Consider the following 72,089-nt stretch of genomic DNA (forward strand, 5'->3'; position numbering starts at 1 on the left):
GCCTGAACCAGGCCCAGCATAGCGCCATACCTGACAAGGAGCCCGACGGCAATTTAGCTTAGGGGGATCCCCTGCACTCGCACCGATCCACACAAACAACTGATCGGAAGGGAGGAGAGGCGAGATCGGGGGTCACTGCTTGCAGCGCGGCAGGGAATAAGAACTTGCGGCAGAGACAGAGAGCCGCCATTACCACGTGGGTAAGATAAGGCCCAGACACAAGCTGCAATAAAGCTCCGGTGGTCACATTGAACCTCTCCTTCACTAACGGCAGTGAGTACTAGGCACTAGGGAGGCAAACAGAGATAATGATGACCCTTGAGATCCACAAATGAGGCACGGTAAACGCCATATCTGTAGTGCAGGGGAATATGTTAACTTCATCACATCAGTATAATACGCAAGGGCCCTCTAACAGATAAAGTTATGTCAGAGAATTTTGTCACCAACATTATACTCCTTTAATAAGCAGGGTGACATTGGATGAATGAAACACACTTAGGGCTCTGGATGGTCTCTCCCAGTTTACTGTTTGCATAATCACTGGGGTTATATGAGGAGATTAGGCCAGTAAGTAAAGGCTGCATCATTAAACCTAGGTGAGACATAAACAAAAGCTGTTTTTCTCTGCTTCTCTTTTTTTTCTTTTGTGACATTGCATCTGGAGATTCAGAGTAATATAATTTTAAACAACACCACGTCCGCCAGGAAAACTAACAAATCAGAAAAGATTGCTAAGTCAGCCCCTATGGACTCCTTTTTTAAACCTTCAAAGACCAACAAACTCCCTGACAACATGGAGTCTGGAGATGAAGAAGATACAAATACAGACCATGCTGCACTGACCCAAGCAGATCAAATCCCTGCTACAAAAGCTGACCTACAATTGCTGGTTTCTAAAAGGGACATTGACACTAATTTTGAAAAGCTCTGGAACAAAATTGATAACCTCCACACCTCTATGACAACTAGTCTTAAAGAAATTAAAAATGACATCACGGAGATAGGGAGTAGGGTGGACACTCTGGAAAATAATCAGGACGAGATATCGTATGAAATTTCCACACTCTCCCAGTCTGTATCCCTGCAAAAACAAGAAATCCTGGACCTTCAGGATAAAATGGAGGACTTGGAGAACAGGTCCAGGAGATGCAACCTGCGCCTTAAGAGAGTCCCAGAGGCAGCCACAAATAAAGATCTAAACTCCTATCTCCTCCAGCTATTTAGAGCAATAACTGGTGATAACACAGAGGACTCCTACCAGATAGAAAGAGCTCACAGAGCCCTTAGAGCCAGACCTAGAGACGATCTACCACCTAGAGATATCATAGTGAAGCTTCTACGTTTCCCTGAGAAAGAAAACTTTTTACAGGCAGCCCGCCAAAATCCCACTTTTAAATTCCAGGGAAACGTGATACAGTTTTATCAGGACCTTTGTGTACGTACCCTACAACGCCGAAGCTTATTAAGACCATTGACGACGCTCTTGCGTAAGCGTCAAGTACCATACCGTTGGGGCTTTCCCTTCGCCCTGATAGTGTTGAAGGATGGGAAAACAACAACCATAAGATCTATCGAGGAGGTTCCCACAGCATGCCAATCCCTAGGTTTGGATCCACCAGATTTCTCACCCACAACAACATCAGAGGGTTTAGAAACTAGAAACCTGTCATCCAAGAATAAATGGACAAAGATCACTAAAGGGGGAAAGAGGCCCAAGACATGATCTTGTTCCCTGCCGCTGGAAGCAAGACGGGTTTAACACTCACACTACAAAAAAGTGCTGGTTAACACTTCTAGTGAAAATCGAGTTATCTAGGCTCTGCAGTCAGATATGCAATTTCCCTGCACAGGGGATAGAGCCGCAGGGAGGTTGTATGTGGTTACTGAATCCCATGTCTCCACTCCCTTTTTTTTTCCCTGATCCCCCTTGCTCTTACGAACTCTTGGGAAAGAACTGATCCGCGACATTCATGTGTTCACCTGTGGGTCCATTATGTCTGTAATCTAAAGCTGAAGTTTGGCTTACAACTGTCACTCCTTGCTGCACGCTCCCCTTAATTTCTTATCTCTTTTATCTAATCTACCTAACTTAAAGTCTTTATTTTATTGGTTTACCTCCTCCTCCTCTTCTATTTCTTACATTTTCCCCCTTTTTTTTTTTTTAATTCTTTTTCCTTTCTTTCGTCTCCTTTACCTTACTTCATCTTCCTAACTCTCTTTTTCTCTCTCTTTTCCTACTTCACTAAATACTGGTGAGTTCCCCTGGGAACTCATTAAATTAAGATCTAATGGTTAACAATGTTTATGTGTTCAAGTTTATGTTCATGTTCAAGTTGTTTATGTCGTTACCTAGATGCTATATATGTCTTATTCCAGGTCCACCTTTGAGTCAGGCAAATTTGTTAAGATATTCTTATCCTCTACTAGGGGACTCAGATGACTCCTGCTACAGCCACTCTTCGGATCACGAGTCAGGTAAGGCTTCCACCGCTCTCCTCCAATGGTTACTGCTGGGACGGGGGTTGTTGTTGGCCATGTTGCCACTTTACAAAGACGTTTACCCTCCATACAAGACACAATGACACTGCCTAGGGTTAAATTATTATCGCATAATGTGAGGGGCCTCCATTCGGACCTTAAACGACGCACAGCACTAACCCAATATAGAAATTTACATGCAAACATTATATTTCTTCAGGAGACACACTTCGTGTCTTCCTCTATCCCCAAATACTGGTCACGGGAATTTACACAGCACTACCATGCTACCTCGACTTCAAAGAAACGAGGCGTTTCAATATTAGTACATCAATCAGTGAGGTTCATACATGGGAAAACAATAGCAGATACTGAGGGACGATACATTCTTGTACAAGGTCAGCTTCAGGGGGTGGATGTTGTCCTATGCAACGTTTATGCCCCAAATGAACAACAGAATACCTTTTTTAGACAGATATCACACTTACTAACTAATTGGTCCAAAATGCGAATTATTCTGGCGGGAGACTTTAACCTGGACCTCCAACAATTAGTCTATAGAGCTCCTGTCGAATCCTCCAAGAAACATAAGAGATTGAGGTCTATGGCCAAAGATGTCCTTGACTCTCTGAGCCCACACTCCCTAGTAGATACATGGAAAACCCAGATTGGCATAACTACAGACACAACATACTACTCCGCAGCTCACAAGTCTTATTCCAAATTAGATTATATTTTCATCAGCCAGATACTACAACCGGTCCTTCAAACCACCAGTATTCATACATGCGTCTGGTCAGACCACTCTATAACCCAGGTGCAATTGGGGGAATTGAGGGATGTAAATAGGGCACGAACCTGGAGCTTTGATCCTGCTTGTCTAAAAAAAAACCAAACTAAGGACAACCTGACTAGGGCATTAGGAGAATATTGGAATATAAACTTAGACTCAACTTCCAACCCCATAACAGTTTGGGCAGCACACAAGTCAGTAATCCGGGGTAGACTTATCAAGGAAAAAACTATATATACTAAGAAAACTCAGGCACACTTGTCACAGTTATATACTGAGATAGAGGAATTAGAACGTTCCCACAAACTAACTTTGTCGGCAAATACTCTCCACTCACTACAACTAAAAAGACAGGCCCTAGCAACCTATTTGAACGAGCACTCTATCAGGGCGGCACATAGACTAAAAACTAACTACTTTTTGTATGCAAACAAACCAGATAAATATTTGGCAAAAAAAATTAGAGATGCACAACAGGCCTCTTCGATAGAGCTTCTGCATAATAGGTTGGGCCTCCTCACTTCACATCCACAAGAGATTGTGGACACGTTTGCAGAGTATTACAGGAATTTGTATGACGGTAAAAAAGTAACTTACGACAACAATACACAACAACTACAGAAGGACTTTTTAGACTCCACACAATTAGACAAAATTTCGGAGGGGGACCGGGAGTCATTAAATGCTAAGATTTCTCAAGCAGAGATTCTGGCAGTTCTTAAGGAACTTAAACCAGGGAAAGCACCGGGACCAGACGGATTCACGGGCGAGTACTATAAATTGTTTAAATCAGTTTTGATTCCTCACCTAGTTAGTTTTGCAAATCATATCATGGAGTGCCACAAAATCCCAACAGAGCTACTTCAAGCTAGAATAGTTGTTTTACCTAAACCAGGGAGGAATCCGAAATTTTGCTCCAATTATAGACCGATCTCCCTTATCAACCAGGACATTCAAATTGTAACAAAGGTGATGGCCAACAGACTTAAACGTATAATCCCGACAATGATTCACTCGGACCAAGTAGGTTTTATTATGGGTAGGGAAGCCCCCGACAACGTGAGAAGAATGACGGTGATGACGGACCATTTGACTGACGGGGGAGTGCCTTCTCTGCTCCTGTCATTGGACGCGGAGAAGGCATTCGACAGAGTAGACTGGCAGTACATGTGGACGATGCTTGAGAGGAGAGGGATCCATGGTTCCTTTCTAGTAGCACTTAAGAATATGTATTCCACCCCCACTGCACGCATAAGGGCCATAGGACATCATTCCACACCCATTAAGATTCTTAACGGGACCAGACAGGGCTGTCCCTTATCGCCACTCCTCTTTGCGCTATGCATAGAGCCATTGGCAGCCTCAATCCGAAACAATCCAGACATATCGGGAGTTCAGATAGGGAAATTGAATCACAAGATAACTCTGTTTGCAGATGACATCCTATTGACAGTAACCAAGCCACTAATATCGCTCCCAAATCTGTACAAAACTATTCAGGAATTTTCTTTGGTCTCGGGGTATAAAATTAACTTGGATAAGTGCGAGGCACTTCCCCTTAACCTTCCAAAAAATACCATTAAACTTATTGAAACTAACTTCACATTTAAATGGACCAGAAATAGCATCAAATACCTCGGAATAAATTTGACCCCCCACTCATCTAATCTCTACAAACATAACTACTCCCCATTATTCAAGAAAATCCGGTCAGACCTTAAAAAATGGCAGACATATAGATTCTCTTGGTATGGAAGACTGACTTCTATTAAAATGAACATATTACCGAGACTACTATACTTATTTAGAGTCTTGCCAATTAAGATTAACTCACAGGACCTTGATTCTATCCAGTCAGCTCTACACTCTTACCTCAGAGATAAGAAACAAGCTAGGATCCAGGCTAGGGTTCTGGCAAGACATAGACAACTGGGAGGGGTGGGGTTGCCCAATCTGCAAGATTACTATAGGGCATCTAGACTGGCCCAGATCTCTATATGCGGTAGGAGGGATGCAAACATCCTTTGGCCGTCCCTGGAATCTGAGTTGGGGGAGCTCAGCTCCCCTGAAGATATCATATGGGATTCGGGGTTGGGAGGGGTGGAAGCCACACATATTGCCCCAATTACTAGATTGTCGATACGGGATTGGAACTCAGCAATTGGGACTGCAGGTATCTTTCCTGTAAACTCGTTGAAAACCCCCTGAAATATCTGATAAACCCAGACCTTAGACCCAACATAAGTAAATGGGAAAATAAGGGACGCTATAGGGTGGCAGATTTTGTTAATAATGGAGCTCCTATCTCCTATGCACAGCTGAGCCTAAAAATAGACCCATTGCCACTACAGTGGTTTCTGTATCTACAAATAGCTTCCGCGACCCGCGCTTACATTGCCAATAGAACTACACAACCCACTACAAACTTAGAAAGACTAAGCTGCACTCCTAATAGACCCAAACACGCAATCTCACTCATATATATTGACTTACAAAAAAACAGGATTAACTCCAAGTCAACGCTAACACTCAGATGGGAGACTGATTTGGGGGTGGAGAAGGATCAGGAAGTTTGGGAAAAATTGTTCTATGACTCGGGCAAAAATTTATTAAGTGCAGACCTCAGGGAAAATATTATTAAGACCTCTTTTAGGTGGTACCTAACACCCATCCAAACAGCACACTCCATTAGAAATGGAACTAGACTATGCTATAGGGGCTGTGGGAAGGTGGGAACATACCTTCACATGTGGTGGGAATGCCCGGGGGTCAGAGATATATGGAAAAATCTATCTAGACTTTTAAGCAACTTGTTAGACGAGAACATACATCTAGAAAGGTCACAGGCCCTCTTGCATGAAAACTTACCCGCTCTTAATAAAGACATTAATGCTCTCATTAGGATACTTTGCACTATTACCAGAACAAGCATAGCGAGATACTGGAAGACGGGTGTGCCCACCTGGGCGGAAATACTGGCCAAAATTAAACAGACATACTGCATGTACGAGTCAGCTGCTCAGGTACAGAACACTTCAGATTCCTTTCAGAAAATATGGTACTATTGGATGCTAGGACAGGTAGATGTGGGAACAGTATTGACAGACCCTGACCCATAGAAATGGGATTCTGGGGGCAGCGGAGGGGAGCGGTGGAGGCTCACAACTAGGGGTGCTTAAAGATGACCGTGATGTGGTGGCAATTATAGGTTTACGAACAGGTGGAAGTAGCTCATTTGGAACGACTTGTTAATGTTGAAAGTTCTTATTTGATGTTTCAAGTTTAAGAGTGTTTTTAATGATGTGATTGGTCATTTATATAGAACTGGGGAGTCCCTCCCTTTGTTCTCCACAATCTTTATCAACCATTCATTTGTCTTTTACTAATATGCCTGATGGCCTTTAAGATAACCACTGTGCTACTGGGGCAGTATAACTAACCAAACAAAAACTGGGACATGGAAGATGGAACCCGATGTAAAATGAGGACTTAAGCTTTATAATCAGAAGTAGCTACTCGTTGGTACCACAGAAAGACACTGAACTCTTGCCATAACCATGTTCCATTTCAACCAATTACTTGTAAAGGCCAGATGACCAGCAGATGGCTAATTATGATCGTTATGTACTGTATTTTAACTTTTAAATGCTCAATAAAAAAGATTTAATCTAAAAGATAGAATAAGGGAGCATATACTGCTGATAGAGAAACTAAACACAGATACCATCCTGTACAAGCACTTCTCGACTGTACATAAAGGAAACATTAAATTTGAAATACACAGGGATTCAAAAGGTCAACAAAAACTGGAGAGGTGGTAACCACGAGAAGAAACTCCTCACCACAGAATCTAAGTGGATATTTCTGTTAGATTGCCTACACCCGAAGGGACTTAACAACAAGGAAGATCTCACCCATCTATTTTAGAATTAATACTCTCTGATAGTTCACTTATTTGACATGACTCAATCCATCAGACTGTTTGAGACATATAGTTCTGTCACAAATCGTCAAGCTCTATTACCTGTAAAGGTTTCAGCTTAACCCTCTTGACATAATTATACAATCCTCCCTACACCTCATACCTCTCACTCTATTTTTTATCACCACCAACTGTTTTTATCCATGAAATCATGTTTATCCATGAATTATTTAAGATCACCTTAGAGATGCTGGTCTTTTGATCACTCATAACTGTCCATGTACTATTAAGACTACCCTTATATGCCGGTCATTATAATGGGCCGTTCCCCTACCACACCCTGATACCATCTAATCTTGATGTCCATTACACATCACTCCCTCCTACATTTAAGTTGTTTAGTAGGGATTGTTTTAGGTCCAGCAGCTATTTATTAAGGGATTAGACTCTGTTTGAGGTTTCTTAAAAGTGGGGTCTTAGACACTCCTCTACAGGATCATTCTAATGCTATTCGATCCATTGTTTTGAGATACTATTTAAATATATATATCTAATACTTCACTTTGTCACCCCTAACACCTATAATCTAATCATATCAACAACCATCACATATAACAACATTGTATGCCACTATTTGGATTTCAACATGTTTTGCCATTTTTGCATCTTTTCATCTTTGCTAGTTTGAATATGGAAAGCTGGCATTATAATTTTACCTGTTCTCTATTTTATTTTATTAGATATTCCTCTGTTGGAGGTTAACTCCAAGTGACTATATGCCAACTAAGCTCCCCTTCTGGCTGCTTTATTTTGTCTGTGTTCTTTCATGATCAAGCCTGTGTTTTAAAAAATTATGTGAATATGTTTTATACCCTTGAAGAGTGTGAACATTGGTCTAAAGTGATTTATGTATAAACTTATAAGAAGCAGCAATGGCTCCTCTAATGATCTATGTAGTAGTCTGTGTATTTAGTGTTTAACTCGAGATTTAGCAGTGAATATCCTTCTGAGTCTTTTATATGAAACATACTATATCCCCAGCTCTACCTTATGATAGTGTAGAACCTGAAGTGTGGATATATTTTTATGAACAAGACTCCATTAAGTTTGCCTTTTCAAACTAAGAATCTCCTAAAGAAAACCGGAAGTGAAAGCCTCCAGACATTAAGTTATTATAGAAGAATGCCATACACTTTTTACATATAAATATTGTTTATTAATTTTTATTAATTTTCACTACCTGTAAACATGAACATACGCCATTATGATCACTGGATTCCCCCATAATCTCATGTTTAGGAAATCCCCTGCATTGCTGAAACCGGAAGTGATGTCATATATCCACTTCCGGTTTCGCGATATGAACAGATTCAGGCAATAGATTTAGCAACTCATCTGCTTGGGAACAAAAGTTATATGAATTCTTTTGAAGCATACACTTCTCTTATATGGCTACATCATTGGATTCGCTTATATCTCAATATTGTAAGACTCATGGATCGCTGAAACCGGAAGTGAAGTCATATATCCACTTCCGGCTTCGCAATATGAATAGATTAAGGCAATGGATTTAGTAACTCATCTACTTGAAAAAAGGTATACGAGTTCTTTGGGGCATACACCTGTTGTATATAGCTACACACCTGGATTCCCTCATAACTCAATATTTGTAAAACTTACGAATCGCCGAAACCGGAAGTGAAGTCCACTTCCGGTTTCACAATATGGGTAAGCGGCCAGCAAGTTAAGTATATATCCCTGCTTTGGGCATAATCAACTATAACCCACTAATCTAGTGAGTTTGATTATTAAAAAGAGCTATTGGTCCCTCACATATGAACATAATTATATTTCACTCCCATAGAAACTGAAACTAATATCCAGCCGAAAACCGGAAGTGAAACCTATGACCTAGATACAAGAGTTCACATTATGGTCAAATAAAGCGAAATATACATACTATTGTGAAAACGAATATCTAAATGTCACCATTCATTTTACCATCAGTATTAGGACAAGTTTGTAACCTATAACTCTTCTAGATATATGCAAAATTGTTTGTATACAAATTGTACCCATGATACATCTGAAACAGGAAGTGGGTGGGCCAAAGATTCATTTTGGCGCTCAAACACATTAGAGCTTACCCTATATAAGGCCACTTATTGCCACCACCTTTATTGTCTTGAAAAGGCCTTTGCATAGGCCGAAACGCGTCGACATTGGTAAGCATATTTTTAATAGGGTTATATCTTTTTTGTACATCTACACTATGGTTTGTTTATTTATTTTTTTCTAGGATTTTTAACCATTTGGATTTTTTCTTAATTATTCCTTTGGATATTTTGGACTTTACTTTTTTATTCTACCAAGGAGACGGATCACCAAAGGACCACATTGGAGGATCTTTTTGTCACTACTTTTCATACTTGTTTTTATATATTTTCACTTTTTTCACTTTTTATTTGTTGTGCACAGCAGGGTAAAACATATATATAATTGTATCACTGTTTTTATCCAATTTTATGGTCCACCATTTTTTCAACGTTGTGTTTTTTTCCTTCTTTTTCACTTTTGGATTATTCATTGTTTTTTCCACTTTTGGATTATTCATTGTGACACTTTATAGCTTTAAGAGATTTTGACATTTGGCATTTTTCACCTAGTTGGATTCACACATTTTTGGGGTTAAACTCCCCAATATGGATCCTTAATTAATCGATCCACTCCACATTGTCTTTCTCCCTCCTCTTTGTTTTGTTGTTGTTTTATTGATTATTAGATGTATTGTTGATGCTTTTAAATTCAGTGATGTTGATGCCTTTTATTCAGTGATTCTGATGATGTTTAACTGACTATTTGATGTATTGTTGATGCTTTTAATTTATTGGTTTTATGTATAGGATTTTACATTTGTATTTCATTTTATCATTTGCTCTTGTAATAAATTACATTCATTATATATATATATATATATATATATATATATATAATTATACTACCTCAGGAGTTTCTACTATTTGATCATATTACCTATATCGCCTCTTGCCTTTTTTAGGCGCTGTATACACCCCCCCATTATCTATTCTTCTTCTAGACCAGTTAGGATGTCTTTGTATACCAGTTTGAGGCCACCTTTGGCGCTCAATTTAAATACATGTTCTAAAAATAAGTCATATAGGGCACAGCAAATCTTTTGCAAAAACCCAGCGCGCGTTAAGCTTTTTGCGCATTTTAGGTTTGCGCAGGTATTGCAAGTTGAAAAATAACTTTTTTTTTTCTAACATCCGCAATCTCATATCTTTGAGCCCTTATAACATTTTTGTGCAATATTTTTTTTAAAAATAATTTGTATTAAACAGTGTGAATATGAGTATAACTGTACTTTGTAATGTATTTTTGAAGTGTTTTATGAAACTTTTTTGTTGCGGAAAACAGTTAACCACAGCTCTGAGACACCTAGATTACGAGTTTTGCATTCCAGTTTTAACGCTGAAAAAAATGGCCATTTCAGCGTAAAAACCGGAACGCAGTTATTACGAGTCTTGTCTGTATAGCTGTACTGCAAGCATTTTAGCCTGTAACGCAACGTCAATCCCGCACTCAAAAAATGACTTTTTTGCGTTGGATTTCCATAGCGCCGGTATTACAAGTTGTGCGGTGAGGCTAAAATGCTTGCGTTCCAGCCTATACCGACACGATCCATTCCACAATTTGAAAGCAGTAGTTATGAACTTTGCACAACAAAACTGTTACAGAAAACTCATAACTAAACTGTTACAAACTACACTACCACCCATAAACTACCTATTAACCCCTAATCTGTCGCTCTAGACATCGCCGCCACTAATAAAAATTATTAACCCCTATACCGCCGCTCCCCGACATCGCCGCCACTATAATAAAGTTATTAACCCCTATTCCCCCACACCCCAACATCGCCCACACTATAATAAAGCTATTAACCCCTATTCCGCTGCTCCAACATCGCCGCCACTAAATAAAGTTATTAACCCCTAAACCTCTGGCCTCCCACATCACTGCCACTAAATAAGCCTACCTCTGGCCTCCCCACATCGCTAAAAACTAAATTAAACCTAACAACCCCCTAACTTTAAATTAAAATTACAATATTCCTATCTTAAAATAAATAAAAACTTACCTGTGAAATTAAAAAAAAATAAGTTTAAACTATAAATTAACCTAACTATAACTATTAGACTAAAATTAAAATAACTATCAATTAAATAAACTAAATTACACATTAAAAAAAACCTAACACTACTAAAAAAAAATAATTCTAAAATTACAAAAAAAAAAAAACTAAATTACAAAAAATAACAAACGAAATTGTCCAAAATAAAAACAATTACACCTAATCTAAAAGCCTTATAAAAATAAAAAGCCCCCCCAAAATAAAAAAAAACCCATAGCCTACAATAAACTACCAATAGCCCATAAAAGGACCTTTTGTAGGGCAATCAGTTCTTTTCACTGTAAAAAAATACAAAGACCCCCCAAACAGTAAAACCAACCACCTAAAATAAAAAAACTAACTCTAACAAAAACCTAAGCTACCCATTGCCCTGAAAAGGGCATTTGTAGGGACATTGGCCTTAAAGGGGCATTTAGCTCTTTTGCATTGCCCTGAAAACGGCATTTAGCTCTTTTAAGAACGCCTAAACCGTAATCTAAAAAAAACAAAAACCCGTCCCGGTGGCGCGGAACGGATCCATCCTTCCAGACATCCGGCGTGGAACGTCCTCTTCATACGGTCACTGCCGTACACTGAATTTTCAATGCAAGGGAGCCTTTTCAAAATGGCGTCCCTTGCATTCCTATGGGCTGATTTGATTTTTGAAATTCAAATCAGCCAATAGGATGAGAGCTACTGAAATCATATTGGCTATGCAAATCAGCCAATAGAATGAGAGCTACTGAAATTCTATTGGCTATTCAAATGACTTCTAGTAAATGCAAGCACAAACTTTTATGTTTGATTAAATTGTATCCAAGCGATTTCAAATGTGACCATGTTATGATCACTGTTACCCAAATGTCTTTGACTTCTATGCTTGGTATTATATCTGTATTGTTTGAAAGCCTAGTGAAAAGTCAGCCCAGTACTCTAAAAAGTCTAACCCCTCATTTTTACACCATGTTTTTAACCATCATTTAACAGACCTTATCTCCTTCTGCCTTACTGGGTTAACACATAGCACTGGTAATACCTCTGAAAATATTGCCTTGGCGGTCCTTGCTTTACGCTTGCTACCTAACTCCCTTCATAATCTTTATAATATTCAGTACATAATGTGCAATAATTTCCACTATGTATTTTTTAGGTTAAAAATGGTACAGTGTGTAACATGGTTAAAATAGCTAATATAAAAAATCAGCCCACAACTAAATGTTGATAATTACTTTATTTTATCTTGCAATCATAATTTGATGACATAATTTCATGATTTTGTTTTCTTGTTAAAAAGCAGGATAATTTGAATGTAATTATTGGTGCTATAGAATTTTTTTATGAACAAGTAATTCAATTAGAAAATGTCAATGAAATTACAGAGATGTCTCTAGTCTAGAGTAAATGTGTGTTGGAGGACCGAGAGTTGAGAGTCAATAAAAGTAGAGATATTAGGAAGTGTAGGGGAGGTGGAAGCCTAGTTTCAGCAGAGACCTAAATTTCAGGTCTCAGGGCTTCAAGATTACATCATAAAAGACCATGTAGCCATCATCAAACATGTAAAGTTTGCGGTCATTGGGGTTGTAGGTAAGACTTTGCATATTCTCTGTCATTTTGTCCAATATAATGCTAACATGTGTCTCTTTTCCTGTCTTGGTGTCAAAAGTGTAGAAAATTTCCTCTTGCCGTGGGCCACTGGATCGGGTGGCATACAGTATGCCACAGATCATGAATGCGTTACTAACACCAGACTTATATTGAGTGGTGGTCCAACTTTTCTCCACTGTGAAGGTGGCTACATTGATCTTGCCCACTATAATGTTTCCTGCACTGGCCTCTGTGGTGTAGATAACCCATAAACCTCTCTCGTCCGAGGAGTAATCAATGTATTGGAAACTGGAGCCAGCGTAAGAGTAGCGATTGTCGAATACTGCATTGGGTAGTGTTTTGCGTTGTTGAATGCCACTGCTTAAGTTGATTCTGCACATGTCCCGACTGTTGTAACAGTTGTAATACAGGTTATGATTGTAGACGACCATCCCTGAACCTTGACCAGCAATGGTGTGATTCCATTTGTTTTTATTGAATGTAGAGAGTGGTACATCAATTGCGTTTTTGTACAGCTGCAAATCATACAGTGTTGGGTACACACGGACAGACTCCAGGATCCGACCCTCCGCATTCAAAGGGGCTACATAGTACATCATCTTCTTTGTGGTATTCCAGGCTGCATCTTTACCCCATGCCCCAAATTTGTACCCAGATCCCTTCCAGTTGAGCTGCACAAGGTTTGGTTTACTTATGCGAGCCAAGCCACTGTGCTGGCAAGAACCTTAATAGAGGAAGAATCAGAATAAGGATTAATGGTATTATAAATCCTCTCTTGCTGCTCCATGTAACCCCTGCTTATTAATCCTAATTTTGTTATATATAATCTATCCCTATAACTCCTACTATTTTTCCATATATGACTCCTCCTATTATTCCATGTAACCAAACTCCTTCTACTACTCCATATAACTCTTCTGTATAACTTTTCCTTTTGCTCCAAATTACCCCTTCCTATAATTTTTACTGTTGCTCCTTTAAACATCTCCCAATAATTCATCCTATTCCTTCTTATAGCTGCACTCTTTATTTCCACCAATTGCTCCAAGTTACTTTGCTCTATAGCATCTATTATTGCTCCATATAACTCTCCTCATAATTCCTCCTATTGCATCATAAAACCCTTGCTCTGTTGAAACTTTATGTTTTAACCCTCCTACTGTCCCCATAGCTTTACCTATAACTTTTAATGTATCTCCATGTAACTCATCCGTATAATGTCTAATGCTTTCTATAACCTTATGTTATCTTCCTGTTCTTTTATATACCTCACTGTAACACCTTATTTAATTTCAACGCTAAACACCTTAGATATAATCTACATTTTACATGAATAGCAAATTATATCCTACTTACCAAGTGGTATGTTGACCGGAGGCTTCATTGCTTTCATATTTTTTTCACAATCCAGTAGTTTTTTCTTCAGAGTTTCCATGTCTCTGCGGGCTTTAAGAACATTATTTTTGTCCATTGTCTCAAGTTGCTGAACAATTTTGGAAATATTCTTCACCTATTGAGACAAAGAAGATTTATATGAGAAAGATATATGTTAAAATTGATGCCCAGCAAGGCCATTTAGCAGATACCAGACTGAGATTCTTGTTTCGTGAATATACTGTACATATATCCATTTCTCTAACCTATCAACATTTATCTTTACCTAATAAAGACATATGAAGTTTGTTGCAATGGATATACCTCTGTATAAAGAATCTCTACATGTGTGTTGCTTCCATTCTGCTTGTTCCTCAACTGGATCACATATACTTCCATTTCCTTCATTTCCTTCTTGAGCAAATCAAAGTTGATCTCTACCAGGCCCTCAGGACGCAATTTCTCCAGGGCTTCAATCCTCTTTGTGAGGTTAATGAGCTTCTCCAAGTGTGATTCTATTCGGATGTCTTGTTCTTCTATCTGTAGTTTAATGTGGGATGACAAAATACAGATTTAAAGGACATAGATGTCAAGTGAACATACAGAAAGAAAACTTAGGAATCATGAATCTAGCATTTTTTTAAAGGGATATAAACAAAGATGCATTGGGATATGATGATTGTACTAACTTACACGGCCCATCCAAAGGTTATCTCTCACATGTTTAAAACTGACTCATTTTATCACTCTCTTAGATATCCTGTTAAGTTTAAGTTATCTAGTAACCATTACTACATGTTCTGCACAATGAAGTCAAGAAGACCATCTCACCTTCTGCATTTCATCTTCCACTCTATTGCTCATCTTCATAGTTTCTTCCTCAAGGGCTGCAACCCTCTTGGCCGGGAAGGTGCTGTCAGGCAAGAGAATTTCACAAACACATCGGTCTTTTCCATTTAAAGTCCCATTAGCATTCTGAGTGATCTGTAAAAAAGAAAATTAATTAAAGGAATTTATGTTTAAAAGATGGAAGCATAATCTTACATGGTTCATATATCTTAAGAAGCAACATTTTTTTAACTTTGTAAGACAGGAAAACTAATGCAGGATATGTTGAAATTGTATTTATTATCTGTGTTTGCACAATGGTATTATAATAACACATTTTTTATACATTTTAGTTTTTGTTTTATTTTTACACCGTCACCATTGTAGAATCTTATCCTTCATGTTGAAACTTTATTCAAGCAGAGAGAAACCTGTGATGAGACATAATAACTCTGCAAACACTGTCTGGAAAATAATGCTAAATACATCTGTTTGTCATCTTTATATTGATGAGATTAGAACATGGATTGACCTAATGACTCATGAAATCATGTTTAAAATGTGATACCAATTCTCAAGATTTGTTAAAAAACACACTGGAGACAAAAGACAGCAGGAATTTATTGAAAATAATGCAAAAAAGGCACATGAATATAACTAGTACAGGGTGAATGTGTTGTGTTTGGAACCACATTTTAGGAATGCAGTAAATCCAACTGGAACAATAGCACCATAACTGATCAGTATGGAATTCATCTTTGATAAAGAATCTGGCAGTGTTACAAATGCTGGCCAACTAGATATTAAATACTACAAAAATCAGATGATCATGAACTGTGATTTTTATATTCATATGTTATCAAACAAACAATCTATTGGACTTCATAGAAAATATTGTTAATTTTAGAGGGACATCACCCAGTGATCCAGTGGCAGCAGATAACATTTCATGAAAAGATCCAACTGATTGAAAGAGTTCTCCAGCAGATCTCCAGTACCACTCTTACTGGAATTTGTTACATATATAATGTAATTGTCTGGGGGCTTGAGTAATCTTCATAGTGATAATGAAGTAGATAATCCTGTATTGATCATGACCAACATTGACCATCTCACCAGTCGAAGACATTCATCCATTACGCCATTATCTTCCTCTTCTTCTTCCTCCTCCAGGGGCATTTCAGTGGGGTCAAGTTCAGATAACTCTTCCATGTCTGACTGCTCCCAGGTTGTATTTTGGAACTTACGGTGTCTTTTCATCAACAAGCGTCTGTAAAGGGTGCAGACATTGTGGTGACCTTACACATAAAAAACGGACAAGCATGATGATGACAAATTATAAAAAGGAGAAAAGAAAGAAAGACAAATACAGATCATGACATAAAAAGTAAAAGAAATTGGTGTGAAGAACACACACAGAATACATAAAGAGGTGAGTATTGTAAACAGAGAATGGTTGACTTGTAAATTCACAGTAATGCTTTCTGTCGTATCTGGAATGGCAGTTTATTAAAGTTTATCTTCCAGCCTATGGACTGCAAATCATCTGGGGGTTCTTGAGGACCAATTCTCTAGAGAAAAAAAAAGACAAAAGAACACAGTAAGAGTCTATAGTGAGGGAGCTAGAAAATCAACACATAACAGTGATATGCTTAAGGGCTCAGCTCATGATAGGGCAAAAATGTGCTGATGACAGTGCCATATTTATAAACGTAGTCCCTACTAGGAACAAAGTTTACTAATAACAGTGTCATGCTTTAGGCCACGTCTCTGCCTGGGTCAAAGTGATAGTGACTTGTTTATGGGCTCAATCCCATAAATTGTATTTACATTTCATATATCAACCCACATTATTAGCATTTGTTTTTTTTATCATCAGCATAATTTGGCCTTAATCCCTGCTTTGAATTTATATACATTTACATGAAGAAATTAACAGTTCATAAATATGTTGTTCAAATGAATATGCAACATTATAAAGCAATACTGAGTATTACTAAATACTTCCAACTTCACAAAGATTGTAAAGTTTAGAAGTTTAAACACCTAACCCGTTCACACATGTTCTTCAAACCCCCGCATACCCTAAAGAACACAAGGATAGGGTCTGCAAATGTTTATTTTAAAGAAGGTTGGAAGTGTGCAGAGATACTCAGTATAATTATAAAGTGCCACATGTTTTTTTAATAGTTTCATAGAGATAAATAAGATAAAACTGTCTATAATAATAGCTCACATATTAATTACTACAATTTATAGATTATTAATATTAACATTACTGCTATGGAAATATGGACAAGATTTCTGTACCTGGATTGGGGATCTTCGATACAAGCCATCTTTCCTGGTGGAGGTTTTAATGCTCATCTTCTCATGTTGTCCACTTTAGATGAACGCCACGTTGATGATATCTCAACAGATCCTTCTATATTTAGATATTCTTCCAACTTTTAAATACTCTCATACTAACAGATGGGATTTATGGATGTACTATCTCTTATAAAGGGTAGTGATAGAAAGCTGGATATCTTTCTAGAAAAAGTGTTAGGGAAGTGATAGGGAAACACCGATGTTCAAGAATGCCTAAAGAGCTTCCACAATAATTTAGCATTTACATAATTTAGAAAATGTTAAGTAATGTGCAATCATTATATAATTGTGTAAATGCTTGACTATTGCTCTTTTTTCTGTTTATCCAGTCAGAAATATACTAGCTCCCTCCCACCACTTGTTATATTTGGAGGAGCCATTCAGGACATGTTACTGGAGTAAACAAGGCTATCCATTGTGAATTTATTAGCAAAAGTTTTTTTCATTATGTTATCACATCTGCTAGGACCAATTAGAGACAGATATGTGGCTCCTGGAGCAAAACTTGTTTACCCAATGTTTCTTGTTGGCACATGGCATGCAGTGGTGCTACCACCATGCTTCTCTATTGCCTGCAAGATAATTGTTTTGAATATATGGGCAGACTTTCAAAACAGAATGCCATACCAATTCTAGATGCAATAACTCACTGTATTGTTTTATGTTTTCAGCCTATTTCTACAAAATGAATATCTCAGTTGTTCGACTCTGTGGTGCTTCCAATAGCTGTTTGATGTAACGCATTGTATTGTTTTATGTTTTCAGTCCACATCTACAACATTAACCTGCTCAGTTGTCCGACTCTCAGCGGTGCTTCCAATAACTGTTAGATGATTTCTTACAGTTGGGTAGTAGGCAACCAAATAAACTATTTTACACATTAAGGGCTCTATGTACTATGCAGCGAAAGCTGCTCCGGAGCACTTGTGGGGCAGGTTCGCATTTGCAAGCCTGCTTCCCGCAATGTAAGAAGCAGCAGTCATTAGACCGCTGCTTCTTACACTCTACGCCACCTCTGAGGTGGCGAGGGGAAATCTTCGAGAGCTTGCTCTTGGTGATTGACAGTCTCTTCTCTCACGTGAATGGTCCTGTTCGTCCGCTGCCAGTATGTTGCGAAATCGAGTTTACAACTTCTCGAGCTGAGAAGCTTGTCCACTTGACCTTTAGTACATGGGCCCCTACATTTTAAATTTGATTTTTACGGATTTTATTTAAATGCAATTATTGATAATCCATCTAGAAACTAATATAATATTCTATTTAGTATTCTATTTTTATAATCTTTTTAGTATTCCATTTTTTATAATCTTTTTACTATTCCATTTTTTAGCTCCCACACAAAACCCAAACTGAAACTGAAAACTGAGAAGAAACAATTTCTGTGTCTTCCAAATTAAATGACTGTTGCATTCGCATCTTTTTAATTTTAATTTTAAAAAATCTCAAAAAAACAAGGCTTAAATTAATGGGACATATGCTAACAGTTAGATCATGCATGCAAGCTTGCAAGCAAAGCAAAGTCTTCTGGTGTATAGTTTCATATTTGGGTGTTGTATTACCTAGTTTATTGAGTAGAGGCCATTACCTATACAATTTAAACACTTAGCTTTTTTAACTTTGAGGTCAAGGGTAACCAAATACTCTTTAATACATTAATGGATTTATTGATGTTAAATTTATTTTTAGCATGAAAGAAGAGGGTCAGAAGGCATAATACTTAACCATCACATTGTCTACCAAATTACTGCAGATTTGACTTTTTAAAATTGTACCAACTTTCTACTGCATTAAAAGCATATTATAATAACATTATAAGATGGTATATCTATATGGAAAACTTTGTGGTAGTGCATCTAGTAAAATATATAGGTGAACATGCTGCAGTTTACTATGAAACTGAGTATGACAACACACTTCAATATACCTTCATGATTTAAAAAACATTAAATATTTGGGTAATTATTATTATTAGTAATAATAAATATCTTAAAGGAATTCTATACTCCAAACGTTTCTGTTATCTATATCAGTGATGGTCTAAACTTACTAAAAATGTGGGCTGAAAATATTTTAGAAGCCTTAAGGAACACATATACATTTATGGCTATTAAAAACACAACAAAAACATATTTCCTAAAAATACCATGTGGCACAAGACAAATATAGATTGCAGGGTACCATCTTTATTATATTCATCTCTCCAGGGGGGTCCTTTGAGGTGTGGCCAGCTTGTTTGCCCACCCAGTAGAAGTCAAGAATGCACCCACTTTTAGTTCTGCTTTCTCTTTGAGCCACAACAATTATGGCACACATTCTTAGTTATTCTTTTTCCTGCGGGCCACAAAAACTAGTGCAAAGGGCCATATTTGGCCCATGTAAAACCTGTTAGCCATCTCTGATCTATGTGAAGGAGCAGCATCTAAAATATAGTGTGAATTAAATGGTTTTTGAAATATAAATTGCAACCAATGTAGATGTATCAGTTATGTATGTCATACTAATGTTAATTTACTGATAGACATTTATAGCTAATGTCATTTAATGTCATTAAAGGTGGTTCCATCTCTCACCCCTATACGGGCAAACAAATTAACATATATGGGTACTTTTACATGTAACTCCACCCATCTGGTATATGCCCTTAAATGCACATGTGGGCTGCTTTATGTGGGCAAGACCACCCAAAAATTCAAAGATCAGAAATGAGTCTACTGCTCATTTACTTGAGATGGGGCTTTAGGTGAGTCAGCTTAGATTCCTGGTTATTGATAGGGCTAACAAGAAATTTTGGGGTGGTGACAGGATAAAAGATTTGCTTTACAAAGAAGCCAAGTGGATCTGGCAGTTAAACACAATTTACCCTAAAGTTCTAAATAGGGATTTCAATTTACTTCCATTTATTTAGGACTAAGCTTTTAAAGTTAATACTCAATAGTACATTTAATATATAGATGTCCCCTTATGGGCTGCTTTATATGCAAATATAAGATGATATACATGCAATAGTATAATATTTCTCTGTCCCTTTAAATTAGGCTTTTTGCTGCTTTGATTTGTGTACCTGTTAAGAGAGGGTTAAGTATGTGTGATATAGCCCAGAGTGCTATGAGGCTCACATGCTGACATGGTTTAATACATCACAAAATAAAGGATTACAAATAGAAATCAGCTCATAGCACATCTGTGAAAGATGATAAAAGATGATTAGTTAATATCATACTATAGTTCCTCTTAAATGGCAGAAAAGTGCAGAAAATGCAAGAGCATTTTATCATTGCACTGCTGAGTTTAAAAGGGACATGAAACCCATTTTTTATTGGTTTAGATACAGCATTCAATAAAAAGCACTTTCCAGAATACTTCAGTTATTAAATACACTTAAAAGGATACTAAACCCAATTTTTTACTTTCACGATTCAGATAGAGCATGCAATTTTAAGCAACTCTCTAATTGACTCTTATTATCAAATTTTCTTCGTTCTCTTGTTATCTTTATTTGAAAAAGCAGGAATCTAAGGTAAATAACTGGCCCATTTTTTGTTCAGCACCTGGGTTGCGCTTGCTGATTGGTGGCTAAATGTAGCCACCAATTAGTTGCTTAAAATTACCTGCTCTATCTGAATCATGAAAGAAAAATTTTGGGTTTCATGTCCCTTTAAATTATGATTTTACGCTGTGAATATTTAATACAATTTACTGTATCCCTGTGTAATTTACATATAAATTTTAAATTTTTGATAAAAACATAATTTATGCTTACCTGATAAATTCCTTTCTTCTGTTGTGTGATCAGTCCACGGGTCATCATTACTTCTGGGATATAACTCCTCCCCAACAGGAAATGCAAGAGGATTCACCCAGCAGAGCTGCATATAGCTCCTCCCCTCTACGTCAGTCCCAGTCATTCGACCAAGAATCAACGAGAAAGGAGTAACCAAGGGTGAAGTGGTGACTGGAGTATAATTTAAAAGATATTTACCTGCCTTAAAACAGGGCGGGCCGTGGACTGATCACACAACAGAAGAAAGGAATTTATCAGGTAAGCATAAATTATGTTTTCTTCTGTTATGTGTGATCAGTCCACGGGTCATCATTACTTCTGGGATACCAATACCAAAGCAAAAGTACACGGATGACGGGAGGGATAGGCAGGCTCATTATATAGAAGGAACCACTGCCTGAAGAACCTTTCTCCCAAAAATAGCCTCCGAAGAAGCAAAAGTGTCAAATTTGTAAAATTTGGAAAAAGTATGAAGCGAAGACCAAGTTGCAGCCTTGCAAATCTGTTCAACAGAGGCCTCATTCTTAAAGGCCCAAGTGGAAGCCACAGCTCTAGTGGAGTGAGCTGTAATTCTTTCAGGAGGCTGCTGACCAGCAGTCTCATAGGCTAAACGTATTATGCTACGAAGCCAAAAAGAGAGAGAGGTAGCAGAAGCTTTTTGACCTCTCCTCTGTCCAGAATAAACGACAAACAGGGAAGAAGTTTGGCGAAAATCTTTAGTTGCCTGCAAGTAGAACTTGAGGGCACGAACTACATCCAGATTGTGTAGAAGACGTTCCTTCTTTGAAGAAGGATTTGGACACAAGGATGGAACAACAATCTCTTGATTGATATTCCTGTTAGTGACCACCTTAGGTAAGAACCCAGGTTTAGTACGCAGAACTACCTTGTCTGAGTGAAAAATCAGATAAGGAGAATCACAATGTAAGGCTGATAACTCAGAGACTCTTCGAGCCGAGGAAATAGCCATTAAAAACAGAACTTTCCAAGATAACAATTTTATATCAATGGAATGAAGGGGTTCAAATGGAACACCCTGTAAAACGTTAAGAACTAAGTTTAAACTCCATGGCGGAGCAACAGCTTTAAACACAGGCTTGATCCTAGCTAAAGCCTGACAAAAAGCCTGGACGTCTGGATTTTCTGACAGACGCCTGTGTAACAAGATGGACAGAGCTGAAATCTGTCCCTTTAATGAACTAGCTGATAAACCCTTTTCTAACCCTTCTTGTAGAAAAGACAATATCCTAGAGATCCTAACCTTACTCCAGGAGTAATGTTTGGATTCGCACCAGTATAGATATTTACGCCATATTTTATGGTAAATCTTTCTGGTAACAGGCTTCCTAGCCTGTATCAGGGTATCAATAACCGACTCAGAAAAACCACGTTTTGATAAAATCAAACGTTCAATTTCCAAGCAGTCAGCTTCAGAGAAGTTAGATTTTGATGTTTGAATGGACCCTGTATCAGAAGGTCCTGTCTTAGAGGTAGAGACCAAGGCGGACAGGATGACATGTCCACTAGATCTGCATACCAAGTCCTGCGTGGCCATGCAGGCGCTATTAGAATCACTGATGCTCTCTCCTGCTTGATTTTGGCAATCAATCGAGGAAGCAGCGGAAAGGGTGGAAACACATAAGCCATCCCGAAGTTCCAAGGTGCTGTCAAAGCATCTATCAGAACCGCTCCCGGATCCCTGGATCTGGACCCGTAGCGAGGAAGTTTGGCGTTCTGGCGAGACGCCATGAGATCTATCTCTGGTTTGCCCCAACGTCGAAGTATTTGGGCAAAGACCTCCGGATGAAGTTCCCACTCCCCCGGATGAAAAGTCTGTCGGCTCAAGAAATCCGCCTCCCAGTTCTCCACTCCCGGGATGTGGATTGCTGACAGGTGGCAAGAGTGAGACTCTGCCCAGCGAATTATCTTTGATACTTCCACCATTGCTAGGGAGCTTCTTGTCCCTCCCTGATGGTTGATGTAAGCTACAGTCGTGATGTTGTCCGACTGAAACCTGATGAACCCCCGAGTTGTTAATTGGGGCCAAGCTAGAAGGGCATTGAGAACTGCCCTCAATTCCAGAATGTTTATTGGAAGGAGACTCTCCTCCTGATTCCATAGTCCCTGAGCCGTCAGAGAATTCCAGACAGCGCCCCAACCTAGTAGGCTGGCGTCTGTTGTTACAATTGTCCAGTCTGGCCTGCTGAATGGCATCCCCCTGGACAGGTGTGGCCGATGAAGCCACCATAGAAGAGAATTTCTGGTCTCTTGATTCAGATTCAGAGTAGGGGACAAATCTGAGTAATCCCCATTCCACTGACTTAGCATGCATAATTGCAGAGGTCTGAGGTGTAGGCGTGCAAAAGGTACTATGTCCATTGCCGCTACCATTAAGCCGATCACCTCCATGCATTGAGCTACTGACGGGTGTTGAATGGAATGAAGGACACGGCATGCATTTTGAAGCTTTGTTAACCTGTCCTCTGTCAGGTAAATCTTCATTTCTACAGAATCTATAAGAGTCCCCAAGAATGGAACTCTTGTGAGAGGAAAAAGAGAACTCTTCTTTTCGTTCACTTTCCATCCATGCGACCTTAGAAATGCCAGAACTAACTCTGTATGAGACTTGGCAGTTTGAAAGCTTGAAGCTTGTATTAGAATGTCGTCTAGGTATGGAGCTACCGAAATCCCTCGCGGTCTTAGTACCGCCAGAAGGGCACCCAGAACCTTTGTGAAGATTCTTGGAGCCGTAGCCAATCCGAATGGAAGAGCTACAAACTGGTAGTGCCTGTCTAAGAAGGCAAACCTTAGATACCGGTGATGATCTTTGTGTATCGGTATGTGAAGGTAAGCATCCTTTAAATCCACTGTGGTCATGTACTGACCCTCTTGGATCATGGGTAAGATTGTCCGAATAGTTTCCATTTTGAACGATGGAACTCTTAGGAATTTGTTTAGAATCTTTAAATCTAAGATTGGCCTGAAAGTTCCCTCTTTTTTGGGAACCACAAACAGGTTTGAGTAGAACCCTTGTCCTTGTTCCGACCGCGGAACCGGATGGATCACTCCCATTATTAACAGATCTTGTACGCAGCGTAGAAACGCTTCTTTCTTTATCTGGTTTGTTGACAACCTTGACAGATGAAATCTCCCTCTTGGGGGAGATAATTTGAAGTCTAGAAGGTATCCCTGAGATATGATCTCTAGTGCCCAGGGATCCTGAACATCTCTTGCCCAGGCCTGGGCGAAGAGAGAGAGTCTGCCCCCCACTAGATCCGGTCCCGGATCGGGGGCTCTCGGTTCATGCTGTCTTTGGGGCAGCAGCAGGTTTCCTGGCCTGCTTGCTCTTGTTCCAGGACTGGTTAGGCTTCCAGCCTTGCCTGTAACGAGCAACAGCTCCTTCCTGTTTTGGTGCAGTGGAGGTTGATGCTGCTCCTGTTTTGAAGTTCCGAAAGGGACGAAAATTAGACTGTCTAGCCTTAGCTTTGGCTTTGTCTTGAGGTAGGGCGTGGCCCTTACCTCCTGTAATGTCAGCGATAATCTCTTTCAAACCGGGCCCAAATAAAGACTGCCCCTTGAAAGGTATATTAAGTAATTTGGACTTAGAAGTAACATCAGCTGACCAGGATTTTAGCCACAGCGCCCTACGTGCCTGTATGGCGAATCCTGAGTTCTTAGCCGTAAGTTTGGTTAAATGTACTACGGCCTCCGAAATGAAGGAATTAGCTAGTTTAAGGACTCTAAGCCTGTCCGTAATGTCGTCTAGCGTAGATGAACTAAGGTTCTCTTCAAGCGACTCAATCCAAAATGCTGCCGCAGCCGTAATCGGCGCGATACATGCAAGGGGTTGTAATATAAAACCTTGTTGAACAAACATTTTCTTAAGGTAACCCTCTAATTTTTTATCCATTGGATCTGAGAAAGCACAGCTATCCTCCACCGGGATAGTGGTACGCTTAGCTAAAGTAGAAACTGCTCCTTCCACCTTGGGGACCGTTTGCCATAAGTCCCGAGTGGTGGCGTCTATTGGAAACATCTTTCTAAATATTGGAGGGGGTGAGAACGGCACACCGGGTCTATCCCACTCCTTAGTAACAATTTCAGTTAGTCTCTTAGGTATAGGAAAAACGTCAGTACTCGCCGGTACCGCAAAGTATTTATCCAACCTACACAGTTTCTCTGGTATTGCAACGGTGTTACAATCGTTGAGAGCTGCTAATACCTCCCCTAGTAATACCCGGAGGTTCTCCAATTTAAATTTAAAATTTGAAATATCTGAGTCCAATCTGTTTGGATCAGAACCGTCACCCACAGAATGAAGCTCTCCGTCCTCATGCTCTGCGAGCTGTGACGCAGTATCAGACATGGCCCTAGCATTGTCAGCGCACTCTGTTCTCACCCCAGAGTGATCACGCTTGCCTCTTAGTTCTGGTAATTTAGACAAAACTTCAGTCATAACAGTAGCCATATCTTGTAATGTTATCTGTAATGGCCGCCCAGATGTACTAGGCGCCAAAATATCACGCACCTCCCGGGCGGGAGATGCAGGTACTGCCGCGTGAGGCGAGTTAGTCGGCATAACTCTCCCCTCGCTGTTTGGTGAAATTTGTTCACATTGTACAGATTGACTTTTATTTAAAGTAGCATCAATACAGTTAGTACATAAATTTCTATTGGGCTCCACCTTGGCATTGGAACAAATGACACAGATATCTTCCTCTGAGTCAGACATGTTTAACACACTAGCAAAAAACTTACAACTTGGTTATAATCTTTTTTAGCAAAAAACGTACTGTGCCTCAAAGAGGTACTAACGATTAAATGACAGTTGAAATAATGAACTGAAAAACAGTTATAGCATCAAACTTTAAAACAACAAAACTTTTAGCAAAGGTTTGTTCCCATTAGTAAAATAACAATAATTAAATTTGACATAAAAAATACAAAGCAACGTTTTTATTCACAGTCACTATAAGAATTCTCACAGCTCTGCTGAGAGAATTTACCTCCCTTCAAAGAAGTTTGAAGACCCCTGAGATCTATCAGAGATGAACCGGATCATGCAGGAAATATAAAAGTAACTGACTGGTATTTTTTGATGCGTAGCAAAGAGCGCCAAAAACGGCCCCTCCCTCTCCCACACAGCAGTGAAGAGAAACGAAACTGTCACAATTAAAGCAAAAAAACTGCCAAGTGGAAAATAATGCCCAAATATTTATTCACACAGTACCTCAGCAATGTAAACGATTCTACATTCCAGCAAAAACGTTTAACATGATAAATAGTTATTAAAAAGGATTAGTGACCTTTAACAGAGTAGTTCCGGTGAAATACCATCCCCAGAATACTGAAGTGTATACATACATGTCATTTTAACGGTATGGCAGGATTTTCTCATCAATTCCATTCAGAAAATAAAAACTGCTACATACCTCAATGCAGATTCATCTGCCCGCTGTCCCCTGATCTGAAGCCTTTACCTCCCTCAGATGGCCGAGAACAGCAATATGATCTTAACTACTCCGGTTAAAATCATAGTAAAAAACTCTGACAGATTCTTCCTCAAACTCTGCCAGAGAAGTAATAACACGCTCCGGTGCTATTTTAAAATAACAAACTTTTGATTGAAGTCATAAAAACTAAGTATAATCACCATAGTCCTCTCACACATCCTATCTAGTCGTTGGGTGCAAGAGAATGACTGGGACTGACGTAGAGGGGAGGAGCTATATGCAGCTCTGCTGGGTGAATCCTCTTGCATTTCCTGTTGGGGAGGAGTTATATCCCAGAAGTAATGATGACCCGTGGACTGATCACACATAACAGAAGAAATACTATTTTTGGTGAAGAATAATTTTGTTACGATTTTGATACACCTTAACAATACAGTTTTTTATGCATATTTTTTTATGTGAATTGTTCAATTATTTGTTTTCTATGATTGTTAAATTATGAATATAATTGTGCACTTTGTCAGCTTCTTCTCCTTCCCATACGAAAATGCAATATACACCCCCTTATAACAATATGGTTGTTTCAGAACGAGATTAATTAGTGTAAAAGTATAACAATATGAATATGCTGTATCATGGTCCTATTCAGCGTTTAAGTATTTATTATTATATAATGCAGCATTTTTCATTGTAATGGCGTAAATATTTAGTATAATTTTATAATGAAGTGTTTTCTATATTAGTATATAGCACTGTGACCTCATTATAAGTATTCAAATACTTAGCATCATTATTCAGCACAATTAGCTCTGTAGTAGTGTATAGATACTCATCACCATTGTACAGTGCATTGATAGTATCATTATAAATTATATTATGTATATTATAAGTCTATTGATTCTCTTCATCATTATACAGTGCCGTGTGCTCATTATCAGTATATAGATACTCATCAGTATTATACAGTGCAGCATGCTCATTATCAGTGTATAGATACTCATCAGTATTATACAGTGCCGTGTGCTCATTTTCAGTGTATAGATACTCATCAGTATTATACAGTGCAGCGTGTTTATTATCAGTGTATAGATACTCAACAATATTATACAGTGCAGCATTCTCATTATCAGTGTATAGATACTCTCAGTATTATACAGTGCAGCATGCTCATTATCAGTGTGTAGGTACTCATCAGTATTATACAGTGCAGCGTGTTTATTATCAGTGTATAGATACTCATCAGTATTATACAGTGCAGCATGCTCATTATCAGTGTATAGATACTCATCAGTATTATACAGTGCAGCATGCTCATTATCAATGTATTGATACTCATCAGTATTATACAGTGCAGCCTGCTCATTATCAGTGTATAGATACTCATCAGTATTATACAGTGCAGCCTGCTCATTATCAGTGTATAGATACTCATCAGTATTATACAGTGCAGCCTGCTCATTATCAGTGTATAGATACTCATCAGTATTATACAGTGCAGCCTGCTCATTATCAGTGTATAGATACTCATCAGTATTATACAGTGCAGCCTGCTCATTATCAGTGTATAGATACTCATCAGTATTATACAGTGCAGCCTGCTCATTATCAGTGTATAGATACTCATCAGTATTATACAGTGCAGCATGCTCATTATCAGTGTATAGATATCACAGTATTATATAGTACAGCATGCTCATTATCAGTGTATATATACTCATCAGTATTATACAGTGCAGCATGCTCATTATCAGTGTATAGATACTCATCAGTATTATACAGTGCAGCGTGTTTATTATCAGTGTATAGATACTCATCAGTATTATACAGTGCAGCATGCTCATTATCAGTGTATAGATACTCATCAGTATTATACAGTGCAGCCTGCTCATTATCAGTGTATAAATACTCATCAATAATTATACAGTGCAGCATTCTCCTTATCAGTGTATAGATACTCATCAGTATTATATAGTACAGCATGCTCATTATCAGCGTATAGATACTCATCAGTATTATACAGTGCAGCGTGCACATTATCAGTGTATAGATACTCATCAGTATTATACAGTAAAGCATGCTCATTATCAGTGTATAGATACTCATCAGTATTATACAGAGCAGTGTGCTCATTATCAGTGTATATATACTAATCATTATACAGGGCAGTGTGCTCATTATCAGTGTATATATACTCATCAGTATTATACAGAGCAGTGTGCTCATTATCAGTGTATATATACTCATCAGTATTATACAGAGCAGTGTGCTCATTATCAGTGTATATATACTCATCAGTATTATACAGAGCAGTGTGCTCATTATCAGTGTATATATACTCATCAGTATTATACAGAGCAGTGTGCTCATTATCAGTGTATTAGTACTCATCAGTATTATACAGAGCAGTGTGCTCATTATCAGTGTATATATACTCATCAGTATTATACAGAGCAGTGTGCTCATTATCAGTGTATATATACTCATCAGTATTATACAGAGCAGTGTGCTCATTATCAGTGTATATATACTCATCAGTATTATACAGAGCAGTGTGCTCATTATCAGTGTATTAATACTCATCAGTATTATACAGTGCAGTGTGCTCATTATCAGTGTATAGATAATCATCAGTATTATACAGAGCAGTGTGCTCATTATCAGTGTATATATACTCATCAGTATTATATAGTGCAGTGTGCTCATTATCAGTGTATAGATACTCATCAGTATTATACAGTGTAGCATGCTCATTATCAGTGTATTAATACTCATCAGTAGTATACAGTGCAGTGTGCTCATTATGAGTGTATATATACTCATCAATATTATAAAGAGCAGTGTGCTCTTTATCTCTGTATAAATACTCATCATCATTATTTAGCCTAGCACCCTCATTGTCATTGTATAGGTACCTAGCACATTATACAGCAATGAGTGTATTGTCAATGTGTATATATTCATAATCATACAGTGCAGCCTCCTCATTGTCAGTATATAGATACATAGGGCAAGATTGATCAATTTGCGAGCGGACAGGATTTATACCTATACGCATCTTATCTCAGATTGTGTTCCCCGTATTTATCATTGCACAAGGGAACACTCGTGCAATACCACCCCCCTTACTCACATGCAACCAATTGCGTGAGAGTAGGTCTTGTCAATCACCCCGGTCAAAGGAATCCAGGGTGATTTTCATCCACCAACCCCAGTTTGGTGGAGAGGGTGTATGAAGCAGCAGTTTAAACCACTGCTTCAAAAATATCATTTGCAGGCTTAAATGAGCGAACCTGCAACCGATCGGGGCATTCGCTTCCTAAAAAATCTTGTACATAGTGTCATTATATGGCACAGTTTGCTCATTGTCATGATATAGATATTTTAGTGTCATTATAAAGAGCAGCACGCATTTTTTTTTTAACTTTAGCATATATAGATCAGGGGTCAGCTACCTTGGCACCCCAGTTGTTTTGGACCTACATTTCCCATGATGCTCTGACAGCCTAAAGAGTGCCTCAGCATCATGGGAAATGTAGTTCCAAAACACCCCAGTTGTTTTGGACCTACATTTCCCATGATGCTCTGACAGCCTAAAGAGTGCCTCAGCATCATGGGAAATGTAGTTCCAAAACACCCCAGTTGTTTTGGACCTACATTTCCCATCATGCTCTGACAGCCTAAAGAGTGTCTCAGCATCATGGGAAATGTAGTTCCAAAACATCTGGGGTGCCAAAGTTGCTGACCCCTAATATAGATACTTATTAAGTATAGCGTAATTTATATCCTTATATGTGTGCAAGTAGTATACTCAGTACTGCTGTAACAATGTAGGTATACTTACAAAGCTAGTGGCACAGTGGGCGAGGGCCAACACCAGTAGCAGTGAAGAGAGCATCTTGGTCAGGATCCTAAGTGTGTGTGCTCCTATGCAATGCCCTGAAGGTTTATATTGGGAGAAGTGCGAGATAAGCCAACCGCCCAAACGTCTTATCTTTATCCCAAAATAATGGGTTTGTGGTGGCTGTATAAAGATTGGTGATATCACATTTCATCTTCTACTGTACAGCTTCTGAGAAGAGAGGATTATGGAAATGTCTGACGAGCGTAGGAGATTAATGCCCTAGTGTGTGGGACGGTGTCCTGTTCTAGTGGTATCAATCACTATTTGGACATTTCAGTCTTATGGGCATCAAAACTAATTCTTTAAAAATTCCCATGTTTGTACACATGGATATCTCAGCAGTGTTATTTACAGACACTTATTTTTGTATAGAAATATCTAAACAGGTAGCAAAAAACGCTCAGTAATTTGACACATGAAAAAGCTGATAGGTATAGATGAAATGTATTTATTTTTATTTTTTTATAGAAGATGTCTCAACTATAGATAGATACGTGCATTAGTTTTCGGATGAATGTACATTTGTACCGAAAATCGGGTTTTCGTAAATTAAAACGAATATCTGTATGAATACACCAACAAAAATTTGTCAGTCTTTATTTGTTTCCTTTCAATTGATTTTTAAGCCTTAATACTTACCTTATTGCGCTCGGTAGAGCGCACTAACCCGATCCTTGCCAGGTCCCTAGTCGCGCTAACAGGGTCCTGGGGGCCCTGCACTAAAAGGTGTCCAAAACAAAATTCTTCCCTGCAAAAGAGATGTAACATACATAGGGCAGACATATGTTTAGTAATTCAACATACAGAGATATAAGGGGCTAGATTATGAGTGGAGCGGTAATTACCGCTACTGCTCGCACGCTAACACCACTCGACTTCTCATCTTTGCGCGAGTTGGGTAGCACTTGTATTACAAGTTAAAGTAAATGGTTATTGATTGAGCACTAACCCAACGAGCAAAATGGAGTACTTAGAATATCTCGATTGCATTCAATAGAGAGAGAAAAGTGTGGGGGGGGGGAAACCAACACCCATACTCGCGCGCTAACCCGAATCGCCATAAGACCCCTACACTATTAACTCCTAAACCGCAAACCCCACATCGCAAACTAAACCTCTACACAATTAACCCCTACCCTGCCAACCCCCAACAAAAAGAGCTGAGTCACTTAAGCGCAATGCCCTACAAAAGGCCATTTGTAGTTTAGTGTTAGAATAGGGTTTTTTTTTTTTTTTTGGGGTGTTTTTTTTTTCTTAAGTTGGGTTTTGGAATAGGGATAACTTTTTATTTATTTTTGGCAATTTGTTATTTTGTGTTTATTTTAATTAATGTTAGGGTTTTTTTAATTTTAAGTAATGTTAGGTTGTTGTTTTTTTTAAAGTAAAAAATTCAGGGTTTTGTTTTTATTTTTAAAGGTAAGGTTAGTTTTTATTACTTTTTAAGGTAAGTTTTTTTTTTTTTTAAAAGGTAGTTTTTTTTATATCTAAGGTTATTCTATTTTGGGGTAACTTAGGGGGTGTTAGGGTAGGGGGTTTAGATGTTAGTTTGATACTTTGCGGTAGGGGGTTTATGGTTAATAGTGTAGAACAATAATTATTAATTTCACACAGAGGGCTGATCGGATCATGTCGGACAGACACATAATAAATAGGCCCTCAGGTGTATAGACAGCAGTCACATATGTTGATGACAGGACAATAGCAGTAAATACACATACAGGCAGACATTTATTTTACACAGAGGGAAAGTGCATATACAGAATGCCGTACACAATTTTCAGCTATGCAGGCAGAGTCCTCACTCATTACACAAGAGCAGTGTACCCTTTATTGGCAGTTTTCCTGTTTGTCAAATGTAGTGTTGGCCTGTAATGTCCCATACACATGCACCAAATCTCATAGCCACACACGCATGCTACATACTAACCGCATACGCATATCACTCACACATATCATACACATAAACCACACCCTTCCCTACACACGCATAAATGCAGTTATTAAAGGATACACATTTACCCATCTGATTCACAAATAACATATAGAGGCCCATTTATCAAGCTCTGAATGGAGCTTGAGGGCCCGTGTTTCTGGCGAGTCTTCAGACTCGCCAGAAACAGCAGTTATGAAGCAGCGGTCTAAAGACCGCTGCTCCATAACCCTGTCCGCCTGCTCTGATGAGGCTGACAGAGATCGCCGCAAATTCAACCCGATCGAGTACGATCGGGTTGATTGACACCCCCCTGCTGGTGGCCGATTGGCCGCGAGTCTGCAGGTGGCAGCGTTGCACCAGCAGCTCTTGTGAGCTGCTGGTGCAATGCTAAATAAGGAGAGCGTATTGCTCTCCGCATTCAGCGATGTCTGTCGGACCTGATCCGCACTGTTGGATCAGGTCCGACAGACATTGGATAAATAGGCCTCATACACTTGAATACAATTTATATTTGTTTTGCGAGCTGTGCCCAAAGATTATATTATAAAATCCCTATGCACAGTGTGAATGCACTTACATTAAAAAAAAAACGGATAACGGGATAGTAAACACACAGATTTTTTTTTATATAAAATGTTTAGTTATGGGTAATAAAACAACTTTACAATATACTTTATTTTGGTTATAATTTGGCTCTGAAAATTGTGGGCTTTCTGATTGTCAGAACTTGAAATTCACCCTTCTGTCTTCTTAAAAGGACATTGTACACTGACATTTTTTTAATTTCCAGTCGATTGTATTTCAAATTAAGAAAAAGTGTATGAACTGTGTCAAGGCTCTTCTAACAGCTGGTATACATTTTTTTGAAAAGTAAAGTATCTGATTTTGAATGCACTTACCAAACTTTTCATTTTTGCATGTATACATTCATAAAATTTAAATTTGCAGAGCCCTGGGGCCCGATCCGATATAAATCGTCGCCCGCAAAAGCCGGCGACACCAAATTTTGCGCTGGTTTGGCATCACATATACGGCGTAACCTAGAAGTTACGCTCGTATATTTCTGCCTTCGGCCGTAGTTTTTTGGCCCATAGACAGGTATACCAGACCAGCGCAGTTTGGTATCCAATATACAGCGTAAGGACTTACGTGGCGAAAATGGAGAAATCTTACTCCATTTTCACCTCGCCACAAAATGCAGGCGTAGTAAGCCTTACGCTGAGTATTGGAGCCCCGTAACTCCCTAAACTGGCTGCAAAATAAAACCTAACACCTAAAGCATGATCAATGTCTATCTACCTGTCAACCGCGATCCCCCGCCGCATCCCTAATAAAGTATTTAACCTCTAAACCGCCGCTCCCGGACCCCGCCGCCACATACATTAAATGTCTAACCCCCTAATGTGATCCCCCTACACCGCCGCCTCCTATTTAAACTATATTAACCCCTAATATGAGCCCCCTACACCGCCGCCACCTATTTAAACTATATTAACCCCTAATATGATCCCCCTACACCGCCGCCACCTATATTATATGTACTACCCCCTAATCTGACCCCCTTACACCGCCGCCACCTATATTAAAATTATTAACCCCTAATCTAATCCCCCTATACCGCCGCCACCTATATTAAATTTATTAACCCCTAAAATACAAAAATTTTCCTACCACTAAACCTAAGTCTAACCCTACAAATAGCCCTGAAAAGGGCCTTTTGCGTGGCATTGCCCCAAAGTAACCAGCTCTATTACCAGCCCTTAAAAGGGCCTTTTGCGGGGCATTGCCCCAAAGTAACCAGCTCTATTACCAGCCCTTAAAAGGGCCTTTTGTGGGGCATTGCCCCAAAGTAATCAGCTCTTTTACCTGTAAAAAAAAGAACAACCCCCCCATTACAACCCACCACCCACATACCCCTACTCTAACCCACACAATCCCCCCTTAAAAAAACCTAAGTCTAACCCCCAAGTGCTCCTTACCTGTCCTGAAGACCGGCGGAGAAGGTCCTGTTCCAGGCGGAGAAGTCTTCTTCCAGGCGGCGACCTCTTCTTCTTCCAGGATCCAGCCGGCGCAGAGCGGAGGAGTTGAAGACCGATGACCACGGAGCTGAAGACCGTCCATCTGGAACTGAAGGCCAGTGATGCTGGAACTGAAGATCGGCGACGCTGGAACTGAAGACCGGAGCTGGAGCGTGGAGGATCCTCTTCATACGATCGCCGCCGTATGCGAGCTACTTTAATTCTATTGGCTGATTTGAATAGCCAATAGAATAAGAGCTACTGTAATTCTATTGGCTATTCTAATCTATGTTACAATGCAACAATTTTACATAAAAACATTACAATCCACAACTAAATTCTATAGCTGATCTCTGTGTAATGTTTTTATGTAAAATTGTAACATATTCCTGCGTTTGCCGTAATAGATTATTGTTTGCATTTGACTTCTATATCGATTTGGCTACATATATGCGGGAATGTGTTAGTTTAATGCAACAACAGATACACAGTTTTTTAGCCAAAGGGTTCGGTCATTCAGAACTTTAATCAAATTACTCATTTTAGAAAAAGTGTTCTGCTTAGTTTTAACGATCTTTTGTTAATATGTGTGGTTTAGAAAGATTTTGTATTATTTTTTGAGATTGTTAAAACTGGAATGCTTATAGAGTGTTTAGGGTTGAGTCGAAGGTGAGATCTTTGTATGCTGATTGGCTACTTACCTTTGTTACCTGAGATTTAACAGCTGTCTGTAACACTTTTCCTCCCAGCTCTGATGAACCGCTTGTGAAGCGGGAAACGCGTCAGCGGGGTCTGTTTGCTGTGCCTGTTATGACCTGTACGTTTTGATATGTAATAAATACAATTTTACTTGCTAATCTCTCCTGGTCCTCTTTTACACCACTGCTGCGGAGTTTTTTTCTTTTCTGTTAATATAGTTTAAATAGGTGGCGGCGGGGTAGGGGGCTCACATTAGGGGGTAATAATTTTAATGTAGCTGGCGGCGGTGTAGGGGGATCACATTAGGGGTAAAACATTTAATGTAGCTGGCGGCGGTGTAGGGGGGTCTGATTAGGGGGTAAGACATATGTAGCTGGCGGCGGGGTCCGGGAGCGGCGGTTTAGGGGTTAATATATTAATTATTAGGAGTGAGGGGAGGGGATTGCGGATAGAGGGGTATACGTGTCGGGTTATTTTTGGGAGGCGTGTTAGACAGTACGGGAGATTTAATACTTTAGTAAGGTTTTGTAGGCAGCGGAAGTTTCTAAAGTGCCGTAAGTCACTGGCGACTCCAGAAATTTGTACTTACACAGATTTCTGGACATCGCTAGTTTGTCCGAATTACGGCACTTTAGCATCTGACAGCGCTGTATATGTGATAGCTCGAGTTGCGAGCGGAAATTACGGGCGGCGCAGGTTTCCACGCTTGCGCCGAAACCTGCGCCGTATATCGGATCGCACACCATGTCCTTAACTTGTGTGGCGGACTGCAATCAATCCGATCAGGATGATTGACACCCCCTGCTAGCGGCCGCAAATGTGCAGACGGTGGCAATGTACAAGGATTTCCCTATAAATGCTTGTGCAATGATACGCTGTCTGCATTTAGTGATGTCCACCCGGCATATAATAAAAAAAAAAAAGTAAAAGATTGACAGCGGATCTAACAACTGTTTGCTTGAACGATGTAATTTTTATATATATATATTTCTATATATATATATATATATATATATATATATCTGATAATGATAATGTAAAATATATATCTATACCTATTTAGCTATAGGCATAGATATTCAAGTATAGGTATATACAGACATATATAGAAATATGTATTTACAATAAAAATTGCATTATGCTGTATGTGAAGAACACTGGAATGTGAAATATCCATAACACCTGTCGGATTAGCGTGCGAGCGATAAGTGTTGTTTTTTTTCTGCACTCTCCTTTGGCTTCTATGGGGAGAATTCGTTAATACAGTTGCGATATTTGGTTAGCGTGCGTCGGATTTCGCTCTTGCGTGCAAACTTTTTACTTTCAACTTGTAATAAGTGTGCAACCCGACGCGTGCAAAGAGCTTACTTCTAACAAAGTTTACGCTCAAGCAAAAGCGCTAAATAGCATCCTACTTGTAATCGGCTAATATGTTATTTTATAGTAACATAACAGTAATGTCTTGTATTTACTGCTGTGTAAATGGCACCATACACACTATATTAAAGCATTTATTTCCTTTTTTTTATTGTTTAGGCACAACCCTTAATTTATTAAACGTGTTTACTTGACTGATTTGCTATAAAGGTTCTTGGAAATGGTCTTTGAATGTTGGCAGCTATGGTATTGAGGTTGATGGTGGGTGGTGATTATGGTGCTGTAGATAAGCACATAATATAGTAACTGCAGCAATGTTTTAAAAGTGGTGATTTTAGAGGGGTGTGATATAAAAATGGCTATGGGCTAGATTACAAGTGGAGTGGTATTTAGCACTCGTTCTCCAGCGCTAATACAGCTGAAAGTAAACTTAACACGGATGGGTTAGCGGGCGTAATACAAGTTGAAAGTAAAAAGTTAGCGGGAGTGCGAAACCCGATGCAAGCTAACTTCAGGACTTCGGATACCATGACGGCGCTAACTTTTCCACCTAGACTTCAATGGAGCAAATTTTAAAAAACAAAACAAAAAAACCAAAGACATCGCTTGTGTGCTATCCCGACCGTGTATAACCAAGTGCACTAAATCCTATATTACATTATTTTTAAACATTTATATATACATATACATACTGTATATATATCCCTAACTCTTACGTGAAGTCTTCAGTTCTGCTAGCACGGCGACTGCAAATTTAGATTGTGCTCGGTTAATTGTATTACAATATAGTGCCCGCATTAATGCTAGTGCGCCACTTGTAATCTAACCCTATATTGGTAATTTAATTAATACCACATCATTTGTGCCACTAATAACTTATAGTAAGCACATAAAAACAAAGGCATATCTTATTGATGCAATATAAACATAGACAGATATAGATAGATAGTTTATCATTTTAGTTTTAATTCTGTGTGACACCCAAAGTTAACAGCTGTGCTCATGCACCCTCGTTAAGAATCATTATTTCACAGGTACCTATATATAAGCATAGGAACATAATTACTTTTTTTAATATTGTTTAACACTGGGCCAAAGTTAACAGTAGAAACAATATTTAAAGGGATATGAAACGGAGAATTTTTATTTTATGATTCAGACAGGAGATACAATTTAAAAAAAAAAAAGTTTCCAATTTACTTCTGTTATCAAATTTGCTTTGTTCCCGTGTTATTCTTTGTTGAAGAGATACCTAGGTAAGTGTCTGGAGCACTAAATGGTAGGAAATAATGCTGCCCTCTAGTGTCCTGCAAATGGATAACATTCCTTTAAAACTGCTGCCATATAGTGCTCCAGAGACATGCACGCGCCTTAGCTTAAATCACGACTTTTCAACAAAAGATAAAAAAGAGAATGAAGAAAATTTGATAATGAAAGTAAATAAGAAAGTTGTTTAAAATTGCATGCTCTATCTGAATCATGAAAGAAAAATTGAGTTTCATATCCCTTTAAGAAAACTGAGTTCACTTCCAACCTTAAAGGGATAGTAAACCGCAAAATTATCTTTTATGATTCAGATAAAACATACAATTTTAAACAACTTTCCAATTTACTTCTATTATCAAATTTTCTTCATTCTCTTGTTATCCATTGCTGAAGGGACAGCATTGCACTACTGAAAGGAAGCTGAAAATATCTGTTTAGCCAATCACAAGAGACAAATGTGTGCAGGCACCAATTAGCAGCAGCTCCCACTAGTGTATGATATGTGCGTAGTCCTTTTGTAACTAAGGGATACTAAGAGAACGAAGCACATTTGAAAATAGAAGTGAATTTAAAAGTGTCTTAAAATGACCGGCTCTATCTGAATCATGCACGTTTAATTTTGACTTTCCTATCCCTTTAAAATCTATAAAGTAATAGAGGTCTTACATTATATCACTTATTTCCCTTCCTATGCAGTCCAAAATGTACCAAGTTTGCTTGTCCCTTCTCTGCCTTGTCCATGCATCCCATTCTGGGCCATATTCCAAACCTCCATCTTTTTTCCCCCTGTCTGTCCAGTTCCAAATTTTCCAATATAAATCCATATTTGCCCCACTTAGTTAATTCTCAGAGACAATCCTGTGTCCCCTATGTTGTGTCCCCAAACACTAACCCTTTGTCTGCCACTCTTTTCAATACTGTAAAAATTCCTGCTTGTATCTCTCTTCTCCCCCTCTTTTTGATAAAGACATAGACATTGCTCCATCAGTTGGCTGTGAGTTATCTCAGACTTTCTGAAACCCAAAACCTGATCTTTACATCAAATATTCTATTGTATCTCTGTTATATAACTGGAATTACTAGACTAATCCTCGGACACTCAACAGGAAATTAATATCTTATTGCCTATCCCATTAACACACGCCATGACTCAGAGGAACCTAACACCCTCCAGGACTATAATCCCTGCAAATCCTTCACTTTACTTTACAAATATAATAAAGCTAGACTGTCCTATTAAGGATTCAGTGTTGTGTATAGCTGATGACTATTTACTTGTGCGCATCATCTACTTAAAGACATTAATTTGGCCTTTTGGGCAGTAATTTATGGACAAATCTGATTTGTATGTGCTTGGAAAATGGAAGACAATTGAAACACAGAGGTCATTGGAGTAGGGGTAATGCTGATGGAACTTGGGGGCCAGCTGTAGGTACTGGGAGGATATGGTTTTGATATAGTGACTCTTAGTAATTAAAGGGCCATGATAGCCAAATGTTGAAACACTTGAAAGTGATGCAGCATACCTGTAAAAAGCTGACTAGAAAATATCACCTGAGCATCTCTATGTAAAAAAGAAAGATATTTTACCTCAAAATGTCCTAAGTAGCCACACCCCATTGCTAAGGACTTTAACCAGCAAATCAGTATGTCTGTCCCGGTACAGCCAAGGGAGTGAGCCTTGTGCACACTCTTATTTCCCTATTCAGTTTAAGTTAAAACAAATCTCATAAGATCACAGTAAAAGAGTCAGCACTGCTGATGCCGATTGGCTGCTGTTCATTTCTTCATTTATTTACCTGCAGCTGGGCAGTAACTGAAAGATAATTATACACAGCACTTACTCTGGTGAGCTGAGGAAATTGTAAGGTAAAATATCTTCCTTGTTTACATAGAGATGCTCAGGTGATATTTTCCTGTCAGCTTTTTACAGTTATACTGCATCAGTTTCAAGTGATTTAGCATATGAGTATTATTTCCCTTTAAGATAAGACAGAACAGATATAGATGGTCCCTTTGTGCTAGGGGCGATATTTGTCAGATATGGAGTTGCCTGGTAGTAGTTGAGGGGTCTATGAGTAGAACATATCTTTTGGTCTTGGTATTTTATGGAGTGTCTAAACTCCTTAGTAAATGTTAAAGAAGATCAGATCTTGAGGTTGTTGGTAAGTGATGGAGAAAAGATAAGTAGCTGGGGGTCTCTGGTAGTTGACTAAAAACAGGTCAAATCTGATGATCCGATGAGATTGACATCCACATTCTAGCTGAAAATTACAAAAAAAATTTTTTTTATAGACCTGAAAAAACAAAAATATAAATTAAATACATGTCTACAGCAAGCAACACATAACCATTAACATCCTCTACACAAAATAGTGGATATTCATTAACAACAGCTTTTATAAATATTAATATCGGACATGTGCATTCTGTTTCAGACAAATGTAAAAATGCTTTCATTTTGCTGTATTCTTTGCAATGGTTTAACAACAATGATTGACCCCTTTAACAAATAAACAAACAATACATTTTTTTTTTGTTTTGTTCATATGCTTCAGTCTGTTACTCGAGTGGCATATTTAAGTTTTGTGCTACCCACCACCCCCCATGGTTTTATGCCTAAATATCTTTTGGTTAGGAAGTAAAGTGATTTTTTTAAAATTGTATTTCCAAAATAAATGAATGTTCACACACAGTCACAGTCGCAAACACATAGTCACAGACACATACACAGAGTTATACACATGCGCGCACACACACATCTATCTATTGCTAATATATATATATATATATATATATATATATATATATATAATGTAGCAAAGAAGCACTCACTGAACGGTTCCAACTGTGACAAAAAGTTTTAATTCAAACTAGTGACGTTTCGGGACAGTAACAGTCCCTTCCTCTGACAAATTAACAATGTGAAAATGCAGGCCTTAAATAGGCACCAAACTACCCTCCCCACGAGTTTGACCAATCATAGTCAAAGTTACATAACATATCTTACCCAGTGACCAATAGTTATCAACAATACAAAACTAGTGTATATAGTGATTCAAGTGAATAGTGAAAAGTAATTAAAACATGAAACTCCGTGTTGCCAATAAAGTGGGGGGGCAATCTCAGTCCAACCACACATATAAATCAGCTAAATAACCTTAAAACTGTAAACAAAGCAGTAAAACGACAGTGAAAAAAAGGGATCGTAATTCAACCAATCATTATAGCCCTGGCCATGGAGATCGTAATCCCACCAACCAGCAGTGTTCTAACTTATAGGAATCATAGTAGCACCAATCAGCGACATTATGGCACTCTGTGTCAGATACGTCATAGCTACATGCGTTCAAGCTACGCCCACCTGTCACTGGCGATGCAAATTACCTACAGCAGCAAGGGGATATCCCATCTAGTTAACTCTCAAACATAGCACTCACTAGATCGCTGCTTATCAATCATAAACAACTGAAGTACAGAGACCGCCCTTAACTTAACAGTGTTAAAACTAAATGTGTAGCTAATTTTGATCTGAATCAGTGTTAACACTACCATCTCAGGCATCTAAGGTCATTCAAATATAGACCTGACAGTGTCTTGCAAAATCAAATCTGTCACTCTATGCGCGCAGATGAAAACCAATATGTGAGCCCTGTTTGCATCACACTCTGTGCATCAGCTAAAGTAGTTCTGTCAAAGTTAAAAGAAATGTCGAAAACTAACCTATCAAAAGTGTATCCACGCCCATATGGGCGTGTCAAAACATCGCTAAGTGTTAACTGTATCTATGTGTCACACTAAAACTGATGAGCGCACCTAGTGAGTTCTTACCATTACCACTGATCTGGTTGTGGCTAGCAATATCTATGTTATCATCGATAGCACACATTGACAGACCGGGAGAGACATGGCTTTATCAGACCAGTGCTACATCAATAATATTAGTGTACGTGTTTTTTCTCATAGAGGCACCAAAAATGTGATTCTAATCCCTCTCTATATATAAGCTACCTGAATACAGGCTCATATCCAGTGCATCAATCACCACCCTAATGATAAAATCTATACAAAAATAAAAAAGTGAATAAGTCAATTCTTATCATAATAAAAATAAAAATAAATATAAAAATAAGAAATAAAAATAAAAATTAGCCATTCTGCACCCATAATGGATGATATCAAATAAGTCAGCTGTATATCACTGTCAGCTCATTTTGAAAGCATCGCAGGCTTAAAAACTATCAATCAAAATAGCGCTGATTGTTAGTTCGGAGTGAGACAGACCACCCAAATGAAGAGCAACACAGGGTGTCAACAAAGTGAGACATAAAATTAAATAAGATAAAATCAATTCGTCCATATAATGGACAGGAAAATTACAACATGATGTTGAGAGGGCCACATATGAATTTTACATAAGGGCAATATGGGACAGAGGAATCAGCATTATCATCAGTAATATTGTGCTCATAGTCCGATCAACTGTACTCAGGATATAGAACTGAATAAAATAAAGAAAATAAAATAGAAACAGCAAAATAGAGAGATACAGAGATATAGAGACAAAACTAAATATAGAAGAAAAAATAGAGTAAAGAACTAGAGTAAAATAGAGAGAAATAGATGGGGAGGAGAGAAAAGAGTAAAGGATAAGGACTAATGGATCATGAACTCTCAATCAAATGGACATCAGAGTTCATATAGCCTGGACCTCAAAGTTCATAGATAACATTGCCATCCTGTATGGATATTAAGACCCCTGGGGCTGAGGGTACCCAGTTCATAGATCCACCTTGATTCTTTGCGAAGTAGCATGTTATCTCTGTCTCCACCCCTCCGTGGGATCGGTACATGGTCAATCAGTCGAAATCTCAGATCATTGATGGTGTGGCCTGCCTCCAAGAAGTGTCTCGCCACCGGCTGGTCTGCCTTTTTATTTCTTATGGCCAAGCGAATGCTGGACCTGTGGTTGGCCATCCTCGTCCTAGCATCGTCAGTTGTTTGCCAATGTAGAATTTCCCGCAGGGGCAATTCAGAAGATATATTACGAATTGAGTAGTGCAGGTTAGATAGTACTTGATCTCGTATGTCTTGTTGTTTTCAGGATGACGAAAGTGGGAGCCAGTGATCATCCCACTGCAAGTCACGCAGCTAATACAACGGTAGCACCCTTTCTTTTTCGTCCTCAGCCATGTCCGTGCACCCCCTTCAGGGTTGACGTCCGCTTTAACAAGATGATCTCTCAAGTTCCTTCCTCGTCGAAACCCTATCCTCGGTGCCTTCCAATTCTTGAAAGGCAGAGTGTGATCTGCTTCAATCAGCTTCCATTCTTCCTTAATGGTATGGGTTAGTGGTATGATCTCTGGTGAGTATGTAGTCACGAAAGTGAGTTGATCTTCTTGTTTAGATGGGGTCTCCTCTCCTGGTTCCACAGCTGATAACACACATGATTTCATCTCTAGCAAATCCTTTTGCCTATATCCTCTTTCAATAAATCGCTGTGTCATGTCCCGTAGTTGTTCTTCGCACAATATCTCATTGGTATTATTTCTGATCACCCGTTGGTACTGGGCCTTGGGGATATTGTGTATAAGGCTGGGTTGGTGGCAACTTCTAGCGTGCAGTAATGAATTTCGGTCCGTGGCTTTGCGGAACAAAGTTGTGCCCAATCTCCCCTCCACTTTGAAGACCCTAACATCCAAATAGTCCACCGTGGAGTGGCTGATTGTGTGGGTAAATTTAATAGGACTTTCAAGGGTATTCAGATGCTCAATCCATCGTACTAGACTATCTTCCCCATCTGACCATCTGCGCGCATAGAGTGACAGATTTGATTTTGCAAGACACTGTCAGGTCTATATTTGAATGACCTTAGATGCCTGAGATGGTAGTGTTAACACTGATTCAGATCAAAATTAGCTACACATTTAGTTTTAACACTGTTAAGTTAAGGGCGGTCTCTGTACTTCAGTTGTTTATGATTGATAAGCAGCGTGAGTGCTATGTTTGAGAGTTAACTAGATGGGATATCCCCTTGCTGCTGTAGGTAATTTGCATCGCCAGTGACAGGTGGGCGTAGCTTGAACGCATGTAGCTATGACGTATCTGACACGGAGTGCCATAATGTCGCTGATTGGTGCTACTATGATTCCTATAAGTTAGAACACTGCTGGTTGGTGGGATTACGATCTCCATGGCCAGGGCTATAATGATTGGTTGAATTACGATCCCTTTTTTTCACTGTCGTTTTACTGCTTTGTTTACAGTTTTAAGGTTATTTAGCTGATTTATATGTGTGGTTGGACTGAGATTGCCCCCCCACTTTATTGGCAACACGGAGTTTCATGTTTTAATTACTTTTCACTATTCACTTGAATCACTATATACACTAGTTTTGTATTGTTGATAACTATTGGTCACTGGGTAAGATATGTTATGTAACTTTGACTATGATTGGTCAAACTCGGGGGGAGGGTAGTTTGGTGCCTATTTAAGGCCTGCATTTTCACATTGTTAATTTGTCAGAAGAAGGGACTGTTACTGTCCCGAAACGTCACTAGTTTGAATTAAAACTTTTTGTCACAGTTGGAACAGTTCAGTGAGTGCTTCTTTGCTACATTTTAGCTTCTATCTCATAGCACCCTGACAAGTTGCAAAAGTTGGTGAGAGTGCACTTACACCATCGCTTGAAATATATATATATATATATATATATATATATATATACTCTATATATATATATATATAAAAAAAAAAAAACATATTTCTTGAACTAATACTTTCCCAAACACAAAACTTAGTGCTAAAAGCCAACAGAACTAAAGGCAATAGCTAGCTGAATAAAAATATCTCTAAACTGTAAGCTCCATGGGCAGTCTCTTATTATACCCCCTAAAATGTAAGCTCTTTGTGCAAAATCTACCATTATATACCTGTATATTGCTACTAAAATAACTGTAGGCTTCTTACAAATATAGCCACAAAAAAAGTGCTACCCCCCAATCTGCCGCGCTAGGCAAATGCCTTGTTTGCCTAGGCCAAAATATGAGCTTGTGTTACTCTAATGGCAGTAAAATAAATTGTACAAGTAGGAAAGTCTTTTCTGCAGGCAGTAGCACCAACTACAACTTTAACTTTATTTAAGTTTAAGCTGCTGTCCAGCTGCTCTTCTGCTGCCCTGAAGATGTTCCCCATAGGAAATAAGAGGTTAACAAACATCCGTTAAAATACGGCTGATCCAAATTACTCCATAAGCTAATTTTGGACAAAACTATTTTTTTATTTCTGTGACAAACAATTTGTTCGTTACCACCTAATAAATATATATTTATTAACAAATAGAGATCAATTATATCAGCAAACTGAATTCTAGTACTCTCACATCTTCTACCAGGTTGTAAAAATACTTGCGCTAGAAAAAGTAGTAAACAGGTAAATAAAAAGCTGTATTTGAGTAATACTGCTCACTGCAGGCTATTTGGCTGGTCTTCACTTCCACAACGCATTTCAAGGCCACACCTCTTCATAGAGGCATGGACTTGAAATGTGTTGTAGAAGTGAAGGTCAGGTGGACAGATTGCTGTTAGTTTTTTTTATACGCAACTTTTATATCATTAAGAAGCAGGATCACAAGTGAAAACAGTCAGTACCTCAGAGAAGTTATTATAATACTCTAAGCAGTGGTTCAGTCATACAGTCACAGCTGATCAATGTGTACTTAGGGAGAGCTTATTGAAATACAGTAAAATCAACAGCCTCCATTAAAAGATATTAAGCTGCAGAGAACAGTGAGGTGATCCTACAATTTATAGCAAATAGCACGCATTTGACGCTGCTAAAATGGCGTAGAGAAGACTTAACAGAACAGATAAAGGAGCCAAGGCTACCAATATAACTAGTACGAAGATGAACTCTTTCTTTCAAAAATTACAGACAACCCCTCCGGAGGAGGAAGATGAACCGCAACTGTCACAAGAAGATAATCCAGCTACCCCCTCTCAGGACAAAGAAACTCCTATAATCAGGGCTGATTTGAAAGAGCTCCAGACCAGAGCAGATCTCACTAATTTTTTTCAGCAAGTCAACCAGATCCTAAAAGATGGTCTTTCAGGAATAAAAAAAGAAGTAGCGGAACTGGGAGGGAGAGTGTCCTATCTAGAAGAACAAGATGAAGAATATACATCTACACTAGACCTCCTCACAAGGAAAATAGACAAACAAGAATCCCAAATAGAGTTTCTACAATCTAAACTAGAGGATCTGGACAATCGAGGGAGGAGGCAAATCCTGCGTATACGAGGCATCCCTGAGAAAATATCTTCAGACATCCTGAAGGGCTTCCTACAAAAAATCTTCAAACATTTAGTTAATGACCAACAAATGGATGACATGCCGCTAGATAGAGCTCACAGAGCTTTAAGACCACCACCAAGAGAGGGAGAACCACCAAGGGTTGTAATTCTTTATTTCCATAAGTTCACGGATAAAGAGATAATTATGACTGCAACCAGAAAACAACAAACCTTTCAAATTGATGGATGCAAGTTGCAATTTTATGCGGACCTCAGTCCAATCACGCTTCAAAACCGGAAGGAAGTGAGATTCCTTACAACACACCTGAAAGATCAAGGTCTGAATTATAGATGGGGATTCCCGTTCAGTATCAAAGTCATGAAAGATAATAGACTCATCACATATAGATCCCTAGAGGACATGGAGCAATTCTGTAAAGCTCTAGATATACCTCCTCCTTCGCCTTCCACACTGGACTCTAACAAGTCAATCCCTCGAAAAAGAGATACCGCTCAACCACAACCTCAGAGATCCAGTTGGATGAAAGCGACTAAGAAGCGATTAAGGGACACGCTAACAGATCACACTACATCCAATGTAGAGCAGGAGAACGGCTGAAAAGATGGTTTAGCAATTCAGACGTGTAGAAGACAGAGAAAATTGGACCCTCCCTAGAAATTGGAACTTAGATCTCTTGGAGCAGAGTGCTCCGAAGGGACATTTATACAATGCAAACTAAAATGCTATTATGTTTACTTTCTTCTTATTTTATATATGTTGTTTTGTCCTCCTTGTTCTCTCTCACTGTTTTCCACCGAACTTATAAGGTAAAAGGTAATGACATACAGTGTTCAAGAATACATTCTGTATCCCTGGAGTGTGGTCTTTTGGGTGCCATTTAACCCTTTTGGTTGATTTACCACCCCAACGACTCCCTCCAGGTGGATAGAGTCTAGTTATGGGATTTTTAATCCCCAGTTTAGTATTAGTAATGTTTGTTTAATTGTTGTAATGTTTTTGATAGTTTTATCCGAATCTATAATGCTTTTTTTTGTTTCTCAACACACAAGGATCTATTATACAGCAACGCCAACTCCAACTAATTTGACTATAAACTACTCATTGTTAGGCGGAGGAGATACCAACAGGGTAAGCAAAGGATATATTAACTACTGCTCAGATTATCATGGGAAATATGGTTACTGGGATGTCCAAAGTGAGCGGAATCAGCTTCCATTCTGGGATGAGGGTAAGCGTTTACACAAATTTTATGAATAATGGGCTCTGCACACAGGGAGATCTTATTAATTTCACAGAACTGTAAAGGATTAAACTCACCTACAAAACATACCATAGCACTTAATTGGTTTAAGAGGGAGCGAACATAGTGTTTGTTCAAGAGACACATTTTTTGCACAGTAAAGAACCCACTTTTAGATCCTGAGATTTCCCAACCTCTTTTTTTCATTCCCACAACAAAAAGACCAATGGGGTAGGAATACTATTCAACAAACACACTCCCTTTCAATTAATTGACAAACATGTAGATAAAGAAGGTAGATTTATTATCTTAATAGGATTACTGTTCAACAGACCAGTCACACTGGCTAATGTTTACTCTCCCAATACAGGTCAGGCCCGATTTGTTAAACAAATAGGAAATAAACTTATGGAAGTACAGAAGGGGACTTTGATCTTGGGAGGAGACCTAAATGTAGCGCTGCTCCCAACGTTAGACTGTTCCCAGGGCAGCAGTTCGGTGGCTGCAGGTACAAGACACTCAATTACCAACACTTTTAGAAAACTCACGTTGACAGACGCATGGCGTTTCATACATCCGACCACACGTAACTATTCATTCTATTCCAACCCAGCAAGGTCATATTCTAGAATAGACTATTGGTTCTTGGAACATAAAAACCTCACATTGCTACGTGACTCTAACATACAGTCAATAACCTGGTCCGATCACGCTTCAGTTTCAATTACCCTAGAGTGGCCCTCAGCGCCCATGTTGCCTTTTCTATGGAGACTAGATGAGGCCCGACTTCACGATCCTATTACAAAAGCACAAACTGTAAAAAATATATCTGACTACTTTCAAACTAATTTAAATACCGCTAGTGGACCCTCGTCGGTCTGGTTGGCGCATAAAGCTGTAATGAGAGGTCATTTTATAAAAGACAAAGCTACTCACAAACGCATGACAAACATTACTTACAAACAGTTATTAAGAAAGCTCCAGGCGGATGAGTTAGCTCACAAAACAACCCCCAAGATAGGGATCTACTACAGGTTCTAAATGACTCGAGGGATCAAATAAGAAACTATCTCAATAGAGAAACATGTAGAAAGGCATTGTATTTGAAAAATTTTTATTACCAGGGGGGAATAAGGCAGGAGCTTTATTAGCAAGGGCATTAAAATGCAAATCTCTTCAAAATTATATTTTTAACATAACAGACAGCAAAGGAAAGGAAGTTTCTGACTCTAATCTTATAGCACAATCCTTTAAAGAATACTATGGACACCTATATAACCTCCCGGTACATCTTGACTCTTCCCAGAGTAGTTCATTAGATCAATATATTAGAGAATCTGGCCTAAACCAAATACAGACAAGTGATAGAGATGCCTTGGAAGGCCAGTTCACCTTAAAAGAAATTGTAGAGGCCATAGATAATCTACCATTGAATAAAAGCCCCGGACCTGACGGGTTTTCTAATAAATACTACAAACAATTTAAAGAACAGTTAGCTCCACACTTATTAGCTCTGTTTAACCAAATTGATGAAACTGGCCAGTTACCTAAAGAATTTTTTGAAGCCCAAATTACAGTAATACCCAAACCAGGTAAATCCCCCAAACTCGCAAGTAATTACAGGCCCATATCTTTATTAAATACAGACCTCAAAATTTACACAAAAATTCTAGCAGACAGATTAAACAAAATCCTTCCCCAAATTATCCATACAAACCAATCTGGTTTTGTCCCTAGTAGGGAGGCAAGGGATAATACCATCAGAGCCCTCCAACTAATTGAACACGCTAAAGTAACTAACACTGAGATGGTGATAATATCAATAGATGCCGAAAAGGCGTTTTATCGTCTAGACTGGGAATTTTTATTCGCTACATTAAAAAAGGTAGGATTAGGAGAAAAAATTATACAGAGAATAAAGTGCCTATATCAGTCTCCCACAGCAAGGGTTAGGGTTAATGGTCTGGTCTCAGATACGTTTACTATAAGCAATGGTATGAGACAGGGCTGTCCTCTCTCACCCATCCTGTTCATCATTAGCATGGAGGTTCTAGCACAAAGAGTCAGAGATAACCCAAACATAACTGGGATAAAAGTGGGCCCACTGGATTTCAAACTCTCTATGTATGCTGACGATGTCCTTTTCACCCTATCCTCACCGGATTCCTCAGTCACAGCGGTATTGAAAGAACTTAAAGAGTTTGGTAAATTTTCCAACTTTTTAATTAATGAGCAGAAATCAGAAATTCTAAACATTTCTCTCCCCAAACTAAAGTTTAAAGCCCTTTTAGAAAACTGTACACTTAGGCACCAACCTAAGGCCATAAAATATTTAGGTATATACCTGACTCCACACCCCAAAAATTTATTACAATTGAACTTCACAAACCTTATTAATTCAATTTCTAAAGATCTACAGACATGGAAAGACTGCCCATTTTCATGGTGGGGGAGATTGCAGATTCTTAAAATGAACGTCCTTCCTAGAGTATTATATGCTATCCAAGCAGTACCCATAGCACTACCACATACCTTTTTAGTGCAAACTCAAAAGGTTCTAGACCAATTCGTATGGGGGAAAATTAAACCTAGGATTAAAAAGACGACAATGTACAGAGCAGTTGGGGAGGGAGGATTGGGTTTACCTCACATTGAGACTTATTATCAAGCCACTAGCCTTCAGAGAATAATAGATTGGCATAGAAACAAAGAAAGAAAGGCCTGGGTACCAATGGATTCCCACATCTTACATACACCACATCCAGGGGCAGTATGCTGGATTGCCAAGCAGAATAGACCACCATGGTTAAGATCCTATCCTATACTCGCACATGTTTTCGAGGTTTGGGACAATATAGTTAAAAAACACCCTGATATTTCCACAGCGGGGTCTCCTATGTCCCCCATATCTCCAAATGCAGAACTGATGGGGAGCATCAAATATGACAAAACAAATTCTAACACTTGGGAAATGGGATTTACAGTCCCACTGTGCTCTCTGACCAAAGACGGCAAGCTTAAACAAAGACAGGAACTAACGGACATATTAGGGGGTGCATTTACAAACTGGTTAAAATATAATCAAATACATCATTTTATACAAATGAACCCACAGAAAGAATTACTGCTCAGGAACCTAACCCCATTTGAAGTGGTTTGCTCAGTAAACCTCCCAGCCCAACACACTCTATCTATGGCCAAGAAACTTCTAATAAAGGCTCAAAAGGTTAGATTACCTGACTATATAATAGAACATAGAGAGTGGCGCTTACCGACTGTTGGGGCTCGTGCTTTACCGGTAGCGTAATCTTCAGCGGGCACTAGTTTCTTTCTTCTTTTCTTCAAAGACCGACGTTCCTGGAGCCCAGGCAGATGCGCCTCCGTTTTCCGGCGCACAAGGCAAACAGTGGATCCACAGTGTACTTCCGGCCTACATAGGGCAGGAGGTTAAATCAAGCAGCATGCATCAAGCACCGTAATGAGGAAAAAAGTAAGTATTCAATAAAAAAGGACTTCCTTGAGGCATCCAAAGTTAAGAGACAAAGATTTATTGGGACATCAGTAAAAACAAATTCAGAGTCCTTTTTTATTGAATACTTACTTTTTTCCTCATTACGGTGCTTGATGCATGCTGCTTGATTTAACCTCCTGCCCTGTGTAGCCCGGAAGTACACTGTGGATCCACTACCTGACTATATAGACAGATGGCATAGGGATTTGGGTAAGACAATAATGGACAAAGACTGGGGACGTATTTTTCACAGCATCAGGAAATCCTCCTATTCCGCGAGATTTATAGAAACCAACTTTAAATTGTTAACTAGATGGTACCTAACCCCCTCCAGATTAAAAAGCATTTTTCCCTCCTCGTCAGAGAGTTGTTGGCGAGGGTGCGGGATGAAAGGAACCCTCATGCATATTTGGTGGGAATGTCCCAGGATACAGCCATTCTGGGAGATGATTCAGAATAATATTAAATTAATACTGGGCATAAGGGAAGAATATGTGTTAAAACCCGAAACCGCATTGCTAAATCTCCCTCTGGTCTGCAGTTGTAGATTGAGGGGTAGATTAGTTCAGTTAACATTAAACACAGCCAGATTGTTAGTTGCCAAGGGATGGAAGTCTCGAGAATGCCCCTAATTTAAGACCTGGTTGGCCCATATGAAGGACACAATGATGATGGAGGAATATGGGTATTTTAAAGCTAATAATATGACTTTTTTCCTTGATCTTAAATTTATATGGGAAGACATACAACATAAACTGCCTCTCAATTCTAAGACTTCCTCCCAAGATTCTAGTGTGACGTGAGTGGGAAAACATCTGACTTGGTGCTGTTAAACATATGGTATCTCCTCCGCCACCCTCTCCCCCTATCTGACTCCTGTAGAGCTCAGAGATTGATAGATTCTTATGAGATCCAATGAATGAGTGACAGGATGTATTTTTTTCCTTTTTTTTTTTTTAGGTCTAAAGTGTACTTACACATATATATGCCAGAGATTCGGTAGTTTAGTTAGTGTGGTTATTTGGTTTGTATTTGTTCTTATATACACCTAATAGTCTTATTGGTCTGTTGATATAGGAGAATGTTTATTATAATACTGTATTAAGGTTAGGAGCCTATAGATGTACAGATATTAGCTGATCCACGATTTAAGTGGAGGATTTATAAGTACAAGAAGTGTATGTACTGTTTACTTTCTTTTGTATTATTTATAAAATCCAATAAAGACGAATATATAAAAAAAAAAAAAATACAAGTTACTCCCATGTCTGCAATCTCCATTGTTTATTAAAGACCAAAAAAAAAAAACACTATTAAATAAACCTATTAGAGCTGCGGGGATGTGGGTATATTATAAGTGCATATACATAGATTATGAGTGGTCAATTTATCAAAGCGGCAACTAAAAATACTCTTGAATTCTGCGTCGTATTTGTCGCGAGATTGATCCGCCGAAGTCATCAAAGCGTCAAGATCGCCAAATGTTGAAATTTGTGAAGTAAAATACGATCCCACAATCTCAATCCGACGCAGATCGATGCTCGCATCATTACAGATGTTTCGAATTCACATTCGACTCTATTTGACACTTTTCCCAATTTATCAAACCTTTAACAGGTACGCTCGTGTCTATTCCGACTAAGCGTACCTAGTTTTCAATCCGCCACCCTTGAGGTTGCGGATACCATAGAACTCAATGGGAGTCTGAAAACACAGAAAGCTTATGTTCGATGCTGCAAGAGAATGAAGCATATGACATAATAAAAGTAAATTAGAAATTCTATTAAAATTGTATAACCATTGTAAATCAAACAATATTATTGCTCCACATTTGGTGCACTAGTAGATGTAGGGCTAAAAATGAAAAATACATTACTACTTATGGATTATGTTACAACTTTGTCTCTCATTACAAAGCAAGGGAACAATATTATTTCTTTATATTTGTTGAAAAGTTTTGCCCCAAACTTGTCGCACTAATAGATATAGAGATAAAATGAAATATGCAACATAATATAGCTAACTTCCTTTTTATTTTGTTGTAAAAAATCTATGTGCACCATGTTTAAGCCATTTAATACAAGTCCCACTCTCTACTTCGCACCAATTTTGACTCAACACTTTTCGCAACAATTGCGACGCAAACTCCTAAACAACCCACACACTAGTGATTTTTACAACCACTTTTGATTGGAATGTGCATAATCACATGATTTATGACATCAGCCAATCTAATTTAAATATACATTTTAAACTATCACTAACAAATCAAAATGCTTGATACTTGTGTCATTGACCACTCATCAGAACTTGTTAGTGCCATTTGTTACATTGCGTATTATACTTTGAAAATATGTATATGTGAATTTAGAATTAAAGATAAACATTGATGCTGACATTAGGACACACAGTGTAATATTTTAGACAAGGATTTTAAAATTCGAATTGATTCCCTACCCACTGTGATGGACACTCTATTGATCTGGTATTCTCCTATCTCTACTCTCTCTCTGATGTTGTCTGTCGCCCATTTCCCATCGCAGACCACCATCTGCTCACCTTTAATCTTAATATACAGACTAAACCTACTTCCCCCCCCCCCTCGCGCCCGCACCTGTAGAAATCTGCACTCTGTAGACCCTCCAAAACTCTCCAACCTTATTCGAATGCGCCTCCCCCACACTTCCACAAAATCCTGCCCTGACCTTGCTATAACCCACTATAACAATACCCTCTCCTCTGCACTTGACACTCTTGCTCCTCCCCAACTTTGCAAAGCCCCACGTCGTCAGCTCCAGCCCTGGCACTCCCAGCAAACACGCCACCTGCAAAAATGCTCCCACACTGCCGAACGTGCCTGGAGGAAATCCCGCTCTGAACCTGATTTAATGCACTATAAGTTCATTCTTCACTCTTACACCTCTGCCCTTCACATAGCTAAGCAAACCTACTTCTCTTTTCTTATATCCACTCACTCCTCAAACCCTAAAAGACTCTTCTCCATTTTCAAATCTCTCCTCTACCCACCTGCACCTCCCCCTCATCTGTATTCAGTGCTCAAGACCTGGCTGACTACTTTTTCAATAAATAATTTACCATCCGAAGAAACATCCCAACACAAGCCTGCAATCTCCCAACTTCACTCCCAGTCACCCCCCTTTGCCGCTCTCTGCAGCCTCCTCCTAACCACAAAGAGTGAAGTGGCTTCCCTATTGTCTTCCTCACACCTCACTACCTGCCCACTCGACCCCATTCCTTCACATCTAACACCTTCTCTGTCTCCCACCCTCACTCCGGCTTTAACTCATATATTCAACCTATCTCTTTCTACCGGCTCATTCCCTGCCTCCTTCAAACATGCAAAAGTCACCCCCATCCTCAAAAAACCCTCCCTTGACCCTAACTCTCCTGCAAACTACCGCCCCATATCACTGCTCCCGCTAGCTTCAAAAATCCTTGAAAAACTAGCTTTTGATGGCCTAACCCACTTCCTGTCCTCCAACTCATTGCTCGACCCCCTGCAATCTGGCTTCCGTCCCCAACACTCAACTGAGACTGCCCTCACCATGGTTACTAACGACCTCTTTTCTGCTAAAAACAAAGGCTACTACTCTATACTCATCTTACTTGACCTCTCTGCTGCCTTTGACACGGTTGACCATCCCCTTCTCCTACGGACTCAGCTCTCTTGGGCTCTGTGACAATGCCCTCTCCTGGATTCACTCTTATCTCTCTAACAGATCCTTCTCCGTCTCTTTTGCTGGCGACTCCTCCTCTCCATTGCCTCTGCCTGTTGGAGTACCTGCCTGGGTCCTCTACTCTTCTCTATTTACACTTCTTTACTGGGTAAACTTATCAACAGCTAGGGCTTCAACTACCACCTCTATGCTGATTATATCCAGATCTACCTTTCCACCCCTACACTCTCTCCTTCTGTCAATTCTCACATCAGCGACTGCTTATCTGTCATTTCCTCCTGGATGGCCTCTACCCACCTAAAAATAAACATGTCCAAAACTGAACTACTTCTAATCCCCCCCTCTAACTCTACCCCAGTTTCTAATTTTTCCATCACTGTTGGCGGCACCACTATCTCCCCATCACCCCAAGTCTGCTGCCTCTAAGTCACACGACTCAAATCTGTCCTTCATTCCCCACATCTAATTGCTCTCTTCATCCTGCCGCAACCACCTACGCAATATCTCCAAAATTCGTCCGTCTCTGAGTGCTGAAACTACTAAACAGCTAATCCACTCCCTGGTAATTTTCCGACTTGACTACTGTAATAACTTACTATCTGGCCTCCCTCTCTCCCCTTCAATCCATCTTAAATGCATCTGCAAGGCTAATCCACCTCTCTCGACACTCTGTTTCTGTTGCACCTCTCTGTGAGTCCCTTCACTGGCTCCCCATTCACAGCAGAATTAAATTCAAAATTCTCACCCTGACCTACAAAGCCCTCACCAATGCTGCCCCACCCTACCTATCCTCACTCATCAACAAATATACCCCAACCCGCCCCCTAAGATCCAACAATGACCTGCTTCTTGCGTTCTCTTCCATCACCTCCTCTCATGCTAGACTACAGGACTTCTCTCATGTGGCACCAACCCTCTGGAACGCACTTCCTCGAGCTGTCAGACTTTCCCCTAACCTCTCCTCCTTTAAACGTTCCCTAAAGACCTTTTTGTTCAGGGAAGCTTATCACCCGACTCATTAACAAACTAACTTCACTTACCCAACAAGTTACCCTCATCTATCTCCTCATTAATATCATTCTCACCTTTGCAGTCCCCACCTCCTGTTTCCCATCCTCCCACTCATCTAGATTGTAAGTTCCCAAAGGAATAGGGCCCTCAATTCCTCCTGTATTTGTTTGATACTATTGTATTGTTTCTCCGTTGTACTTTTATCCTTGTACCCATGGGCAGCGCTGCGGAATCTGTTGGCGCTTTATAAATAAAGAATAATAATAATAATAATGTTTGATTCAATATAATCTTAAACTGATAGCTCAAAGGGATAGCCCACCTAACATTAAACTGTCATGATTCAGATGCATCTGAAATTAAAATCACCTCTTTACTGTCATGCCATTTTCAGTGTATTTCTTCCTTCTCTTGAATTTCTGTTTCAGTAAGAAATGTCATCTTATATGCCAGCCCATTTTATAACACCTGTGAAGGGGTGGTTTTTAAAACTAGATTGCAATCAGGAGGGGTTACACAGGTACAGAGAGAAAACTGGCCCAGCTTTTAAAATATCTATTGATTGCAAATAAATATATGTGATACTCTGATTACATGTTATAATTGCAATTATTCCTGCTCAGAATAAGAATAAATTTACACTATATCCATATACTGTAGTTGTATAAATAAACACAGAAATATGAAAGACAACATTGTTTAGAAAAAAAAAAAAGGAATTAAGGGACATGTAAAAATGTTTGCAAAAGATTTCTAACACAACACACACACACACACATATATATATATATATATATATATATATATATATATATACATACATACACACACACACACACAAGTATGTGCAATATATGTACAAATTCTAGCATTAATAATCATTTATAAATAAAAAAAAATTAGATAAAAGCACATCATGACTTCTAGAAATACAAATACATTAATTTATGTTAAAGTATATAACAGATTTTTATGAGATATTGTTTGTTGAGGTTTAAATGTAGCTATTTCTTGGACAGTAACAGTTGAAAAATAAAAGATTAACTTTAGAGAAATGTGCTTATTCATAGACAGTAATGAAGTCTTCACACCTTACTTGACGTGCGTGTTTTTGACGGCTTTTTTGATAAATAAGGGTATCGTATTCAGATCTTCGTCAGCGATGTCTGGCGAGCATATTGACGCCAGCGAATGCACTGAGATTGACGCTCTGATAAATTAACCCTTTATTATGAGTTGAAAGTAATAAGTTAGCGCAAAAGCGAAAAACTTATGGCCGCATAAAAAATGGAACTTCGAATATCACAAATGTGTTAACATATTCCCCCATAGACTTCAATGGAGCTCTCAAATTGCAAAAAAAGCTAACACCCATCGTGCGCGCTAAACTGACCGTGTTTATTTAAGAGCACTAAACCTGACATGAAATATTAATATTTCACATTCCAATGTTCTTCACATAGCCGAATATGTTCTATTTATTCTTAAATAAATTATATATATATATATAAAAATTATTTTTTTGGTAAAATATATATTTATGCATATATATATATATATATATATATATATATATATATATATATATATATATATATATATACACAGATAAGTACAGATATAAACAGATATATATAGGAATAGCTATTTAAAAAATACTTCCCAGTTAAACACTTTATTAAATATGAATATTGCATAAATATGATTTTACATGTTTTCAGCTACTTGACTGAAAAGGGCTCCAGCGCACTTATATATATGTCTATGTATGTGTACATATGTATTTATGTGTTTATATATGTCTGTAAATGTATATATTACACATATAAATACAGAAATACAAAATATTTTCACACATACAGATACATATTTAGACATGTATATGAATGTATCTCAGTGTTAAAGCCCTTTGGCTGCCTTTTTTTTCCTAACACCTGAAACCTCATATCTTGTTTTAGGAAGATTTTGTGCTTGTGATATTATTATTTTAAAGAAGACAGTAGCTGCAACTTTCTAATTGTATTTCTTTATTGCCTATATAAGTTCTCACTGTTCTGAAATTGTTATACCTGTACTTATAATATTGTGACCGCACTGTAACAAACGTGTTTTATATTAATACACATTTGCTCATATCCCCAGTCACAGCACGTCCCACAAAACACTGGTGGGCAACTGCCCACAAATCCCTCTTGTCTTCCTGTCCCAGAGAGTCTGGAAAATGTAGGGAATTAAACAAAGCTGTAGGTTGTATCTACCCAATGTGTTGGAAAACCCCATAAACTATATAATATAACATAGTCACAACACCATGTTTACTGGGTCGCAACTTTCGTATGTGTTGTAGGAGAGTGTGTGTGGTATGTTATATTAGTGTGTGTTGTGTGTGTGCGTGTGTAATATGAGAATGTTTGTAGTGTGTGTGTTGTATGAGAGTATGTGTGCTGTGTGTAATATGAGAGGGTGTGGTGCGCGTGTGTGCTGTGTGTGTTGTATGAGATGGTGTGGTGTGTATGTTGTATGAGAGTGTGTGTGCTGTGTGTGTTGTATGAGAGTGTGTGTGCTGTGTGTGTTGTATGAGAGGGTGTGGTGTGTGTGTGTTGTATGAGAGTGTCTGTGTGGTGTGTGAGTTGTATGAAAGTGTATGTGGTATGTGTGTTGTATTAGAGGGTGTGGTGTGTGCTGTATTGTATGAGAGGGTGGTATGTATCATGTATGAGAGTGTGTGTGGTGTGTCTTTTGTATGAGAGGGTGTGGTGTATGAAAATGTGGTGTGTGTCTTGTATGAGAGTGTGTGTGGTGTGTGTGTTGTATGAGAGTGTGTGTGTTGTATGTGTTATTTGAGATATGTGGTTTGTATGAGAGTGTGTGGCGTGTGTATGTTGTATGAGAGAGTGTGGCGTGTGTGTTGTATGCAAGTGTGATGTGTGTGTTGTATGAGAGGGGGTGTGTGTGTGCTGTGTTGTATGAGAGGGTTGTGTGTGTCATGTATGAGAGTGTGTGTGGTGTGTCTGTTGTATGAGAGAGTGTGGTGTGTGTGTGTTGTATGAGTGTGTGTGTGGTGTGTGTGTTATTTGAGATGTGTGGTTTGTATGTTGTATGAGAGTGTGTGTTGTATCAGAGGGTGTGGTGTGTGTGCTGTGTTGTATGAGAGGGTGGTGTGTGTCATGTATAAGAGTGTGTGTGGTGTGCTGTATTGTATGAAAAGGTGGTGTGTGTCTTGTATGAGAGTGTGTGTGTTGTATGAGTGTGTGTGTTGTGTGTGTGTTATTTGAGATGTATGTTGTATGAGAGTGTGTGGCGTGTGTGTTGTATGAAAGTGTGTGTTGTATGAGAGTGGGTATGTGTGTGCTGTGTTGTATGAGAGGGTGGTGTGTGTCATGTATGAGAGTGTGTGTGGTGTATCTGTTGTATGAGAGGGTGTGGTGTGTTGTATGAGAAGGTGGCGTGTGTCTTGTATGAGTGTGTGTGTGTTATTTGAGAGTGTGTGGTTTGTATGTTGTATGAGAGTGTGTGGCGTGTGTTGTATGAAAGTGTGTGTGTTGTATGAGAGGGTGTGTGTGCTGTATGAGAATGTGTGTGTGTTGTATAAGAGTGTGTGTGTGTTGTATGAGTGTGTGTGTAATATTGTGTTATTACATATTATAACACTTGCAAGTTTGACTACAAATTGGAATAAAGTATGCACACATTTTACTCACTTTACAAAAAAATTGCAGCTATCTTGTATGTTACTTCAGAAATTTTCAGACCAAGCATAAAAATAGGGTCACAAAGTTATGTGGTATCATAACACTGAGCCTTTGGAATTTTTTTTTTTTTTTTAAGAACCCTGAACTAGAGCACAGGTGAAATAATCAGCTGATGGGGGAGAGCAGGTTAGTAACCATGGTAACTGATTAGCTGATTATTTCACCTGTGCTCTAGTTTAGAAAACATAGAAATCTGGCCTGTTAGTGTGCAATTAATCATGAAAGAAAAATAATTGTGTTTCATGTTAATTTTATGTATGTCTATATTTTTATATCACTCCATTAATTGCTGCTTGTATTTTTTTTTAACATCATGAATTGTAATATAATGATTGGCCACTAGTCAGTGCTATTACATTGTAAATGTGGACATTTTAGCTGAGTTATACAATGCAGATTATATATATATTCTTTATTTTTTTTTTACTGAATTTCAAGTGTCACAAAACACATCAGAAATACATTACAAAGTACAGTTACACTCATAATAACATTATCTGACAAACATTATTTAAAAAACAATATTGCCCAAAAAAGTTAGAAAGGTTTAAAGACATGAGCTCTCAGGTGTTAGAAAAAAAGGCAGGCAAAGGGCTTTAACATAGATATACATACATACATATACATGTCTAAAGATGAATATGTATGAATATATATATATATATATATATATATCCATACAGGTGCTGTACGTGAGCGAATGGCGAACCATAGGCGAGCCATACATGTGGCGTTGGATAAAGGAGAATCGATCAGCCTGTTGCATGACATTGTGCACGAATGAAACATCAGGTGTCATCGATCCGATACATCCTGATCGACCACATCCCCAGGCTCGACAGGGGGGGGGGGGAGACAGAAATAAAGCCCTGTTGATCTGCGAGGCGGAATGGATGTACCAATTGGGGACTATACAGCCAGGAGGACTCAACTCACCACCAGACTTCAAATCCCTGATCTAGGTGGGAGCTACATACCTGGGGTGCATGTGTGGATACCACGTGTCACGCGGTTTGGAGGGACTAGGGCCACGTCATTGGGGTGGGGTGGTCCTTTTTCACCGTTCCCTTACCATGGGCAGGGACGGGTCCCCTTTGGGGTCCATGTGTGTCATGGGCGAGACAGTGGTGCCACTTGGTCACCCACTATACAATCTTGCTCCTTTGTAACTAGGAATGGGGGGTTTTATGTTGGTGTGTTTTACTCTATAGTTGGGCATATTAAAGTTCAACACTTGAGTGGAATGAAGTGTATGGACTCCTATATAGTGATCTGAGTCAACATTCAATATTGAAATGGAGTTAAGTGCATGGACTGCTGCATGGAGATCTGAGCCTTCATGCAGTGAGGAGGCCGCTAATAGGCTTTGAGAAAATATTCTCCCATATGGCCCTGTGACATTTGCTGGGTGTTCAGTTTGTAATGTATGACCAATTAGTGCGATATTAGCAACGTGTAGGTGCCATTGAATGCATATGTTTAGAGCAATTACAGGGGTGCTGTATACTCCAGTTAAAGCGCATACTGCGTTGTTCTCTGATGGCATGTATTGTGTAACAAGTCAGGTAATATATATACAGGTATAGGAAGATGAATTAGGTATTTTGTACTGCAACTCAATTGCTACTATGTAGTTAGTAATTTTTTCTTTAAACATTTACATTGTATTCTGTGTACTGCCAAGGTGGCATTGTTACAATTATCAAACGTATCTGATATACAGCTGTAATGTTTTAATTTTAAATATAGGTGTAAAGTCTTAGTGATACTTCACAAAGGGGTCAAATGGTGGAAACCTACACCATACATCCACGGTAGATGTTTGTAAATGGTGTTCAGATGTGATATGCACAGTGTAAGGACACAAGATAGGGGGTGTTATGTTAAGCATAGAGATGTGTGTGAGCACTCCCTGCACACTTATAAGGCAAACTGTATATATTAAATATATTAAACACATAATGGCCGGAACCGGAAGTGACGTATTACGACACCACCGGAAATTACTCAGTTTGGAACGCAAAGGTATGCGTATCACAGGAGGTTAAACACTTAGATGTAGGATATGATATTTGCCATAATGAATACATAGTAAGAAACATTTCGAAATAAATATATGTTGATTTATGTTCACACTCATCAAAGAGGGGTGGTACACAATGTTTAGGATAATTCACTTTAAGTGGTCACGTACACAGACAAATACCGGAAGTGGGTGAATGTGAATTTACCTCCGTTTGGGGCATGTTAATGACAGATAGATACCGGTAGTGAGTAAATGAGCAATTACTTCCGGTTGGGGTATGCTAATGAAATGCATGGCGTGCGTTTCACATGAGGCAATGTTGCTAACACTGAATGTCATCACAGGTGTGTATTAATTTTGTTTGTTCACTTAGGTATTTAAGTTTGAGTTGAATCACTTGTTGATATGCTGATGAAGGGGAGGTTGTCCCGGAAAACATTTAATTAAACTGAAGCTTTTTTCACAAAGGCCTGAGAGTGCATTATTTTTTAAGTTTATTATTGGCATTGATCCTGTTAAGTGGACTGTGTTATATATATATATGTGTATATATATATATATATATATATATATATATGTATTTATTTGCGTATATATGTATTTACAGACATATATACACATATAATCATGTAAATAAATGTGTACACACATATAGACATATATAGAAGTCCATTGGATTCCTTTGAAATTAAAGGGACATGAAACACAAACATTTTCTTTTATGATTCAGATAGAGAATACAATTTTGAACAACTTTCCAGTTTACTTCTATTATTTAATTTGCTTCCTTCTCTTGTTATCCTTTGCTGAAATGTTTATCTAGGCAAGCTCATTAGCAGCAGAGAACCTAGGTTCTAGCTGTTGATTGGTGGCTGCATATATATATCGATTGTGATTGGCTCACCCATGAGTTCAGTTAGAATAGAAACTATTAGTGCATTGCTGCTCCTTCAACAAATGATACCAAGAGAATGAAACAAATTATATGATAGAAGTAAATTAGAACGTTGATTAAAATTGTATTCTCTATCTGAATAATGAAAGAAAAAATGTGGGTTTTATGTAGATAAAACATGTAAAAACAAATTTTTGCAATATTCTTGACGAAAAAGGGCGGAACTCTCCAGCACTGCAAGATCTCTCTCATTTCTCTATATCAAGGAGAGACAAGCCCAGTGCTATATAACACTGCATGATATGACAGTTTTGTTACACTTAGGGGTCGATTTATAAACCCGTCAACGCTGCAGTTTCTGTGCGAGCCTTCAGGCTTGCTGGAAACTGGAGTTAAGAAGCAGCGGTCTTATTTAACCTGTCTGCTGCCTTTGACACTGTTGACCATCCCCTCCTTCTATGCACTTTCAGCTCCCTTGGGCTCTGTGACATTGCCCTCTCCTGGATCCACTCTTATTTCTCTAATAGGTCCTTTTCTGTCTCATTTGCTGGCGGCGACTCCTCTTCATTGCCTCTGTCTGTTGGAGTACGTCAAGGCTCTGTTCTAGGCCCTCTACTCTGAGGCGGCGAACAGCAATCAGCCCGATTGGATAGGATCGGGTTGATTGACACCCCCTGCTAGCGTATGCTGTCGGCATTTATCGTCCCCTCTGACTGTGCACCCTATGTAAAATAGTATCCTTGTGCTCCCGTGGTTCCACTGCGCAAGTATAGTCTTAGCTACGATCCTACGCGACTTAGAGAAAACAGTGAACCTTGATTCTTTGCTGCTTCATTTTGACAAATGTCTGGTAAGAACACCTTGTTATTTATCAATTGTTTTCTATAATAAATAAATAAAAGTTGCCTAAGAACCATGCTGTTTGTAGATCACCTTCTTTAGAGCTGACTACAAGAGTGTGACTCTTGGCAGGGCCCTCTACCCGTCTGATCCCTATAAATGTTTCCTTGTATTCTGCCTATGTTTATAGCACTGGGGAATCTGTTGGCGCTCTACAAATAACTGATAATAATAATAATAAATAAATAAAAAAGAATCAGGGTAGTGCCATGGTGAATTTGCGTTTTTGTTAGTATTATTAAAATTTAGATTATGGTATGATATCAAAGACCACTGGGCTTTATTATCAGAACTTTTGTAATTTTTTTTCATAAGAAGACCATCTCCTGTAAAACATTTCCTTTTCTAAATGCTTAAAAGGAAGAAAAACACCCTCAGCTCTAAAAGCTAGAGCTTCCCTAGACATAAATTGGGGGTGAATCTCGTAGTCCATAAAAGATCTATAGATGACATTATATGGTTTGCAAAGGAGACACTTTTGATTTACAACATATGTTGAATTATATAAATTCTAACGCTATCGGTTTAACATTTACTTATAAGATAGGCTAGGAAAAAATAGCATTTTTAGATCTAGAAATAGAGGCCTTAGATAACAATCTAATAACAAAATGAGTAATTGCCATGTTGACAAATGGAAAAGCAACATTCCGAAAGGGCAATTTTTAAGAGTCCGGAGAAACTGTTCAAGTTTACAAGATGATACACAAGTGAAAAACAAAATTTATGCTTACCTGATAAATTCATTTCTCCTGTAGTGTGGTCAGTCCACGGGTCATCATTACTTCTGGGATATTATCTCCTCCCCTACAGGAAGTGCAAGAGGATTCACCCAGCAGAGCTGCTATATAGCTCCTCCCCTCTACGTCACCTCCAGTCATTCGACCAAAGGACCAACGAGAAAGGAGAAGCCCAAGGGTGTAGTGGTGACTGGAGTATAATCCAAAAATTTTTTTAGCCTGCCATAAAAAACAGGGCGGGCCGTGGACTGACCACACTACAGGAGAAATGAATTTATCAGGTAAGCATAAATTTTGTTTTCTCCTGTTAAGTGTGGTCAGTCCACGGGTCATCATTACTTCTGGGATACCAATACCAAAGCAAAAGTACACGGATGACGGGAGGGACAGGCAGGCTCTTTATACGGAGGGAACCACTGCCTGAAGAACCTTTCTCCCAAAAACAGCCTCCGAAGAAGCAAAAGTGTCAAATTTGGAAAATTTGGAAAAAGTATGAAGAGAAGACCAAGTTGCAGCCTTGCAAATCTGTTCAACAGAAGCCTCATTCTTAAAGGCCCAAGTGGAAGCCACAGCTCTAGTAGAATGAGCTGTAATTCTTTCAGGAGGCTGCTGTCCAGCAGTCTCATAGGCTAATCGTATTATGCTACGAAGCCAAAAAGAGAGAGAGGTAGCCGAAGCTTTTTGACCTCTCCTCTGGCCAGAATAAACGACAAACAGGGAAGACGTTTGACGAAACTCCTTAGTTGCCTGTAGATAAAATTTCAGGGCACGGACTACATCTAGATTGTGTAGCAGACGTTCCTTCTTCGAGGAAGGATTAGGACACAAGGATGGAACAACAATCTCTTGATTGATATTCCTGTTAGTGACCACCTTAGGTAGGAACCCAGGTTTAGTACGCAGAACTACCTTGTCTGAATGAAAAATCAGATAAGGAGAATCACAATGTAAGGCAGATAACTCAGAGACTCTTCGAGCCGAGGAAATAGCCATTAAAAACAGAACTTTCCAAGATAACAACTTGATATCAATGGAATGAAGGGGTTCAAACGGAACACCCTGTAAAACATTAAGAACTAAGTTCAAACTCCATGGCGGAGCAACAGTTTTAAACACAGGCTTGATCCTAGCTAAAGCCTGACAAAAAGCTTGAACGTCCGGAACTTCTGACAGACGTTTGTGTAAAAGAATGGACAGAGCTGAAATCTGTCCCTTTAAAGAACTAGCGGATAACCCCTTTTCTAAACCTTCTTGTAGAAAAGACAATATCCTTGGAATCCTAACCTTACTCCATGAGTAACTCTTGGATTCGCACCAATATAAGTATTTACACCATATTTTATGGTAAATCCTTCTGGTAACAGGCTTCCTAGCCTGTATTAAGGTATCAATAACTGGCTCAGAAAACCCACGTTTTGATAAAATCAAGCGTTCAATTTCCAAGCAGTCAGCTTCAGAGAAGTTAGATTTTGATGTTTGAATGGACCCTGGATCAGAAGGTCCTGTTTCAGAGGTAGAGACCAAGGCGGACAGGATGACATGTCCACTAGATCTGCATACCAAGTCCTGCGTGGCCATGCAGGTGCTATTAGAATCACTGATGCTCTCTCCTGTTTGATTCTGGCAATCAATCGAGGAAGCATCGGGAAGGGTGGAAACACATAAGCCATCCCGAAGGTCCAAGGTGCTGTCAAAGCATCTATCAGAACCGCTCCCGGATCACTGGATCTGGACCCGTAGCGAGGAAGCTTGGCGTTCTGACGAGACGCCATGAGATCTATCTCTGGTTTGCCCCAACGTCGAAGTATCTGGGCAAAGACCTCCGGATGAAGTTCCCACTCCCCCGGATGAAAAGTCTGACGACTTAAGAAATCCGCCTCCCAGTTCTCCACTCCCGGGATGTGGATTGCAGACAGGTGGCAAGAGTGAGACTCTGCCCAGCGAATTATCTTTGATACTTCCATCATTGCTAGGGAGCTTCTTGTCCCTCCCTGATGGTTGATGTAAGCTACAGTCGTGATGTTGTCCGACTGAAACCTGATGAATCCCCGAGTTGTTAACTGTGGCCAAGCCAGAAGGGCATTGAGAACTGCTCTCAATTCCAGAATGTTTATTGGAAGGAGACTCTCCTCCTGATTCCATAGTCCCTGAGCCTTCAGAGAATTCCAGACAGCGCCCCAACCTAGTAGGCTGGCGTCTGTTGTTACAATTGTCCAGTCTGGCCTGCTGAATGGCATCCCCCTGGACAGGTGTGGCCGATAAAGCCACCATAGAAGAGAATTTCTGGTCTCTTGATTCAGATTCAGAGTGGGGGACAAATCTGAGTAATCCCCATTCCACTGACTTAGCATGCACAATTGCAGCGGTCTGAGATGTAGGCGTGCAAAAGGTACTATGTCCATTGCCGCTACCATTAAGCCGATCACCTCCATGCATTGAGCTACTGACGGGTGTTGAATGGAATGAAGGACACGGCATGCATTTTGAAGCTTTGTTAACCTGTGTTCTGTCAGGTAAATCTTCATTTCTACAGAATCTATCAGAGTCCCCAAGAAGGGAACTCTTGTGAGTGGAAAGAGAGAACTCTTCTTTTCGTTCACCTTCCATCCATGCGACCTTAGAAATGCCAGTACTAACTCTGTATGAGACTTGGCAGTTTGAAAGCTTGAAGCTTGTATCAGAATGTCGTCTAGGTACGGAGCTACCGAAATTCCTCGCGGTCTTAGTACCGCCAGAAGAGTACCCAGAACCTTTGTGAAGATTCTTGGAGCCGTAGCCAGTCCGAATGGAAGAGCTACAAACTGGTAATGCCTGTCTAGAAAGGCAAACCTTAGATACCGGTAATGATTTCTGTGAATCGGTATGTGAAGGTAAGCATCCTTTAAATCCACTGTGGTCATGTACTGACCCTCTTGGATCATGGGCAAAATTGTTCGAATCGTTTCCATCTTGAACGATGGAACTCTTAGGAATTTGTTTAGGATCTTTAAATCCAAGATTGGCCTGAAAGTTCCCTCTTTTTTGGGAACTACAAACAGATTTGAGTAAAACCCTTGTCCTTGTTCCGACCGCGGAACTGGATGGATCACTCCCATTAATAAAAGATCTTGTACGCAGCGTAGGAACGCTTCTTTCTTTATTTGGTTTGTTGATAACCTTGACAGATGAAATCTCCCTCTTGGGGGAGAGGATTTGAAGTCCAGAAGGTATCCCTGAGATATGATCTCTAACGCCCAGGGATCCTGAACATCTCTTGCCCAAGCCTGGGCGAAGAGAGAAAGTCTGCCCCCTACTAGATCCGGTCCCGGATCGGGGGCCCTCGATTCATGCTGTCTTAGGGGCAGCAGCAGGTTTCCTGGCCTGCTTGCCCTTGTTCCAGGACTGGTTAGGTTTCCAGCCTTGTCTGTAGCGAGCAACAGCTCCTTCCTGTTTTGGTGCAGAGGAGGTTGATGCTGTTCCTGCTTTGAAATTACGAAAGGAACGAAAATTAGACTGTCTAGCCCTAGGTTTGGCTTTGTCCTGAGGCAGGGCATGGCCTTTACCTCCTGTAATGTCAGCAATAATCTCCTTCAACCCGGGCCCGAATAAGGTTTGCCCTTTGAAAGGTATATTAAGCAATTTAGATTTAGAAGTAACATCAGCTGACCAGGATTTTAGCCACAGTGCTCTGCGTGCCTGAATGGCAAATCCGGAATTCTAAGCCGTAAGTTTAGTTAAATGTACTACGGCATCTGAAATAAATGAGTTAGCTAACTTAAGGGCTTTAAGTTTGTCTGTAATCTCATCTAGTGTAGATGATTGAAGTGTCTCTTCCAGAGACTCAAACCAAAATGCTGCTGCAGCCGTGACAGGCGCAATACATGCAAGAGGTTGCAATATAAAACCTTGTTGAACAAACATTTTCTTAAGGTAACCCTCTAATTTTTTATCCATTGGATCTGAAAAGGCACAGCTATCCTCCACCGGGATAGTGGTACGCTTAGCTAAAGTAGAAACTGCTCCCTCCACCTTAGGGACCGTTTGCCATAAGTCCCGTGTGGTGGCGTCTATTGGAAACATTTTTCTAAATATCGGAGGGGGTGAGAACGGTACACCGGGCCTATCCCACTCCTTAGTAACAATTTCAGTAAGTCTCTTAGGTATAGGAAAAACATCAGTACTCGCCGGTACCGCAAAATATTTATCCAACCTACACATTTTCTCTGGTATTGCAACTGTGTTACAATCATTCAGAGCCGCTAACACCTCCCCTAGTAATACACGGAGGTTTTCCAGCTTAAATTTAAAATTTGAAATATCTGAATCCAATCTATTTGGATCAGAATCGTCACCCACAGAATGAAGTTCTCCGTCCTCATGTTCTGCCGCCTGTGACGCAGTGTCTGACATGGCCCTAATATTATCAGCGCACTCTGTTCTCACCCCAGAGTGATCACGCTTGCCTCTAAGTTCTGGTAATTTAGCCAAAACTTCAGTCATAACAGTAGCCATATCCTGTAATGTGATTTGAAATGGCCGCCCAGATGTACTCGGCGCTACAATATCACGCACCTCCCGAGCGGGAGATGCAGGTACTGACACGTGAGGCGAGTTAGTCGGCATAACTCTCCCCTCGTTGTCTGGTGAAATATGTTCAATTTGTACAGATTGACTTTTATTTAAAGTAGCATCAATACAGTTAGTACATAAACTTCTATTGGGCTCCACTTTGGCATTAGCACATATAGCACATGTATCTTCCTCTGAATCAGACATGTTTAACACACTAGCAATTAACTAGCAACTTGGAAATGCTTTTTTAAGTAATTTACAATAATATGAAAACGAACTGTGCCTATAAGAAGCACAGAAAAAATTATGACAGTTGAAAATAATTAAGTTATAGCATCAATCTTTGTCAGAAATATACAATTTTAGCAAAGGATTGTTCCCATTAGCAAAGGATAACTAACCCAGGCAGCAGAAAAAAAAAAAATACACAAATAAACGTTTTTTTATCACAGTCAACTACAATCTTCACAGCTCTGCTGTGATGATTACCTCCCTCAAAAAAGGCTTTGGAGATCCCTGAGTTCTGTAGAGATGAACCGGATCATGCAGGAAGAAAATGAACCTCTGACTGAGTTTTTTGATGCGTAGTAAAAGCGCCAAAAATGGCCCCTCCCCCTCACACATAACAGTGAGAGAGATCAGTGAACTGCTTTAATTTAAACAAAAACTATTGCCAAGTGGAAAAAATCGTGCCCAAAACATTTTTTCACCCAGTACCTCAGAGAAATAAACGTTTTTACATGCCAGCAAAAAAACGTTTAACCTCAATAAATTAATTGTTATTTAAAACCTATTGCAAGTCCCTGCAAATTAGGTTAAGTCTATGCATACAGTATAAATCCAGTGAAGTACCATTCCCCAGAATACTGAAGTGTAAAATATACATACATGACAGCCTGATACCAGCTACATCTACTGCATTTAAGGCTGAGTTTACATTATAACGGTATGGCAGGATTTTCTCATCAATTCCATGTCAGAAAATAACAAACTGCTACATACCTCTTTGCAGATTAATCTGCCCGCTGTCCCCTGATCTGAAGTTTACCTCTCCTCAGATGGCCGAGAAACAGCAATATGATCTTAACTACTCCGGCTAAAATCATAGAAAAAACTCCGGTAGATTCTTCTTCAAATTCTACCAGAGAATGAATAACACACTCCGGTGCTATTATAAAATAACAAACTTTTGATTGAAGTTAATAAACTAATTAAATCACCACAGTCCTCTCACACATCCTATCTATTCGTTGGGTGCAAGAGAATGACTGGGGGTGACGTAGAGGGGAGGAGCTATATAGCAGCTCTGCTGGGTGAATCCTCTTGCACTTCCTGTAGGGGAGGAGATAATATCCCAGAAGTAATGATGACCCGTGGACTGACCACACTTAACAGGAGAAATATTGCTACAAAGATTTGATGAGAGAGGGTACAGTCAAGATAAGTTAATTTCGGCTGTTGAAAATGCATGATCATGCGATAGAAATTCACTCCTTAGCTACAAGAAAGAGAAACCCATGGAGATAAATATCCCTCCTATAAATAACCAAATAGCTAATAATGAAGATAAGTTGACTGTCCCCTTTGTAACTCAATATCCATCACAATATAAAGTAATGGAAAAAATAATAAAAAAACATTGGCATATAATTAAATCTGACCCAATCTTAGGTGATAAAATTACTGATAAACGGAAATTTATTTATAAGAAAGAGAATAACTTAAAGAATGTTTTCGCTCCAAGTGAATTTAAAACACTAAAAACTAAATTAGTAGATATAGATTTAGGGCTCTATGTACTAAGCAGCAAAAGCTGCTCCGGAACCCTTGCGGGGCAGGTATGCACATGTGAGCCTGCTTCCCGTAATGTATGAAGCAGCGGTCATTAGACCACTGCTTCTTACACTTCTGAGGTGGCAAAGGGGAAATCACAGAGAGCATGCTCGCTCGCTCTCAGTGATTGACAATCCCTACTCTCACGCGATTAGTTGCGAGAGAGAAGGGGTGGGCATTATAGGCTCATTTGCTGCCCGTATGTAGCGAAGGTGAGTGGACAACTTCTCGAGTTGAGAAGTCTGTCCGCTTGCTCCTTCATACATGGAACCCTTAAAGGGGAACGAATTACGGGGTTTCTTCCCTTGTTTTTGCTACAGATCGAAGGAGTAATCTATAAGATTCAATGCTCATGTAAATTACAGTATTTAGGTGAAACTGCCAGAAACTTGAGAGAAAGGATTTGTGAACATTTGTGTAATATAGAAAAAGGAGATCTTGGCACACACCTATATAATTATTTTAGAGAGGTATACAATAATAATCTGAAGGATTTTAGATTCTGGGGAATCCACAAAGTTAGAAAAGATTGAGAGGTGGTAACTGAAAGAAACATCTTGACTAAGGAATAATGATTTAAAGACACTACATCCATTTGGTTTAAACTCTGAAGTAGTAGTTAATGAGTTTTACTAAGTATGCACCAAGCAGGTATAATACAGTAGGAATATGTTTAAATAAATACACATTATTATGTACACATTTATGTATATATTTTTCCTCGTAAAGCATCTAAATTTTTTGAGTTATGCTCCCTTTTTTAATTATTATCATTTTTCTCTATTCCCCATTATCATATCATGTATGTCTCTTTTTAGGTATTGGTTCCTTAATGTTTTTTCACCAATTTTTTTCCTAATTATTTCTTTTTCCTAATTATTATTTTTAATTTTACTTAAAGGACTATTCAATGCAGTAGAATTGTGTAATTAATTGGTGCATTATAAAAAGACACTTATTCAACACCTACTCTGAATTTCAAATAAACAGTAGATTTTTTTCTGAAAATGTATCTTTTCTCCCATTTTCTGGCCCCCTGTGTCATGTGACAGATATCAGCCAATTACAGACTAGTATACATATACAGGCAAAAAAAATAAAAATAAGCAGTGAAATCTTAAAGTTTGTATAAACCCCTCTTGTGAGAATGTAGCAAACACCAACAGCGTGTGTAATATGTTCACAGGAGTATTTCAAATGGCCAATCCCTTGCTAGGTTATTTGGAAACGAACACTGTATTAAACAGAGAATCCCAAAAATATAATAGTGTTTAATACATACTATTGTGGAGCTCTCACATTGCAGAATACACACCTCAGTCCGCAAACATGCAATTTTAACAGAGGCCTGCCTTGCAGATAGGATCCAGGAATGTCTCTCAGGTAAGTGCTTGTCTCCCACTGAGCAAACAGCTATAATCTTACCGATGCTGAAAGAGTGTCTGCAGCTGTAAGGACTCTCCTTCACGCCCACAAACAACTTAGAACAATTCGTGCAAAATCCACTTAAGCGGAAGGATGCAAGAGGGAAGACATATATGTTAAATCGTCCATTTTATTTGAATCTCAAGGTAAAAACATTAGGGCACATCTCACAGGTGTTAACAGCTGACGCGTTTCATG

At 39.0% G+C, this 72,089-nt stretch overlaps 1 protein-coding gene across 1 annotated transcript; it reads right to left on the reverse strand.

Annotated features, from left to right (window-relative positions):
- Window positions 1–12,607: 12,607 nt before the first annotated feature.
- On the reverse strand, window positions 12,608–43,503 carry LOC128636464 (olfactomedin-like). Its single transcript, XM_053689479.1, has 8 exons — window positions 43,073–43,503; window positions 31,343–31,451; window positions 16,672–16,769; window positions 16,315–16,468; window positions 15,202–15,354; window positions 14,695–14,910; window positions 14,353–14,506; window positions 12,608–13,720 (listed from the first exon to the last, which is right to left on the reverse strand). The coding sequence occupies exons 1-8, from the start codon at window positions 43,501–43,503 to the stop codon at window positions 12,897–12,899; spliced, it is 2,139 nt and encodes a 712-aa protein (XP_053545454.1). The 3' UTR covers window positions 12,608–12,896.
- Between the last annotated feature and the right edge of the window lie 28,586 nt (window positions 43,504–72,089).

Source organism: Bombina bombina, chromosome 7, assembly GCF_027579735.1.
Source record: "Bombina bombina isolate aBomBom1 chromosome 7, aBomBom1.pri, whole genome shotgun sequence".
NCBI classification, from domain to species: domain Eukaryota; kingdom Metazoa; phylum Chordata; class Amphibia; order Anura; family Bombinatoridae; genus Bombina; species Bombina bombina.

What these genes read in the sequence shown, in the direction of transcription:
- LOC128636464 (XM_053689479.1), bottom strand. Translation starts at nt 43,503, where the DNA reads ATGACACAGCGATTTATTGAAAGAGGATATAGGCAAAAGGATTTGCTA. An exon ending in TGGAAGATGAAATGCAGAAG is followed by an intron (nt 14,911 to 15,201) that starts GTGAGATGGTCT and finishes ATTAAACTACAG; the next exon opens with ATAGAAGAACAAGACATCCG. An exon ending in TAGAGATTCTTTATACAGAG is followed by an intron (nt 14,507 to 14,694) that starts GTATATCCATTG and finishes TTGTCTCAATAG; the next exon opens with GTGAAGAATATTTCCAAAAT.